The following is a 72,089-nucleotide window of genomic DNA, read 5'->3' on the forward strand; positions in this document are numbered from 1 at the left end:
TAGGCTAATGCAAATACTAAAAAGAAAACAATTGCTACAGGAAATCATGCAAAGAGGAAAGTTAAAAATGACTGTAGGCAAATAAGTCTATATGCACGCAGACATGAAGGTGCATGCGTTGTGAATCAGTATGGGACTTTATCACACTTGATTAGTGCCTCACCTTTGTACAGTGCCCCGTAAATATATCACATGTATAGTATATGGCTTTGGGGTGGTTAAAGACTACTTTAGTTTAGAAACGATTGCTGATGATGAAGTTAAATGACAGAGGAAAGAGTAATAAATACACACTGATATCTATAATATAAACCTTTAGTGGCCCCTTCTGAATATTTTTGAATTACAGCATGACTACATTCAAACAGGGCCTACAGAAGAGCATGTATATAATACAGTTTTATTGGCGTAGTTATGGTAGGCAAATACATTAACTGAGCCTAATGTGTCTTTAAACAGTATACCATAATCACACTGACTTAAGTTTGATTAGAATTATGATCTGATATATTCTAATCAGTTAAATCGATAGGCTACATATTTCACATACAGATTCAAAACTAATCAGGGTGTGGAAGTGACAAGGAGGTTAGTGATAGCAAAGTTGCAGTTTAAAGAGCTCATTCCCTGCATACCGTACAGGTCAAACTGTCTACTGGCTGTACAGTTGATTGGGTAACGCTTTATAACGTTCATAAAAAAACAATTAAGACATTTGTTTTTGTTAGATGGTCTGAATTGACACGAAGGTCACTTTTGCTAATGTGTTTCTTTATAGGATGTTGGTTGTTGACATATAATATGAAACATATGTCCATGAACTTTTTTTAAATTCAGTGTCAACATTTTTGGTTTATATTTACAGAATCGAAACTGTATATTTTATGTTGTGTAACTAAAAAAATCCAAACTTTTTGCCTACACTAGCTCATTTAAAATGGTCCTGGGGACTGACAAATGAATTATTAAATGGACAAAAATTACGTTTACTTTCTCTATTATAAAAGGATATAATAGCTGCATGTAGGCTATAATAATTAAAGAACAATTGCAAATGTAAAACGTTTTAGATTTATTATAGCATGTGATGCCGCAGATTACTGTGTCCACTACCCATATATTTATATTTAAAGCAAAATTCCAGGTTCAATACAAGTTAAGCTCAATCGACAGCATTTGTGGTATAAAGTTGATTACCACAAAAATGTATTTTTCTTTCAAAAAAGCACAAATCTGGGTTACAGTGAGGCACAATGAAAGTGAATGGGGCCAATCCATAAGCATTAAAATACTCACCGTTTCTTTTTTTTCTTCTTGTCCCCAATTCCTAATGCACTCTATGTCCTTGTGGTGGCGTTGTGACTCAAAGTAGCCTCATGATGTAAATTCCCCCCACTTTTCCTGTGGGTGGGGGTTGTGCCTTGCGCCCCCAAGGGGAGGGAAACAAAAGAAAATGTGGTACCTACACGTATAGACCTCAAACCGGGTGGTGGAGGGTGAATCTCAGTTGCCTCCGCGCTTGAAACCGTCAATCCGCGCATCTTATCACGTGGCTTGTTGAGCGTGTTACCGCGGAGACATAGTGCATGTGGAGGCTTCACTCTATTCTCCGCAGCATCCACGCACATTATTGCGACCACGAGGAGGTTACCCCATGTGACTCTACCCTCCCTAGCAACCGGGCCAATTTGGTTGCTTAGGAGACCTGGCAGGAGTCAAAAATACTCAGTTTCAAAAGTACAGATGCAAATCTCAAACAATGTGTGTTACCATCCTTTCAGTTTGATAAAATTGCCTACTTACCTTTTCATTGTAAAGTTGTATCCAATTTTACAAATTCTTTGCCATGACGACGTAACACCCTTAAAAGACTGTAAAAATGACGATTTAAACAACTCCACAGTTCAAAGAATACACATGTTTTAACAGGAAAAATGTAAGTGTTTTTATAAAGTTACAAGATTCACATTTCTGCCTTTAAACCCTCTGAATATTGGCCCCATTCACTTCCATTGTAAGTGCCTCACAGTAATGTAGATTTTTGCTTGTTATAAAGAAAAGGAGGGACGAGTCTAAATACATTTTGTGGTAATAAACATGATGCCACAAATGTTGTAGATTGAGCTTAACTTGCGTTAAACCATTAATATTCCTTTAAGCCTACAGAAACTACTGCTCTGCTAAACTTAACATACAGTAGTAACTGTTTACGTTTCTATGTCTATCTTAACACAGTAAATCTTGAATCTTTGGGAATTACCACTAGAATTGATGTCCATGCATAAATCATGTCTATCAGGTTAGGCGTGCCCCAAGGCTCTGTGCTTGGCCCTTTTATTTTTCGTTCTAATCACTATTTGATGCTTTCCTGTTAATCATTACCGTAAATAAGGAGAAATCACCACACCCCTTTGTTGAACTGTATATAAACATCCCTGGCTCTCTAAAACCATTAAGGAGCTGTCAACTGTGTTTCCAGTTTAAAGCGCCAGAGCCACAGGCACAGAAAATCATGACTCAGACAATGACGCGTAAGAACTTCTCTAGCTCCAGCTCTCGTCCCTTCTCCTCTCACTCGCTCACCGGTGGATACTCCAAGCGCATCTCCGTCGGCACTGCGCCAAGTGTCTATGGAGGCGCAGGGGGGTCCAGCGTGCGCGTCTCTTACGCACAGGGCACCAGGAGCGGTTTCGATCTGGCCAGTGCGCTCGGCGGCGGCGACACTGTGTTCGGACATAACTTCAACGAAAAGTCCACCATGCAGAACCTCAACGACCGTCTCGCCAATTACCTGGAGAAGGTGCGCTCCTTGGAGAAAGCCAATGCGCAACTGGAGCGCCAGATCCGCGAGTGGTACGACAAGTCAGCCCCTGTCAGCAAAGACTACAGCCACTATTATGCCATCATTGACGATCTCCGCAAAAAGGTGACTCTTACAGTAATCTTATAGATCTACATAATATCTAAGCTAAATAAAGTTGTGCTCCAATCAAATGAAACTAAGTTTTGGTTTAGTATAAGCACAGTATGGCAGATAATCACTCTCCAAAGTCCATAACTGTCAATTGCATAACTGTTATATTAAATCATTATTATTATAACAATCAAGAAATGTGTGTTCAACATATTACTAAAGATAGAAAAAATTCAAGTGTTCTTATAAAGTGGAAAATTAAGGATTTTGGTGTTTTTATGATCCTATACACAGTAAAGGAATCTAATAATAATGAAACGGAGATTATAGTTATACATTCATATTTACTATATATAAACATATATATATATATATATATATATGAAATAGAAACTAATTTTAGTTTTTTGTACAATCATACAGACTGCATTGGGTCCTAATTAAACTAAAACTAAGATTAAAGGAGGTAACCAATTTATGTGTTCTTATCAAATGGAAATTGGACTTTAGTTTTATTTTCGGTATGAATGAAAAAAATGTCAGTGGTATAATTAGACTTTAAACTTTTTTATCAAGTGTTTGGTTAACCATCTGATACTATAAATAATATAATAATAATGAACTTATGCATACGTAATTCAGTTACAAAGCCGATTTATAGGTCTATAAGACGTACGTCAGAGGTTTACACTGTTCAAATCTGTTTGGTTTACCTTTGTAAGTCAGATATTAATCTTCATTGTCTGCTTGTCTTCTTTAGATCTACATCGCCAGCCAGGACAATGCCAGAATTATCCTTCAGATCGACAACGCCAAACTGGCAGCCGAGGACTTCAGAGTCAAGTTAGTACAACAAACAAAAACCTTTCCTTTCCAATTCGCCTGCTTAATAGAGGTGGAACTATTTTAAGTTTGTACTTTGCTTAATAGTCTTATTTTGAGTGATTACATCAGTCTAAGTATGTCTGGGGTGGGGTTTCGGAGGTGTATTATTTGGGTTGTGCTTTAAGAGCTTGTTAATGTCACTCCCAACCTTTTAAAGGACTGTAGACGCTTGTGTTTGTCTGGGTTCCTCACCGAAGTTTTTCTTGGCCGTCTCAGGTATGAGAACGAGTTGGTCATGCGTCAATCCGTGGAAGCGGACATCGCCGGCCTGAGGAAAGTTCTGGATGAGTTGACCATGAACCGCTCTGACCTTGAGATGCAGATTGAGGGTTTGAAGGAGGAGCTGGTCTACCTCAAGAAGAACCATGCAGAGGTGAGGCCAAAAAACGTGAAAGCTTTGGATTTTTGGCCCTCTATGGCAGGGCCAAACTTGGCGGAATGGGGTCAGATCTTTAACTAGCGATCCACAACACCAACAATCTTTCCAAAACCTTTTCTAAAACATTTGGTGTTGTTTTGAGGGCACCTATATGCTAACGTAACAATAACGTCCCAGTTATTGATCATTTGTTTTACCATTAGTATATATACAATTTTAAATGTAGTCTTTCTCCTCTGGGGAAAAACGGACCAAAAATATCGATGACGTCATCTTGCACTCAGGGACATATCCAAAGTTTTATCTAATCAAATACTCTCTAGAACGAGAATGCCCCTCCCCATTACCACTGCAGCTGATCAGCAGTAACAAGCAGGAAACTATGTTTCATAGCTCTGACATAAATGAAAGGCTATTGGCTGTTTAAAAAAGCCCCTCAAAACTTCCCACCCCAACTTTTTGTTTCAACAGTTTTACAGTTTATACTTATGCAATACAGCTCTATAATGAAATGGCTATATTGCTGCTTTGTAGGAGATGGCAGCGTTTCGTGCACAAATGGCCTCCAGCACCGTAAACGTTGAGGTGGACGCTGCACCTCAGCAAGACCTGGCCCGTATCATGGAGGAGATCCGACAGCAGTACGAGGGCATCACAGAGAAGAACCGCAGAGAAATGGAGGCCTGGTACAAGGGCAAAGTAAATGCATAAAAAAATTCATAAGGCACACTCACATGTTCTTAATTAACTAGTCAGGGATAACCAGAAATGGATGTTGACTTCCGATCTTTTCCCTTGCAGTTTGACGAACTAAACAAGCAGGTTTCCGTCAGACAAGAAGACCTCACAATGTCCCGAAGTGAAATCAGCGAGCTCAGGAGAACGCTGCAATCCCTGGAGATCGAACTTCAGTCTCAACATAGCATGGTATGTTTCGCTTTCTCTTTAAAAATATTAGCTTTAATTAAATTGATAAAACATTTCCAGTACTATCAGCAACCACTAGATGGAGCAATACTTGCGCTTTTAAATGTAGCCCCACCCCGTTTTCTTTTCTGCTTAAATTTGTACCAGCTATGATCAATACTGTGTAAAAATGTCCCACTAGAGGGAGCACTATTTGCATTAATAATATTTCAATAAAGTTTCTTTCACTTTAAAATTTGTACTAGTTTTAATTAAACTATGAAACAATTTAGATAGTCTAAGCTACCACTAGAGGGAGCTTTAATTGATCGAATATGCATCGCCGGCCCTTAACTGTTGTTTTACACCCTTATTTGTTCTAGCGCTGATATTGACTCTAAAAACACTTCCCACTAGAGGGAGCAATATTTGCGCTAATATGTGTAACCATAACTTCTAACTCTCGTTCTCTGCTCTGATTGGACAGAAAGCGGCTCTGGAGGGCACACTGTCAGAGACTGAGTCACGGTACAGCCTTCAGCTCAACCAAATGCAGCAAGCCATTCACAGTCTGGAGGCGGAGCTTTCTCGAATGCACATGGACATCGATAGACAGGGCAACGAATACAGACTGCTCCTGGACATCAAGACCAGACTAGAGCTGGAGATCGCAGAGTACAGAAGACTTCTGGACGGAGAGGACATTCAGTAAGACATATACTTTATTGTACAATAAGTGCATACTAACTAAGCCTTGGCGATAACAATAGTTTGTTAGCTTAGAGTAGATGCAAAGAGCGCCCTCTACCAGGCAATAAGGTATATAACCACTTTTGTTTCAGGTAGTATGTAAATACAAAACATATTGTCTTTCTAAATATTGCATATTTGTGATGTCAGAAATGTCATTAAAAAAAAAAATGTTTCCAGGAGACAGACCATCAAGGTTGTAGAGATTGTAACTCCCCCCAAACGTAAGTGTTATTCTACTGTTTATATGTGTACGTTTGCATGTGTGATCTATATATATATATATATTTATACAATTTATTAATATATTAAATATAAAATATGATATGTTGAGGACAAAATATTTTACACTTAATATTTAAATAAAAAAAATATATACAAATACAATATATAACATTTATAAAAAATATTTTTCATAGTTTAGAATTGTATTGTATTATTGACATTAATCATTTGTCATTAATTATGTGTTATATATATATATATATATATATATATATATATATATATATATATATATATATATATTTATACAAAACTATTTAATAGTTTTTTCCCTTAAATCAACTGCTTTATTATGAAATTAACATTATTCTCTTTGGAAAGTGATTATGGGATGGTAATGCATCTGTGCTGTTTTTAACTTATTTTCTTCATCTTTCCTCTACAGATGAACCAGTGGTGACCAAGCGCGTGCGCACAGTAATCGAAGAGGTGGTTGACGGAAAGGTTGTTTCTCGCACTGAGGATGTCGACGTCGAGGTTGTGAAGAAGTGAAAACAGCAACAAAGACAACCCTAAATGGCGGCATATATTTTCGGTCTAAATCTGATCTAAATTATTCCTGTTTAACACCTCGTATATAGCGTACAATCTAAAATAAAAGTGCAAGCTGCGGAATTGAATGTGTGTTCATTCTTCATTTCATTGAGGAGATCCAAATATTGTTCACAAACAACACTGTATTATATTTGATTCGATGTATCTCACAAGAGCCAAAAAATGAGTGTAAAACAAAACAGTCTGTACAAAAGTCATACAATCGCACTCACAGACATACTGTACCAACACACAAACACAACTATAATATATACAAAGGTATACCTAAACAATTCAAAAACGTACTAACAAAAACAACCACCGTTATCTTTTCAGAACACTTTTAATATATAACATCATATTTACAAATATTTCACATATGACACTATGTAGTTAAGAGTCCCCCCCCCCCGCAGGTGTCTGTATTCGACAAAATGTCCAACATAAATATAATTAAACAGCATATTTTTCCCCATCTCACAATTACAGTATAAATTCTACAGTAGCACAGCGGATAACCGCGTTGAGTTGCAAAGTGCTGTCCTTTTTTCGTTGATTTTTTTCTTTAAATACAAAAATACCACCACTTCCAATGAGACATTGGTAGTAAATATCTATCTGCTGCGCTATAACGACGTACACTGAAGCAAAATCTGCTCACATTCAAAACGGTGGGCGAGATTGGTCCTTGATGCCAAATAGTTTACACAACGGCACCGCGAAACATTGTACAACGTACTTTAGCTCTTTATCGACCAGAAGTGCCATAGAAGTCATGTTCGTAAAATGTTTATAAACAATTGAGATGATCTGGAGCGTCGCGTTAAAAAGGTAAATGCTCTGTCAGCGGCGTAATTCAAAAACATTTGTTCCCTCAAAAATATGGAAAATTATAACTTTACGTTTCACGATTACGCACCGTAAAAAGTTATTTAAGGTGAAATTAATTGGGCCTCATTCATGAAACACGAGAACAAATTTGTGCAAATTGTTCGTAGAACCGTTCTTGCGTAAATTGCAGCATTGACAAATTCCATAAGAACGTTTTACGAACAATTTACAATGAGATTTGTTTTGCACTTTTCATGAATAAGGCCCAATGATCATTACTGGCTAAAAGTGCAGATCCACAAGGGTTAGTAATATTTTGGCAAATTGCACCTGCACTTGCGGTGAATAAAACTTTATGAGATCCAGGCCATCATCTGTGTTCTACAGCTGCAGAAATGACCACGTACACATGATAGAGTATATTGTTGGCAGTAGCTAATATGTAACCAGTAAGATAAGAGATAGTCCATGATACGCATAATCAATGATAAGCAGTATTTCAATTTGTACTCTTTAGGGAGTGGAGCAGAGATATTTCTACTCGGTGAAGAACGTGAAATATAACCTTAAGATGATCCATTGCTTGCAATAAAAGTCAGGAAAATTTTAATCACAAACATGGAGGAAATAGATGAGACAGTATGATGATTTTCACTGCCAAAAAAAAATTACAAAATAAAGAAATAATAATAAGATTTTAATCAGAATTTTCCACGTTTTCCAGTAATAACAAACAAACATCTAAACATAATCAAAACATGATAAATTAACTTTAGAAGAAAAATTACATCAAATATTAAAGGCTTGTTTCAGAAAATAGCTCTATGGCTGGCAAATAGCTTTTTTTTTCTTCTTTTCTTGTTTTAAGCATAAACTCAACAAAGTTGAGCGAAAAAAACAAGTGACTATTTTGCCATTAGGTTAGGAAAACAAGTCTTATTATCTCGTGCAATGTTAATCCTCAAATTACTTTCTCTTGTTTTAAGGTGTTTAAGATATTTGAACAGGAAAGCAAGATAAAAATGCTAATTTGCGTGTTCAAACTGACCAGAGGGAACGATGGACGACTTATTGAAAATTGTCATTCTACACGTTAACGTCCAAAATACCTCTCGATTAAAAGCGTTTCCAATCTCAGTCAATGAAGCAAATGTGAAATTCACAGCTTTACATTTCAAATAAAAACCTTCTAAGACCCTGCTGACATGGATCGTAGAGCTAAAAAGCTGCCTGTGGCATATTTAACAATAAAGACGACAGTTATTTTGCATACTACTCATGCCCTCGCAATAAATAGTCAATTATTCAAAGCAGCCCACCAATCGGTTTGAGGCAAACAGCAGTGAAATTTGGCAGCATGACTCATTTTCGACATAGCTGACTCAAAGCTGGTGCCTGTTAACTTCAGTAAATTTAGAGAGAACTGTAATATTCCAAAGCGCAGAGGCTAAAACTAATTGTAAAAGCTGAAGAGTTCGTTCAGCGGCTGACTGCTTTCGTTGAAATACCTCAGAGAAAAACTAAAGTTATTCAAACTTAAAGCTGAAGTGTGTAATGTTAAAATACTTTCGCTTACCCCAACTCAATATGCAGAGACAACAAGCAACAAGGTGCTTTCAAAACATTCCTCTGTTCGTTTGAGCATTGGTTGACTCGACCAATAGCGTGAGTTTGGGGCGAGACTATCTGTTTGTTTGACCAATGCGAGTGTTTGAAAATGTCATTACTTCTTCAATGCCGTTTGGTGCCACTAGTTGCGCAGAAGTTACACACTTCAACTTCAAGTTTTAAACGTAACAGTTAACACGATAACAGACACAGTCAGGACAAAAGAAAGGGGTAAGCACCCGTTGTTTTTACGTACATCGTTTAAAAAAAAGAAATAGCTAGGAAAACGTAAAAAGTTGTCGTTAGTTGCGAAAGTTCATTCTGACACGGACTGTGGCTCATTTCAGCTTTTGGCACGAAAGCAAAAGCAAGTTTCTTTTTATTAACAGTACCTATTAATCAGTTACCTGAAACTTTAAAAAAAAAAAAACGAAAAATCCCCTTAAGTCATTGTTTGTCGTTGTAAAGTGCAATAGTGCTTTTTCGACTGGATTCTAGCTTGCAGGCGGCCTCGTCCAGCAGGGGGAGATAGCGAGCCGAGCGCAGTTCTCACTGGCAGTAGTTGTAAATCACAGAAGAACCTCAGCAATACTGAAGGGAACCATTCAATCTTCCTTTTCACTGGGAGTTTCAGTCTCAAATGGTTTTACGATCTCCTCCTCGTAAACTTTCAGAATCGCTTCGCAGACGAATCGGTACTGGCTCTGGAAACACACACAAAAATGTTGGACATCAAGTGATTCAGTTGCACTATAATTAATAAAATATTGTTTAAGCTTAACAGATTGTTAATGGACCATCTTATACATATTGCTAATAAAAATAGTATCAACAGGCTAAAATCTAGAGCTGTCAATTTAACGCATTAATTTAGTGTAATTACATTTAAAAAAAAATGCTTTAAAGAAATTGATGAAATGAATCATGCCTCCTGACCCTTACATAATTTCCGTAATAAAAGTACATATTTTCCTACAATCAGAGCTATTCAAAATAGAAGTGTAATGTGTTTTTATGAACAGCGTCAGCAGTGGGCAGTCAGCGCACTTTAAAAGCCTCAGAATGAGAGCCGCTCATACAGGACGCGTTCTTGATAGCTGGGGCGAAGCCCAACGTAATGCAGAGATCTCGAAATGTGATTTTCCTGTTTCAACTACATTTACCTTGTGGCATTTTATGACATTGCAAACCGGTGAGATGCTCTAGAGGCATTGCGTTTATGTACATAGAGCCCGACAACTAAATATAGCGCAGACGGAACGCAAAAATGGACAGAATGAAAAACTCAATTGCAAAACAAACAAACATAGTATATTGACTTCTAATATGCATTTATATACTGTATATATAATTAGCTTTTATTTTAAATTATATTTATTTCTTTTTTCAGCCAATAATGGTACATGCAAGTAATTGTGATTAATTAGATTAATTCATCTGCATTTCATGTAATTACAGTCATTCGATTTAAATTTTGAATTCATTGACAGCCCCACTAAAATCACGAGTTGCACTTGACTCGCTAGTTTTGCGAAATTTCCAAAAATCAAGGTTTTTATTCGGCCCAGTTGGAAAGATAGTTGCGTTTAAAAATTCCCAAGCTGCTACAATGATTTTGAGGAAGATATGGCAGCTGGATTTGCAAAAGTTCACCAGGTTATTTGCATCAAAACTGTTAGTATTTTTTTAGTACACACAAAAAAAAAAAAAAAAGGTTGTTTTCCAGGAATGTTTTTCTCTCACACAAACACAGAGGCTGAATTTTTCCGCTACATGATGTGTAAACGATCAACAACAACAAAAATTTTTGTTTTCAACCACTGTTTTACATTTACTTTGCATTAACTAAATTTTTGTATTTTAGTTTACGAAAATGCTTTTAAATAGTTTCCATCTTTGTTTTAGAATACGATATTAACTGTGCTTGGGTCAGGCAGTCCCTTCTGCACAGTGCACGTGACTCGCGGACAGTCTGCTTCTTTACCCATGCGCTACCCGCAGACTGCGCCAAAAAAAGTATCGCGAAGTGGTCGTTATGCGCATGATTCAAACTCGTTCATACGGGCAAAACAGTATACTTTGAAAGGCTGAGCGCTTGACCGTGCGCGATACGGAACTGCACGCGGAAAAATTACGTTTACTCCTAGCCTTGATTTGGAAAGAGGACCAGACTGATAGTCGACAAACACACACACACACACACACACACACATATACTCACAGGAGTCTGGATCATCATAGCACGCTGGTCTCTCATGGTTCTTACGATGTCCAAGGGATACACCGACTGCCCGTTCTCTATCAGACACATCGCTGTCTCCATGGTGATAAGAACGCCGGTGCGACCTATCCCAGCGCTGCAGGAGAACGGGGAGGGGCCAATGTTACTCTGTCATGTTATTCTGTAATAGTCGATATTAAGATTTCCTTGATGTGCATTTCAGATTGCAATATGTTTATTAAATGTTGTGGTGATGTTGTTGAGACATTACTGACCTGCAATGAACCACCACCGGCTCATCTGTGTCGGTTCGTTTGCTGCGTACATGACTGACAAAGTTCAGGAAGTCTGATGAATCATCCGGTACGCCGTGATCCGGCCACGCCAAGTACTGCATCTGACAAATGTGTCTCTCTTCGTTACTCTGTACGCAAAATACAGATAGTTTAATAGCACAATCAAATGAATATGTGCTGATCTACAAAATTATGGAATAAAAGCAGGACAGGTATGCCACCTCCAGGTGTGTAAGGGTCAAATCTCTGAGCAGGTACGCGGAGTTCCCTTCCTCCGATACACATGTCACCTGGAAGCCCCCGTAAGTGCCACTTGCAGAAAAGTTTGGCCAATATTGATGACATTTCACCTAAAAGAAATATATTTGCTGACATGTAATATTTATATTTTAATATCTTATCTACTGTGATTTTATTGGTTAATATACTTTTTCCCCGCCCACACAGACTTGATGATGTCAGCAGAGAGGAAAAGCCATTTCAGTGACTTAAGATGATCTAAATAAAATTATTTGTTTTCCTTCAAATCAGGCACAATAAGCTCAGGATCACTGATTAAAAAGTATATATGGTCTATTTTGCGTTCATGTTGTCGTAAATGCATCTAAAAATATATCTATGCTACATTTTCCCTGCAATGTGTGTGTGGACATAGCGTCTTTTTAGTTTTGCAGTAGTCATACCCTGCCGCGTTCAACTTGCGTTGTGAGCATGACCACTAGGGCGGCGCTCTGTTCCCACACCATCTCCCAGAAGTCAGAGCAGGTACCAGGAAGAGGCCCTTGACAAGCGATATATCGCTTTATCTCACTTTTACAAGGAATCTCCATCTACATATACACAATTACACATATATATATTTTATATACATACTTGTTCATTGGTTACGAGGAGATCTTTAAGAAAAAACGAACAGAAGAACGCTCACGTTTATATAATTTGCATTGATATAATCATCCGCCCCCTTCAATACAACTCGAGTGGCATCATCTGTGTTATAAAAGTCAAACAGTTCAGAATTTCCAGAGAATCTTGTTAAGCATTATTTTGTCAAATATAAAGCAGGTACCGGTACTCACATGGAGAAATGTCCCGGTAACGATTTTTGGAGACATTTTGCGGTAATCTAGCACATGACATGGACATCCCAGGCCGTTTCCTGTATAGTTGCTAGGGAAAGAAAAACAAGCGTTTACATTGAAGCTTAAGTTATGGGATCCATAAACAATTTCTAACTATATTTAGACTCTTATGAGCTTGTATGAAGCACATTTCTAAGCAAGTCTCATTTGTGCATGTATGCAAAAACAACATGAACTTAACTTGAACTTGATGCTGTTTGTTTATATTTGCAGGAAGTTTGTCTCATTAAATCCCAATTTTATTGTCATTAATAAACATAAAGAAATGTAGCTCAAGCTTAGTACACAAGCTCATGACATAAAAACAGCAGACTCTGCAAACAGGAAATAATCAAGGAAGCTTTAAAAGAAAACAAATTATATAACTGGTGTCTACAAAACAAACTCGATATAAATACTTGAAAAGAAGCTCAAAATGGATCTTTGGAAAAAAGGTAGACTCTTTTGTAAATATAGTCTATCAGTTTTATTCCCAATGTTAGATAATGGATGGATAAATGTTAGGTAACTTACATCGAACTGTGCAAGAACCGTACCGCTGCACAGACCGTCTTTCAGCACCTGCATGGAGGATTTCAGACTGTCGGCCTCGGAGTGAGTCTGGCCGAGACCTGAAGTCTCAGGAATGTACTGGAAATCCGGTTCCAGATCCAACTTCTCCTGCTCTTCATCTACATCATAGATGGCTGAAGAAGACAGAAAAAGAGACGGCCTAATAGATTATATTTCATTTCACTGAGTCAGCACTTGCTGACAGACAGACAGGTAGAGAGATAGATTGAAAGACTATCTGTTTAGCTAGACGTCTAGACAGCTAGACATACATACAGACAGACAAACAAACAATCTGTGTATCCATATAGACAGATAAATTATCTGTTTAGATATATAGACAGACATACAGACAGAGAGATAATCTTTTTAGATAGATGCCTATGTAGACAGACAAGTAGATGGATTATCTGTTTAGATAGATAGATGTCTAGATAGATAGACAGACAGACTGACAGATAATCTGCCGATCCGTCTAGATAGACAGACAAAGACAGAGAAATAGACTATCCATTTAAATATAGAGATAATCCGTCTAGACAGACATACAGACAGACAGACAGATACACAATCTATCTATCCATCTAGACAGACAGATAGATAGATAGACAATCTGTTTATTCATCTAGACAGACAGACATTATCTTTCTATCCATCTAGACAGACAGACAGACAATCTGTTTATTCATCTAGACAGACAGACATTATCTGTCTATCCATCTAGACAGACAGACAGACAATCTGTTTATTCATCTAGACAGACAGGCATTATCTGTCTATCCATCTAGACAGACAGACAGACAGACAATCTGTTTATTCATCTAGACAGACAGGCATTATCTGTCTATCCATCTAGACAGACAGACAGACAGACACACAATATGTTTATTCATCTAGACAGACAGACATTATCTGTCTATCCATCTAGACAGACAGACAGACAATCTGTTTATTCATCTAGACAGACAGGCATTATCTGTCTATCCATCTAGACAGACAGACAGACAGACAGACAATCTGTTTATTCATCTAGACAGACAGACATTATCTGTCTATCCATCTAGACAGACAGACAGACAATCTGTTTATTCATCTAGACAGACAGGCATTATCTGTCTATCCATCTAGACAGACAGACAGACAGACAATCTGTTTATTCATCTAGACAGACAGGCATTATCTGTCTATCCATCTAGACAGACAGACAGACAGACACACAATATGTTTATTCATCTAGACAGACAGGCATTATCTGTCTATCCATCTAGACAGACAAAGACAGACACACAATATGTTTATTCATCTAGTCAGACAGACAGACATGATCGGTCTATCCATCTAGACAGACAGACAAATAGAAAGATAGATATTCTAGATAGATTGACAGACAGACAGATTAACTGTCTAACTGTCTAGACAGACAGACAGACAGAGACATACAATCAGTTTATTCATCCAAACAGACAGACAGATTATCTGTTTTAATCGGTGTATCCATCTAGACAGATATATACAGTGGATAGATTCTGTCTAACTGTCTAGATAGACAAACTGTCCACTTGTCTAGAAAAATAGACAGACAGCAAGAGTGAAAGACAGAAAGAAGAGATTTACTTGATGCAATTTCAAGTAAATTAAATGTAACAATCTAAATTTCAGTACCATTGGGTCTGACGAGCAGAATGAGCTCTCCTGATTGGTCCTCACAGCTGGCTTTGATTAGCATAACCACGTCATCATGAGTGTGCTCAGAGATATCACGACCGTTAATCAGCATGACCTGGTCACCCTCGTTCAGCCGCGGCACACACATATCAGCCTGTGAGAGGTCAAAGGTCACGGATACAGATGGTCCCAGAAAAACAATGGTCAAAAATCATCTCAATTTCAGACGCTCAACAAACACAACAAGCGCAACTTTGACTGTCTGCTGAGGCATATCGTACATACCGGAGTTCCTGGAGCCACACGGGACACTATGATGGGCATCCTCTGATCAGCGCCACCCTATGGAGGAAGAAGCAACTGATTTATAAGCACAATTTAAGACACTTCCGCCACATTTAAAAATGTATAAATGTCATTGCATTAGATCACAAACTCAAACCAAGTGGCATTTATTTTAAGATAGCACAAACTTTTATTGATAACATAACATTAGAAATGTCGAAGCAAGCTTGTTTTTAAAGAATCAAAAATCGGTACCTTCACATTAAATCCAAATCGCCCGTTTTCGTCAGGCCTCATTTTGATCAGAACGAGATTGTCATGAGGTACCGCTCCATTCTGCAAGAAAATAAATCGAATTGAATGGACCTGAAAAGAGACACACACATATAAACAGAAAGTGTTTTTCGCACCATGCTCTTTCCTGACGCCGCGGGTACGTTGTACAATTCGCTGATGTGGCCGTCCAGCTCGTGTTGCGACTGTGATCTGCCATTGTGGGTGAGACGGTCTTTTCTAGACTGTTTTGGGGGCAGTGCGGGTGGCTGTTCATCAGTCGTTACGTCTGGAGACCTGAAAAAAATGTTCATCAAATTGAAAAATGACAATCCTTTCATCATTTACTTACCCTCATGCCATCCCAGATGTGTATGACTTTCTTTCTTCTGCAGAACACAAATGAAGATTTTTAGAAGAATATTTCAGCTCAGTAGGTCCACACAATGCAAGTGAATGGTGACCAGAACTTTGAAGTCCAAAAATCCACATAAGGGCAAAATAAAAGTACTCCAGACAATTCTGGAGGTAAAATCTATTTCTTCAGAAGCAATATGATGGGTGCTGGTGAGAAACAGATCAATATTTAAGTCCCTTTTCCTTCATTTTAACTTTCTCCTTCTTCTGTTTTTGGTGATTCACATTCATCATGCATATTGCCCCCTTCTGGGCAGGGAGGAGAATTTATGACAAAAAATGACTTGACTATTGATCTGTTTCTCACCGAAACCTATTATATTGCTTCTGAATATATGGATGTAACCACTGGAGTCTTATGGATTACTTTTATGCTGCCTTTATATGAATTTTGGAGCTTAAAAATGTTGGCACCCATTCACTTACATTATATGGACCTGCAGAGCTGAAATATTCTTCTAAAATCTTCATTTGTGTTCTGCAGAAGAAAGAAAGTCATACTCATCTGGGACAGCATGAGGGTGAGTAAATCATGAGAGAATTTTTAATTTTGGGTGAACTATCCCTTTAACCAATGTTGGTGGTGTAGCCGTGTGGATCTGGGCTGGTGACCGAAGGTTGTGGGTTCAAACCCCACATACTCAAATAATAACCCTCAAAATGTATTAATTGACTCAAAAATGTTAAAATGCTTAAAAGTTTAAATATGCATAATAATAAAACAGTACAATACTTTTTCGTCGCTTTTTATTGTTAATTTCAACCTATATTAAATATTTTCGAAGCCACGGTTACGAACTAGTAATCCAAGCTTGCACAAAAACGCAATAAAATCTTAAACGTAATCTTCGGCCTGAAAAAATAAATAAATGATACCTTTTATAAGGTTTAAACCAACTACAGAAAGGATCCTGGGTACATGATTAGCCATTATCATTTTCGGACTTAACTACGTAGCCTAGGCAACGACAAAGTATTATGTTCTGTCAGAAACATGAGGCATGGGCAGCACTGGATATCTACTGGGTGTTCAGCGAAGATTTTCAACAATTCATCAAAGCACGCCATATTTGCATACCAGGCGGAGAGTATTAAGACTCGGGACTGTTGCTCAGAGAAGCCACGTCTAGTCTCACTCACACAAACACACACACACACCTCAGATTTGAAGCATGAAAGCCCCTGTGCTTTGCAGTCTACAGACAGTGCTTTGAGCCGCGGCCTCCAGGACATTTACATAATAAAAACAAACGGGAGCCAAAACACCAGCGTTAGCACGAAGACCAGAATAGTTTCGACTGTCGTGTTGAAACTGGAAAGATATCCAATCCATCTTTTAGTTTTTTTAAAAGTTCAATGTGACGAAAACAACCTTGAGGATGGCAATATTGCTAAATTGTTGGTATTAATCAAATTGACTGAATCAAAGTTGATACGCATGACTCATAGATTTAGTCTAGACTAATTGGATGTCAGTAGTTGCCTGACACACTTAACGTACAAACTGTACTTTAAAAATAATTTCAGCCCAAGGTGTGCTATCTATTTTGTTAGCATGCTAACTTTTAGGACTGCAACAACTAAATCTCTAAAAACTGAAAACCAAAATACTAGACAACGAATTATCAGTTAGTTGGGTCTGACCTCTTTTATTGTAACGTTTATTTAAAACATTTATGCGCACATGTATTAAATACATCAATGTTGATACCCATCATCATACAGTTCATGAATTTATGTTACAAATGTCAGTAATTGTTGAATCCATTTAATGTTCACTGTTCAAAATTTGCTTTGTCGATCATTTTCGATAAAAATTTCTTAAGGACCATTCGGACGAGTTTTTGTGTGATATCTGTAATCTCTTTCCTAATTTGTATATAAAAATGCGCTAGACATGCTCAAACGGTCTTTGACCGTTTCGCCACGTCAAGAAGTTTTTCAGACGCCACGTCAGGTAAAAACAGAACGTCAACGTTTAGAAGCATGGCTTGAGACACCTTAGTTGCATCTTGCTTTTTTAGCGCAATAACGCCTACGGTCTGAATGGCCCTTTAGAAGTGTCATTTATTTGTGATATTCTAATAAACGTTATACTTTAAATATAGACAGACAGAAATTTCAGACTAAATTCGAGCGCTGCATCAACTAATCAATAAAATTGACTAAATCAATAAATTCAACAGCAAAAATAGTTGACAACGAATGCCAAAATGAATTAGTCATGTTTGTGATCTTATATTGCACTCTTCACAACAGTTTTTGCACTTCGTTTTATAAATCAATATTGATATCCGTCATTGTACAGTTCGTAGATTTAGGTAACAAATGTCTGTAATTACTGGACCTACTTAATGTACTCCAATCAAATTTTCTATGTAGTTAATTTCAGATAAATTGACTTCAGGGTCGTTCACTCCAAACACATTTCAGTTTATTTTCTGCACTCTTTTCTAATTTTTCTATATAAACACAAGCTCAATGGATGCCTTTGACCTTTTGACCTTAGACACCACAACAAAAAAAAAGTCAACTATATATATTGACATTTATTATTTGTTTAAATAAATGTATTCTTACTTGACACTATATTTTTTGGGATGCATCAACTACATGATTATTAATAATTGATTAAACGATAAAACCAATCATGAAAATAGTTGACAACAAATGTAAATATTATTAAGTAAGTTCTGTCCTCTTAGAGTGTAAATGTTAATTTAAACTTTTTTTGCACACAAAGCATTAAATAAATCAATAATCAATCAAGTCAAGAATAGATTTCGGTTAAGAATGTCAGGAAATTTCGTAACTCCACGTGTTTTTTGTTTTATAATAAATTGTCTCAGTTGGGCCAATTTTTTTTTTTTTTTACATTAAAAAAATGCATATAAACACTTTAACACAATTGTATGGCTGCATCAACAAATTGATTAACGGATAAAATCAATAAAGAATCAATTAATTAAAATAGCTGACAACGAATGTCAATATAGATTAGTTGAGTCCGTGCTATCACTCTCACACACACACACACACACACACACACACACACACACACACACACACACAAGATCAGTGGCACGATCTGAGAAATGGAAAATAGTGTCTTGATCACCAGCTCGATCACTCATGCCAGCGTAACATGCAGATCTGTGCCAACCACAAAGCTGAAAGCAATTTCCCCAGGTTCAAACACTCACAGCTTCTCTGAAAGTCTGCGAAAAATAGCGTTTAACAGCCAGTGTGTCATTTTGACAGAGGTGTGTGGTCACACGATATTAAACCTCATCGAGAGCACGCGTCCCCGTTTAGTGATAAAATAAGAACTAATTCACGGCGGAAACTTTGATGACTCAAAATGTGTCAGTCCGTCCCTTGTAGACTTTTAAAATGTGTAATTGGGCAAATCAGCACGTTTAACATTAAGGCGAATATATTTTTCATGTTACAAGCATAAACGTTACAAACGTTTGCTCGATTTCACAGATTTATATTTTGATTTTCTAGTAAACGTATCTAATTAAAAGAATGTATAGATATTTTTACAAAAAAAACAAAAAGACAAAAATACTTGATAAGAAAAATTATTTTGCAGTGCACAGTGAACATTGATTCAACCAATGGCATGAGTTTGGGGTGGGACTCTTTGTTTTGAGAGGACGTTGGATGGTCTGGAAACATTTGAAAACAATTGTTATATCGTAATTCTGTTTGGTGGCACTACTGGTGCCGAAAGTTCAAGTTTTCCCCTCCACTGACCAACGTTATAATGTAAAATGAATCAGACATTTTTATGATTTTTTAAGACAGTAATTAGCAAATTGTCAGCAATGAACATGAACTCGGTTTAACAAATCATTTTACGTATATTTCACATAAACTTTCTAAACTCACGGTGTCGAGTCCAGACTGATGCTGTTGGCCTGTGTGGACGATGCAGACTGGTGATTGGTGAATGTCTGGCATGGCGAGTGGTCGATCACATGGTCAACTAGGTGACCAATGGAGGACGGCCTGACCCGCGCGCCTTCTGCGGTAAACACGGAGTTACTGCTGAGAAAAGAAATTAAACGAATTACACTTTAAAAAAAAAAACATGTGTTTGTGAACTTGTTGAGTGACCTTGCTTGTATGTTAACCCGCTGACTGGCTGAACTTGTGTAATTGTGTGTGTGTGTGTGTGTGTGTGTGTGTGTGTGTGTTTCCCAATTGATGGGGTTAATGGGTGGTTGTACATGTTAACCCACCACTCGGGCCAACTTTATGTGTTCTCTGAGTTTCTATGTGTGAACTCACTGGTTCAGTAAGCTCAAGGGTCAATATATGGCTGGTTAGCTTTGACAGCTAGCCACAGCTGTTAATAACTAACCTACTACACTATTTTGTGGGCAAAAAGCAACTTTCTCCATTGACGGCCATTCAAAAGTAGCCGAAGTAACTTTTTTGATAGCAAGTAGAAGTTTCATCTGTGACCAATTTTGTATGTAAAGCCTAATTGAGCAATTTTATATAATAAATAAAATGAAAGCTTTTTTCTCCTGTTTGGACTTAAGCACCCAAGATGAACGAAGTCTGCGTTTATACCATGACGTTTTTTTTTTAATTCAATAGTTGAGGGTGACGTCACGAAACGATAACTATTGGGCGGACAAAACATCAGTAGGTAAGCTGTCCTTGTTGTTACATTGTTTTTAAAATAGCGTTAGACAATTTTAGCGCTAAAACCTTGCTAACCTAGCAAGCTCCAATGATCTCTGCTGGCATGCGCGATAGTAAATGAACGTCACGTCCAAACCACACCCATCACATCATCAACGCTCTTCAACTAGCTGAGTCCTCCTAGGTCAAACAATTCAAAGATGTGCGTGAACAAGAGAAATTACCCCAAACAAACAAAAATATCAGTGTGTTTATTCATAATTTCTGGCGAACTGAAAGAAGCCCGTTCACCCAGTTAGTATAAATTACAACCTAGTCTCAGTTACTATAACAAAATTTTTGCAAACTGACTTTTACGTGTCGCTTTCTATGTTTCGTTGCAGTTTCCTGGTGAAATGAACACTAGAGGCTCTACAACAACTGCGTTTTATTCACTTTCACAAAAATCACACCTACAATGGCTGATTATGACTTCATAAACTGTTATTTTTCATACTATTACTCACACAATGCTGTTATGATTTCAAAACACTTTTACTATGATGCACCATTTGAAAAATTATGAATTTTAATGCTTGTGTTACAGACACACCTACATTTACACACTTATTCCGATGCGATTAGCTACCGTGGTAGCTCACCTCATAGAGTCTTAAGTATGCGGTTTGAGACTAGTGAGTCACACAAGCTGACACGTGAGACGAAAGTGTCATAGATGCACCACGAGATGACGTGGTAGCTTCAGAAAATGTGCTTTTCATTTCAAATTTTGTTTTTGGACACTATCAGTTAAGTTTAGGGTCTCGTTTACCTCTCGTTTCACTATTGGTTAGGTTTAGGTTGAAGTTTTAGGTACATTTTACTCATTAAAACCTCTAACATTTACAGTAAAAACCTTGTCTGATTAAGACATCATTTCACTTGCTTTTAGCGACCTCTGCTGGACATTTCACTGGGAAACTGCAGGCAAACCTTTATTAATGCAAGTTTTGCTAAACGTATGCAGCGGTCACGCAATGTTCATGAGATCGTACTGATAAATTAGCCTTAAGTGTGTGTTAACTCACTGATTGGGCGAGTCTGGTGGGGAACGGTTGGGCAGACTCTGGGTTTCCAGTCGATCGTCCGAGAGAGAATTCCTGCTGACGGTCTCCCAGTCCAAACCGCTAATGAGCTTCCTAACTAGAGGTTTACTCGGTGACCTAAAACACATTTAAATAGCATCAACCAGAACCACAGGATACATCGTAAAATGTAATCTTGAGCGAAAGCTATAAAAAAAAAAAAACAGCGAATCAACAATGCAAATTTACCATATTCCGATTGTTTAAAGCATTGCATAATAATAAGATTGTTGGAAAATACGAGAACTACACAAACACTTGTTAACAAAGAAACGCAAAAAAAACAAACAAAAAAAAAATGTTTTCAAAAACAAAGCTTTCCAGACATTCATCGAAAGCATCGAAAGAATCCTTAATGAATTAGTGCAAGCGTTAGTTTAATGGAAAAATGCTCCTTAACATTCGACAACTCATTCTGCAACTTATTTACTATTTACGTAAACTAACGATGCACATTTGCGAAAAAGTGACAAGCGCTATACAAAAACTAGTTTACTAAAAAACACAGTTTTCTGTTACAATGTTTGTACACAGGGTAGCTTACTCTTAAATAAGCTGAAAACGTCGCTGAAACATTCAGCAAAAAGCACAGAAAGAAATATACCTTAGTTACAGTACGTTAGGAATAGTATGCTAACATTTCTCCTATTTTAACTAATTTTGCAACTTAAGTATTTACGTAAACTAGCTGACGCAAATTTGAGAGAGCGAGAGAGAGAGAGAGAGAGAGAGAGAGAGAGAGGAGAGATTACATAGTATTATTGTGGCAGTTGAGAAAACATTGATTAGAAACTACAAAAATTGGCTTTAGAAGTCAATATATTTTAGACGTTTCTCTTAATTAATTGAAAATAAGCCTTCAGTCGTCAGCAATCAATTTTGCAATTGAATAAGCCAATCTGTTGTGTCCTCGCAGAATGTGTTTTTATGTTCAGTCTGTGCTATTTTTAATTGTCTATTTATGTAAAAAAGCATCAGAATGCTTTTTTAGCGTCATAAATGTTGTGTTTTATGGACACCGTGTCAGGTAAGAAGGTTGAAATGTGAAAATATGCTCTCAAGCTGTCCTGAGTGAACGGCTCAGATTCTGAGTAGGGCAGCAACTAACGATTATTTTGATAATCGATTAATCTAACGATTATTAGAACGATTATTCAGCGATTATTGCAACGATTAATCATTAGCTCTTAACCGATTATTCAGCTTGTGCCCGACTTAAAAGGTTGTATTAAATGTGCTTCCTAACAATAAAAAGGACAAAATCATCTTTTAAAAAATACCTCTAAATGACCTTCACTAAATTAAAGGGAAAAAATAAATTTTATTAAGTTTAATTCAATAAAGAAATTCACTGCAAAAGGCCGTTAAATGACTACACAAGCCAATAATACAAAGAACAACTGCTATTTCAACTTATTCTGTGTGCATTGTTAGTTTACGTAAATACGAAAGTAATTTGTGGAAAAAAGCTTTTCCCGTTACGATGTTTGTACAACATAATGTACTCCTAAAAACCACAAAAGTAATTTTTTAAAACGTCCCTAAAAAGCATGAAAATAAATAAATGACTGTACATGTTAGTAACGCTAACTCATTTAGCAATTTATTTAGTATTTACGTAAACTAACAATGCACATTTTTAATTATTGCTGAATTATTATGAAACACAAAGACGAGCTTACAAACAAACGTTCTTTCCAGTTACAATGTTCGTACACATGGCACTCTTAAAAACCACAAAGGTCTTCTAAAAAAGCTTTGATGAAGCGTTCCTCAAGAGCATTGAGAGTAATAGCCAGATTTTATAATATAGCAACAAAAATTTGCTTTAGTCAAAATCAACTATCTGCTAGAAGTGTGAACCATAAACTGTAGTTTGAGTTTCAGTCTCAGCATCTTTAAATAAACACCAGTCTCTAAGCAAACTCGCGTATTAACAAACATGCATGCAACATGCCCTTCACAGCCGTGTTCTACACAGCCCTGCATACACTTCCTGTGTTTGGGTGTCGTTCTGAGAATATCTGACCACACACACACACACACACACACACACACACACACACACAATAGAGATGACACCACACAGATCTAGATGGGTGTGAACCCTCCCTTAGAAACACACCCAAACACATACACACACAAAGTTTAATACAGCAGTTATAAATGCTTTATATTTCCATGTCATAGTCTATAGTGTATACTATAGCAATGAATACACACACACACACACACACACACACACACACACACACACACACACACACACATTCCTGTTCAATGCATTTATACATGTGATCAGATAGGGTGTTATGTAGCAGGGTGAGCTATATACCAATCAGCCACAACTTTAAAACCACCTGCCTAATATTGTGTAGCCCCCCATCGTGCCACCAAAACAGCACCAACCAGAACAGCATTCAGAGATTATATACTTCTCAACACAATTTTACAGAGTGGTTCTCTGAGTTACTGTAGACTTCGTCAGTTCGAACCACTCTGGCCTTTCACCGTTGACCTCTCTCTTCAACAAGGTGCTTCCGTCCACAGAACTGCCACTCACTGGATGTTTTTTGTTTTTGGCACCATTCTGAGTAAATTCTAGAGACTCAAACCAGCCCGTCCAAATCACTGAGATCACATTTTTTCCCCATTCTGATGGTTGATGTGAACATCAACTGAAGCTCCTGACCCGTATCTGAATGATTTTTTTGCACTGCACTCCTGCCACACGATTGGCTGATTAGATAATGACAAGGATGATTTTTGGTGCCAGGCCAAAAATAGGGGGACCTACACAATATTAGGCAGTTGTTTTTCTCCCATTTTCTCCCCAATTTGGAACGCCCAATTTCCAATGTGCTCCAAGTCCTCATGGTGGCGTAGTGACTCGCCTCAATCCGGGTGGCGGAGGACGAATCTCAGTTGCGTCAGAGACCGTCAATCTGCGCATCTCATCAAGTGGCTTGTTGATCGCGTTACCGTGGAGATGTAGCGAGTGTGGAGGCTTCACGCTATTCTCTGCGGCATCCACGCACAACTCACCACACGCCCCACCGAGAGAGAGAGAACCACATTATAGCGACCACGAGGAGGTTACCCCATGTGACTCTACCCTCCCTAGCAACCGGGCCAATTTGGTTGCTTAGGAGACCTGACTGGAGTCACTCAGCACGCCCTGGATCACAATTTTTCACCATTCTGATGGTTGATGTGAACATCAACTGAAGCTCCTGACCCGTATCTGAATGATTTTTTGCACTGCACTGCTGCAACACGATTGGCTGATTAGATAATCACATGGATGATTTTTGGTGCCAGGCCAAAAATAGGGGGACCTACACAATATTAGGCAGTTGTTTTTAATGTTGTGGCTAATCTGTGTATAACCTTTGTTTGTGGCCTTTTTAATGGCAAATGGTTAATACAAGTGTTTTACCTGGCAAAAACTCTGTTCTTGTTGCCCCTTTCCTTTCCGTACTGTACAGACTGTGCCTCTGTCCTCCCACTGCAAAAACACAACAGAGTCATTGTCATATCTGAGAACTTTGTGTTAGACTCAAGACAGATAGTCAAACTGGTCATGGCCCAAAAATTCAAAGAAATGTGTGAAATGGCTAACAATAACTTTTTTAGGGTTTTTGATGATATTCGTTACCGTATATCAATATTCAGATTTACACATTAATTTCATACATTGTTCTCAGTAGCGGTGCAGCAGATTCAGAGGAAAGCGGTGCAGAAACACTCATAAAATCGCATGGAGCAAAACAAGACGGGAGCGTAACATGAAGCGTGATCTTTTGGAAACTTAACTGATCAAAGAAAAAGTTATTTAACATATTGCATACTTATATTCATAACGTCAACAAAGTCATTGCAAATATATAATAATTCTCTATATATTCAATATATGACCCAGTCCTGAACTCTACTGGCATTAAACATCTCGTTCATTCATTTAGGCTTCAAAATGTATTTCAACTACTCTGTTATCTACACCATCCAAACAAACTCACGGTCCACATGTTTAAACATTCTCACCAATAGCGAAACTTGGATCCAATGGTGAAGTACTGCAGGAAGAGGTTCCTCTCGGGAGGAACGGGCCGCTCAAGTCTGAAGAAGGTGTGGTGCTCCACGCAGGCCTTCCATAAGTTCTTACATGCTCTGTAGTTCATCATGTTGAAGCCCAGTAAAGACTCTCTATTCTCATTCTGCGATTTAGAGAAATAAAGACGGGATCGGGAAATGTTGCGAGCCGGATTTAAACTACCATCATCCTTATGAGCACCACGACTCATGGAGGATGTGCACTAACCGATAGGCCACAGTTCCAACAGCCTCTTAATGCTTTTACCAAAAACTGGAGGTCCTGAATTTCAAGCTATTGCAAAATAAAATCCGGGCTCTATAGTGGACGAGTTTGAACTTTTGTATGTCGAAACAACAAATCACGCAAATCAAAACAATATGTTATAATCAAAATTGCTCGTTTTTTCCCCCATTTTCTCCCCAATTTGGAACGGCCAATTTCCAATGTGCTCCAAGTCCTCGTGGTGGCGTAGTGACTCGCCTCAATCCGGGTGGCGGAGGACGAATCTCAGTTGCGTCCGAGACCGTCAATCCGCGCATCTCGTCAAGTGGCTTGTTGAACGTGTTACCGTGGAGATGTAGCGAGTGTGGAGGCTTCACGCTATTCTCCGCGGCATCCACGCACAACTCACCACACGCCCCACCGAGAGAGAGAGAGAGAGAACCACATTATAGCGACCACGAGGAGGTTACCCCATGTGACTCTACCCTCCCTAGCAACCGGACCAATTTGGTTGCTTAGGAGACCTGACTGGAGTCACTCAGCACGCCCTGGATTCAAACTCGCGACTCCAGGGGTGCTAGTCAGCGTCAATACTCTCTGAGCTACCCAGGCCCCCCGTTTTGGGGGTTTAAATATGTAGGCCACATACACGCTTATCCGTTTCCATTTTCAAAAGTATGCGGTACAGAATTTTTTCGAAATACTCCGTTTTCAATGGGGGAAAACGACTTCTAGTGCAGATGAGAGGCGTAAATGTAGCAAAATTAATGCATTTTCAAACTAAAACGTATTTGTGTGGCCTTAGTGTTCGGAAAGAAAAACAAAACAATTAAAAATAAACAATCTTGCTTATTGATAAACAACATGTTTTACAGGCAAAAAAAATCAATCAATCAATCAAATGCGTAAATTCGTACTTACCATTTCTTTTCTTAGTTGGATAAAAAACTGTTTCGATTTAAAAGATATTTTTACAATTTTCAACCTGAAAGATAATAGAAAGCGAGAGAGGGATTACAAAAGATAAACCAATGACTTAACATGTTTATCGTCCAGCCAAAAAGGAAACCGCTAATTGTGAAACCAGATCAAATAATAATAATAATAATAATAATAATAATTCAACCCTCTCGAATACGTTTGTTCAGGAAATCTGTTTACAGTATTAAAAGATGTAATTATCTACATGTTTATACCATTTTATTAGCAATGACGTTTTTGCTAGTGTGCCTTTAAAATCTCTCTATATACTGTAAACGACCTTTGTTATGACTGGTTAGCATGATTGCGAAATGGGTAACATTGCCTCTACGCTACAAACCTGTTACGATGTACATTGTATTAGTATTGACATAGCATTATTTAAATAGTACGTGCACTTTAAATGTTTTTTATTGAGTATTTTAATGCAAAAAAACTAAAAAACATCTCTCACCATGGAAAGTGGCTGATTCGTACCCTGTCCTTATAGATGGAGATGCCGGCAGACAAAACTCCAATGTAAATCTCGGTGTTACAGTGGTCCTGAAAACAACAATAAACAGATGGAAACTGTAAGGAAGCTGTTTCTATGGCAACATCAATATCATGTTGTTACTTTGGCGTTCAGCTTACTGAATCGGTTTTAAGGAAGGATGCACAATAAATCAGTGGCCATTACACTATCGAACAATACTCACTTTTTTTTTTTATTTTATTTATATGCTTAGATAATTTAACGAGAAAAGAACATCAGGGCTTGTTTTTTTCCCCAATTTAAACTAAATACTAATTTTCCATTCAAAAGTACTAAACAGTAACCGTTCTCTTCTGTATAGTTCTATTGTTTCAATATCTAACTTTCACTTGAAGCATGTTAAAATAACAGTTGGAGCTTTAGTGATAACGCTAATCTTTTAATCACATAATAAGCGATGAACCAAACCAACCACATCCGAGGTGACTCACAACATTACAAACAACATGCCGGACAGGTTCCAATGTGAAGATTACTTCAGTAAATATGCATCTCTATGCTTGGTACATTTTAGTCTGTGAGTAAAACAGCATGTCTGCTGAATTCTATTCATTAATTCATTAACATTAGCAACTGTCTTATCTGTGGACATTTATGACATTACCCTCTTTGCTATGCATTAATTATCCAGTTCCCTGACTGAATGCTTTCACTACGAGTGTGATGAAACGTCCCTTGTGAGGAGTTGCGTTTGACAGCATCTAGAGTTTGTTAAAACTGTAATATTATGATGGGGCAGAATATTTAAACTGGTTACATAGTTTGTAAAAGCTAAATATTCTGAATTGACCACTTTAAAACGCTTCTTCCATCTCTTTGATAGATGTTTTCATCCATTTGAGTGAAAGCATATATGTTTTGGTGTACGTGCCTTTGAACGGCCAACATTAACCCTTGTGCGTCAATAAACAAAAAGCTACACTGGAGGTCCTGAGAGGACAAAAATGTCCATGTCAAAAAAACTGCCATAATAATATTATAATTTTTTATAATATTTTCCACTTTCACAGATTTTTTTACTAACATCAGTCCTGAACATAACTACCAAATATTCATTCATTTTCAGGATTTTAACCCTTTAAATGCCAGTTTGATTATATAATGCCAATGTTGTTTTTACACACACACACACACACACACACACACACACACACACACACACACACACACACACACACACACACACACACACACACACACACACACACACACACACACACACACACACACGTTGTGTTTCCATGTTTTATGGGGACTTTCCATACACATAATGGTTTTTATACTGTACAAACTTTATATTCTATCCCCTAAACCTAACCCTACCCCTAAACCTAACCCTCACAGAAAACTTTCTGCATTTTTACATTTTCAAAAAACATCATTTAGTATGATTTATAAGCTGTTTTCCTCATGGGGACCGACAAAATGTCCCCACAAGGTCAAACATTTCGGGTTTTACTATCCTTATGGGGACATTTGGTCCCCACAAAGTGATAAATACACGCTCACACACACACACACACACACTTTTATGGGGACTTTCCATAGACATAATGTTTTTTATACTGTACAAACTATATATTCTATCCCCTAAACCTAACCCTACCCCTAAACCTAACCCTACCCCTAAACCTAACCCTCACAGAAAACTTTCTGCATGTTTACATTTTCAAAAAACATAATTTAGTATGATATATAAGCTGTTTTCCTCATGGGGACTTACAAAAAACCCACAAGGTGAAATATTTCAGGTTTTACTATCTATATTGGGACATTTGGTCCCCCCACAAAGTGATAAATACACGCTCACACACACACACGCAAGCACGCACGCACGCACGCGCACACACACGCACGCACGCACGCACGCGCACACACACACGCACGCACGCGCACACACACACGCACGCACGCGCACACACACACGCACGCACGCACGCGCACACACACGCACGCACGCGCACACACACGCACGCACGCACGCGCACACACACACACACACACACACCCTCACAATTGTAGCTGCATCATTTGTTAAATTGTCCTGCAGTGCTCTATAATACAGTAAATAGGGAAAAAGCTTGTATTTGCTCCATAGGCTAAACATGAGAAAAATGCCGCCATCTGGTGGAAAATATAAATTGTTTAATTTTTGAAGCCTGGGCTCCGTAATATAAGCATAATATCATAGAATTCATGATTTTAATACTTTAACGGCACTGGGATTGGCCAGATTGATAATGGACATTTTTGTCCTGAAGGTCCCGAGTGTAACTATTTTGTGTGCACAGTGTATTAAAGCTGTATTACAGGAACTGAGGTTGAAATATCAAAATCCCCCCAAAAATAAACACCTTTGGCTGAAGTTATGCCATTGGCATTAGCAGCCAAAATGATCGAAAAAAGACCTAAGGTCACACAAGGGATGCTTATGTGTATAAGTCGTAGGACCTTTCATGTGATGAAAAAAACCACATGACTTATTTTCCGGAAGATATGGAAAGAGGCTGTTTAGTAGCTGGTTACATTATGACATCTTACCTATTTTATTTACTTTTGTAGTATGACAACATGCCCCGTTATTGTCTAGTCTACATCCTCTAGTGTGTGTTTGAGGTATATACCGAACAGGTGGGGCAGATAATGGAGAACGGTCTGTTACTCACCCGAGCATAGTGCAATTCCACACCATACAACTCAAGTGTCTGTGCAGCGTTCAAGTAGTTAAACTCTGACTGAGCTGGTGTGAGTCCACTGAAAGAGAGAGAGAGAGAGAGAGAGAGACTCAATCTCAGAGATCCACAAACAATGACCTGCCTTGTTCCAGTACAAATCTGCCAGTGTGTGTATGTGTGTGTGTGTGTGTTCAGCTGTGACTCTTTGTTCTCCACTGACACTCATTTAAATATGCAGATCTGTAACACAGTGGAGTATTTCATGACTCTGCTCTTACTTGTGCTCTTGATGAAGTTTGGCAACCTCTTTCTCAAAGTCCTGTGGTGGGTTGGGAATGAAGCTGTACTCGGAGAGGTACCCGGGCAAATGTTCGGAGTGACTGTAGTCTCCCAACTCAGCTGAGACAGAGAAACCATGCAAAAGTGAGACACAATATAGACGGAAATGAGGCTTCATGACCGAACATTGTAGCACCAATACGACAGAGTAGCAGAAACTGAGCCTTGGATATCCTGGAAACCGTTTAAAGTCAAACACGAAAAATCAATATGTAACCCATTTTCTTCCTTAATACATTTATTTTTGCCTCATTTTCGAACAAAAATATCAAAACATCCTTATAAAAAGATACATTTACCGAAGAAGTGTTTATTTATTTTTTATTTTACAAAAATTACCAATGCGCTCCAAGTCCTCGTGGTGGCGTAGTGACTCGCCTCTATCAGGGTGGCGGAGGACGAATCTCAGTTGCCTCCGCGTCTGAGACCGTCAATCCACGCATCTTATCATGTGGCTTGTTGAGCGTGTTACCGTGGAGACATATAGGGTGTGGAGGCTCACGCTATTCTCCGCGGCATCCACGGACATCTCACTACGTGCCCCTCCGAGAGCGAACCACATTATAGTGACCACGAGGAGGTTACCCCATGTGACTCTACCCTCCCTAGCCACTGGTCCAATTTAGTTGCTTAGGAGACCTGGCTGGAGTCACTCAGCATGCCCTGGGATTCAAGCTCATGACTCCAGGGGTGGTACTCAACATCTATACTCATTGAGCTACCCAGACCCCCCCCTAAATGCACTTCTTAAATGAGCTCTTTTCATTCAATAAAATACAAATTTGAAGCAGGATTGAATCAGTCAAATATGGCAGCTGTACCCAATGTAACTTGAATGAGTATACTGTTACTAAAACGGATTGTTTATTACGTAAAAATGTCACATTAGCCAGATTATTGGCTGTTTTTCCAGTCTTATTACTGGAAATGGGTCAAACAGAGACAGGCAGAGACAAAAGACAGATTATGGACTATTTGGCAAACTATACAGCCTTTGTGCATCCTGTACAGACGGTTATATCACCAGCCAAACCGGAGTTCACAATCATTTCTTTGTGTTTGTGAGTGTTTCAGTGAAATTGAAGTTTCAGGCATCATGAATGGAAACTAATATACTTATGAGAATGTAGGAAAGTTTTTTCTTTTCTCTTTGTTTAATGAAAATGGGCAATACTGTCAGTAGTGATTGACCGATATATCGGCCATGCCGATTAATCGGCCGATATCTGAAATTTTTAGATTTTCGCCATTGGCCGAATTATCCGAACTGTACCATTTCAGTGCACATTTCATGTTTTGTGAATTGAGTACGGAGTTAAATACATATGATTTTTTTTTACATTTATTCATTATAAAATGTCATCAATTTTGTACACATTTTGTATAATATTCCATGGCGAAATCCATGTTACAATGTATCAAAGGTATAGTGATTAAAAACCTATATAAGAGGGCCTGGGTATCTCAATGATTAAAGACACTGACTACCACACCTATCCACGCAGAACTCACCACATGCCCCATTGAGAGCGAGAACCACTAATCACGACAACGAGGAGGTTACCCCATGTGACTCTACCCTCCCAAGCAACCGGGCCACTCAGACTCACTCAGCATGCCCTGGATACAAACTCGTGACTCCAGTCAGGTCTCCTAAGCAACCAAATTGGCCCGGTTGCTAGGGAGGGTGGAGTCACATGGGGTAACCTCCTCATGGTCGTGATTAATGGTTCTCGCTCTCAATGGGGCGTGTGTCGAGTTGTGCGTGGATCGCAGAGAGTAGCATGAGCCTCCACATGCTGTGAGTCTCCGCGGTGTCATGCACAACGAGTCATGTGATGAGATGCGCGGATTGACGGTCTCAGAAGCAGAGGCAACTGAGACTCGTCCTCCGCTACCCGGATTAAGGTGAGCAATCGCACCACCACGAGGACCTACTAAGTAGTGGGATTCGGGCATTCCAAATTGTGAAAAAAGGGGATAAAATCTGTATTTATTTTTTTTACACCTTTATAAGTTTACTGAAATCGATTTTTGATAAAAAAAAAATTCGAATAAAACAAGTGACTAAAACCACCTCAATCCAGTGCATCAGAGACAGTGGACTCACACATATTCAGTCATATTTACCTTGAACAGCATAAGAAGCCAGAAGAACTGCTGTATTCTGAGGGCATGGAAGCCTGGCAGAGTGACAGAATAGATATTAATGACGTTACATTGGATAATTATTATTCCAAAAAAGTAATATATCATGGGAGAGTTTTTGCCACGGTTTCTCTAGATATACTTGTTTGTATTTTTGGAATTTGTGCTTATTTTTATTTCATTGTTACAGGAGGACAGAGAGAGAGAATGGAATCGAGACATAATGAAGGCCGGGTTCAAACCTACATTCCCTGCACGAGCACCAAAGCTAAATGTGTTAAATATATGCTAACTGCTATGCCATGGCTTTGACAGCTGCTTTGTCATTTTTAAATCTAAAAGTACTCCATATATACGTTTAAAACACTCACCTTCCAGTCAGAATATCCTGTTTCAACTGCAGAAAGTACAAATACCTGAAAACAAAATGGAAAAAATAAAGTAAAATCTAGGGGGGTTCCATAAGACTAGTGTATCAAGTTTATATAATTTAATAATATAAATGATGAACCATAAAATATACAGGCATCAAAATGACATCTCGTAAAGTCTGAAACATGTGCGCCGTATTTTTACTGGGAATTTCTGGCAACCACCGCTTAGGGGTATTTGACAGAAATGCAACGTAAAGTTAATTTATAAAATACAATTGTTCATTATTAATTCATAATGCATTAACTAATATCAGCATAACTTACATTTCCATGTTAATTCAACTAATGTAGAAAACTAATTTTCACTTTATTGTAAAGTGATCCTTGTAATCAAAGTATACCTTGTGTACTCCTCTTGTAGTTTACTGGGGTCGCACACGAAAAACTTCACCCTGAACATCAAATTATGTGGAGACGGCGCTGAAAATACAATTACATTCAGAGAGCCTCAAAGACGTTTCGGTCATATAAAACACCATCAAATATACAAATAAAAACAAAGACCTACTTTTCAGTTGTTTTCTAACAGGCTTGTTTGGATCCAGCCACCTCTGTAACACAGATATGGAACAGGCTGTACGAAATTCAGGCCACCTTTTATACGTAGTAAAATACTGAAGTTCTCCCATTTTACTGTTACAACAAGAACTGCTGGGTAGAAGCCGAGTTATGTGGAAGACACCAAAAACTGCTCGTCTATTCCAAACCGAGGAACATCAAGTGCAAAGAATTCAACATTTACGTTGTTTTACTATGAGCAGAAGCCAACCGTGGCATTTTGGCTCGTGACGTGACCTTAGAATGAACTTCCTGTTCGCAGTCGGTTGCGCAGACAATATACGAGTAAGTGTAGAAGCTTGAATAAGTAATGAACAGCCTCATATTTGCTACAAATAATAAACTAAAAATGAAGTAAAGGATGGAATCAAATGTTGGTATTTTGCGTAAAATAAAGTTTTCAAGTTTAATGCGCACATGGTTTTTTTTGGCTCATGATCTGCTTAAATGAACAGATATTTATGTGTGACCTGATGTCGACGGGGACAGATAAGTGACAGGTGAGAGTTTACCTGGCTGTCAGAGGAATCGTCTGCTAGTTGAAGGCTGAAGTAGTCTCGCTCGGTTAGCTCCAAGTGTTTATAAACTAGGTCCAACAAGACTCGGCCCTGATCTTGCTTCTAAAGAGAGTGGGAGGAAGTTATTAGGACTGGAAAGTTCTAATCGTGAAATAAAATGTTAAATATCATCATCTACGTTTATTCATTTGGCAAATGCTTTTATCTCAAGCAAATCATCTTAAGGAGACAGAGGTACAAAAGTGCCATATTACAAAGTTTCACTAGCATCAGAGTAGTATTCAAAACAGATTCAAGTGCAAATTTTTTTAATAGATTTTTTTGTTAGTGACTTGTTCTTGGAAAAGATGCATTTTATGTCGTTTTTTTGAAGACAGAGCGTGAGTTCACGGATGGAGTTGGGAAGGTCATTCCACCAATGTGGTATGATGAAGCTGAAAGTCCGGGAAAGTGTTCTGGTGCCTCTTTGTGTTGGTACAACAAGGCGACGTTCATTAGCCGACTGCAGGCTTCTAGTGGGCGCATAGCTCTGCAGAAATTATTTTCGGTATGCTGGAGCAGACCCGACTTCGGATAAGCGGTTGAAGATGGATGGATGGATGGAGCAGACCCAGTAACTGTTCTGTATGCAGCATCAGAGCCTTGAATTTAATACGTGCATCAACCAGCAGCCAGTGGAGAGAGGAGGGGTGTAACATGCGCTCTCTTTGGTTCATTAAAAACCAGATGTGCTGGTGCATTCTGGATCATTTGCAAGGGTCTAATTGCGCATGCAGGGAGGCCTGCAATGACAGCATTACAGTAGTTCAGTCTAGTTATGACATGTGACTGAACAAGCAGTTGTGTGGCATGTTCAGAGAGTAAAGGTCTTATCTCCCTGATGTTATAGAGCGTAAATCTACATGATCTTGTGGTCTTTGAGATGTGGTCCGTGAAATTTAGTTTGTTATCAATAGTTACCCTTGATTTCGAACCATTTTTGAAGGCGTTACTGTAGTCGAACCCAGCTGTACGGTCATCTAAATTTTAAATTGACCATTTCATGGAAGGATTTCTCATGTTAGAAATAAAGAGTACTACACGGTCAAACATTGAAAATTCACAACACAAAGCTCCCTCCTCAGCCCCCCTCGAAAATATATTGAAAACACTGGCAAAAACAAAACAAAAAAAAATTTACATATTAACATGAATTAATGTTTTAAATGTATTTTACACACCTAAGTAACCCAAGTTATGTACTTAAAAGTAAATAACTTACTGTAACTGAAACTGTCAAGTTACAAGAATTTAAAGTGTAAAGCGTTACAATACTTATTAAATAAACAGTAATTCGATTACAATAACAAATGACTATGTAATCAGATTACTTGCTCTCATATCAGCGTTTCTCAGATTAAGCATTGGGCTTTAAAATGTTTTTTTTAGGCAAGGAGTTCAATTTGAAAATGTGTCTCAGGATCCTTGTGTTCTGTTCCATTCTGTTGTACTACGTCTGATTGAACAGCCCCTGGATTGAACAGCCCCTATGAGTCCATATGTTTTGAGCTGTCTGATGAGTCTTATATATATATATATATATATATTTTAATTACGACCTCTTGTGGATTAAGGAAAAAACGTCAATTTAAAATCTGGTGACTTTCAAATTTGAAATTTAATTCGATATTTAAGGGAAAAATAACAATTTTGTTTCTCAGCTCTGTCGATAATTCATGCTGGGCATCACCTTTGTCTTTCGAAGTACGCGCATAACAGCAACACCAATTTTGGTCCGAGAACGCATATACATGATGTACGAAGCAAAGATAAAATTGCATTATTTAGGTCTGTTAGTATGACTCCACAAAAATCTAATTGGTTTGATTACAGTTGGACTAAAACATGACACAATGTGCAATCGAATATTTGAAGGAACGACGTCAGACGCAGCGTGTCAATTCGGTCTTTCGAAGTACATGCCAAACGGCAATGCCAATTGTGGTCCGATAAGTGTACATGCTGGATGAAGCCAAGCTACAATCGCATTATCTAGGTCTGTTAGTACGACAATGCAAAAATCGGACCGATGCGATTTCAGTCCGACTAAAGCATGACACAATGTGCAATAGAACATTTGAAAGAAAGACGTCAGATGTGGAGGCAGCGATAATGCATGTTATGGGGCGGCTATGGCTCAGGTGGTAGAGCGGGTCGGCCACTAATCGCAGGGTTGGCGGTTCGATTCCTGACCCACATGACTCAACATGCCGAAGTGTCCTTGGGCAAGACACTGAACCCCAAGTTGGGTATCCCAATGGCAGGCTAGCACCTTGCATGGCAGCTCTGCCGTTATTGGTGTATGTTGAGTGTGATTGTGTGTGTGTGTGTGTGATTTGGTGAATGGGACACAGTGTAAAGCGCTTTGGTAAACGCTAAGGTTAAAAAAGGCGCTATATAAGAGCAGACCATTTACACATGGCACGTCAACTCGGTCTTTCGAAGAATGCGCTCAATGTCAAGGCCAATTGCGGTCAGATTATTGTGTATACATGCTGGATGCAGCCGAGCTATAATCACATTAACTAGTTGCGTTAGTCAGACTTCGCAAAATGGAGCTTTCCTGACATTTTGACACAAAAACATTATTGTTTTAATCTCTAATCAAATTTTATAAAGTGCATGTAAACGTGCTGAAAGATAACTTGGATTAATTTATTTTGAAATGAAAAAAGCTTTGAAAATGTCTGAATCTCGAGGAATCCTTGGAATACAAATCTAAACTGAGTTTAAACTCATTTCGCATACAACATAAGAAGGACATATTCGGTTATATTATCCGACCAATAATGCGAGTTGATTAGCTTAATTACAGAGGTCAAATGTGCATGGACGTGTCTGAGTGTACTCACATTGACTCTGAAGCTCTGCACTGTGTTGTCCAATAGTAAAACGTTACACACCACCTGCGCGTGCTGTCTTTCTCTGACGTCCTCCAACGCTCCCACATCGTAACTTCTGCCAGCAGGCAACCGGAAGCGGGCGGTCATTACGGTCCGGACTCCGTCTGCAAAACACACACGATGTCTAAAGTCCACTAACATACAAGACCGATGTTCACCATGGTACACTTTATTAAAGGGATAGAGCTGCTCGGTGTTCCACAAAAGACGCCATTTGGAATGACATGAGGATGAGGGTATTGGTGGGCATATTAACACACGTGATCCTAAGGCAGACAGCAAACACTATTCACAAACATTCATCTGTACTCCACCTAAAAGATTACTGAAAAGTTCTCTCAGTTTCTCTCAGGAAACGTGTTTTATAGATTTCAGCTCAGATGACTTTACAAGTCCCAATAGTAGAAAAAAGCTTCTCAAAACAGAAAAATCAAAACACGGCACTAACATAACATTGTCAATTGAAGAAACTTGTGAAGTCAGTAAGAGTCAGGTTTGTGTTAAGATCATCTGGATTTGTCTGACTATTAAGAAAATAAAACTGCCTAATAGATTTCTTTTTATTTTAAAGTGAGCCAACCAAATTCAGTTTGAGACTGCCGAAACATCATCTTCTGTTCAAGTCATTCAATTCTATTTTAGTGATCCTAACCAGTCTTCTCAAAGTGATCGAGGTGATTTTCTGTCATCTCTCAGCTTCACAAAGACAATCTGCCCACTGTAGATCTTCAAAAGGAAACGACTGAGCAATTCCAAATCGGGACACAACGACTGAAGAGTTTCTACTTTAATGCTGACGCCAAAATTGGTACAGTAAGAATTTTCCCTTGAACACCACCTAGAAAAACAGAGTAGCATTTTTAGTCACAATTTCCACAGCAAAGTTAAATTTATCATTGATATGCGAGTCATAACTGGAGCATGTCAAACATTTTATTATTTATTTTTTCCCCCAAAGCAGACTTCGAGCGTCTTTGGCTCTAGACAACTCTAGAACTCTAGAATCTTTGGCTCTAGGGGCCCATTCTAGTGTCTTTGAATTTGGATAACCTACACTATTGTCTTTGGAGGTCATTCTCATCATCAGGCATGGGCATTTCAACTACCTTGCATTTAGACCAAACACACCTCCAAGAGATTTAAACGTGCTTGGGGTTCTCAGATAATTTGAGATGCCAACCCCCAATCAAAGCTTTATACTTGCACTAATCAAAAATACTACATCTATGGTTAGATGTCATTTGTCCATTCTGGGAACCATCCACGTAAGTGTGCTTTCTCTCCACAACCCCCCCACACACCCACACCCACACACACACACACACACACGTTTGAAAAAGTTTGCCGATCTCCAGTGCGATTTTCTGCGCAAGGAAAAGTGTGATGCAGCCTCTCAAGTGTCCATTCATGAGGCTCCTTGTGCTGTTTGGTGCTACTTGACATGCTAACAAATGCAACAAAAGAGGATCATGTAGGCCTATTTTATTTGTGTAACTGAGAAATGTTAAAGACCTTCGCACCTGTATGCCAATCTAACTCTTGCATAAATCATTCATCATAGCCACGCAGCCCGTTTTAAATAGCTGTATGCTAAATGGGATGCCAAACCATTGGCGGACAAACACCTTGGCCAGGCCCACATCATGACCCACTTAGCACTTGAACGGGTAATGTTTTGAGAATAAAATAAGTAAACAGGTGCACTTTGCATTAAAATAAAGCTTTTGGAATCTTTCTTCTATTTTTTAATAATACAGACCCATTTGAATAAAGGAAGTACAATAGGAAGTAGTGATGGTAATATAAACAATAGACAATTATATTCTGATAGAAAGTATCTACCTTTATAGAGCAATACTTCAGGCAATTGCAGAATATTTCTGTCAGTCACAAATACACTTCAGAAAACTGTGCATCATGCGTTAGAATAAGTACATAACTATTTCTGGGCTTAAAAAAATACAAGAACCAATCAATGCAGAACATTCTATCTTATAAGGAATAAGAACTACTCTCGAATCTTTGGTTCAAGGGGCCCCATTTTAGCATCTTTGGCTTTTGACAGCTACTCTATAGTCTTTGGCTTTGGAAGGCCCTCCCTACAGTATTTGGCTGCAGATGGCCCACCCTTGGGTATTTGGCTCTGGACATCCCATTATAGTTTCTTTGGGTCTTCGATTTTCACTCTAGAATCTGAACAACCCAACGGTCATAAGCTCTAGATGGCTTATCCTAGAATCTTTTGTTCTAGACCAGTGGTTCCCAACCCTGCACCCAACACATTTTGGATATCCCCCTATTCAAACACACTGGATTCAACTCATCAGCTTGTAGGTGGAGACTCCAAGACCTGTCCTGAAATGGGTGTGTCAGAAAAGGGAGATATACAAAATGTGCAGTGTTGGGGGGCCTCTAGGAACAGGGTTGGGAACCACTACTCTAGACGGCCTATCCTATATTAGTTGGTTCTAGAAGACCCTACAGTATTTGTCTTCAGATCAGTTGCTCCCAACACTTGTTATCAAGTGTTTTTGTCTTGCTTTCCATTTAAAATCGTATAAAAATCCTTAAAACATGAATTATTTACTTGAGAAGCAACAACTTTAAGAGAATGTATACTTCTGCGAGTGCAGTAAAGACTAAATATACTTATTTTCAAGATCTATTCTCTAAAAGCAAGTCTAAATATCGTATATGCTGCTTCTCAGGTGAATGCATCTTTTTTTAAAGGATTTTTAGATATTTTTAAATATTTGTATTTTTAATATTATATTCAACATTCTCAGATAACACATTTTTTCTTCTGCAGTATAGCTGCTATAGCTGTCATTATTAGAGTTTAATATGATCTCACGTTACGTTAAATGAGATCAAACGACTATTCGGCAATAAAAAAAATCTGTCAACATTGTGGATGACGTCGACTGATCGTTTCAGCCCTACTCTAGATAGCTACTCAATGAGACCCGGTTGATTCACAATGCTTTCCTCTGTGTTGTAAACAGAACTTGGGAGGAAAGGACCAAATTTGGCCCCAGGGCAGCACACAGTGTGCAGGTTATGAGCTTATGTGATGCTGTATAAAAGCCCCTTTCCAAGAACACTGACTTAACACATTCTCAGCACATTAACTGGTGCTAAGGTCAGGAAAGGGTAGTCCTTACAACCTGGGGGTGACTACCATTTCTTAATTCTTGAACGGGTAAGTAAACCATTGTAAACGTTTTTACAAACAAATAAAGCAAAATAAGCTTTTCCATAGAATACTCAAAGCTGCTTTCTCTTCCCAGGAAGCCCTTTGAAACGGCATGTACATCCTTTGTCATTCACAGTTGTTGGGCATTGGCGATAGTTTATTTGTAAAACCATTTCAGTGGCTCCATTTTTAGATGCACCTAAAGTCTCTTTACACATGTCCGTGCTGTACAAAACAAGCTCCCATAATGTCTAAAGGCAGCTGTGCAAACAACCAAGGGTCAGAGTTCATGACCTTTAGGAGCAAACATGTGACCTTTTATTGGGGTCACAGTTGCCCATTAAAACTCCCACACCCAGCTGATTACAGTCTAAAACAGAATAACATGGAAAGGTATTGTCAGACAATATGCACAACTAAATCCATAAAATCTTCCATTTAACCATTCCTGAACTGTCTGACATACGTGTGATGAAATTTCCATCAAGCATAACAAAAGTAGTTTGCAAAGCAATGCTACTGAATTACTGTTAAGTCTTTTAAACAAGTGTCCCATTTAAAGAGGTAGTTTGCCCAAAAATGACAATTCTATCATTTTCACAAAACACAACAACAGGAAATGTTCAGCACAAGATTAGCCTCAGTCGACATTAGCTTTGTGCAAAAGGATGCAATGAAAGTGAATGGTAACTGAGGCTAACATTATGACTAACATCTCTTTTTGTGTTCCACTGAAGTAAGAAAGTGATATGGTACAGGTAAAAAAACAACACGCGGTAAAGTGAAATGACAGAATTTTAATTTCACTTTAAGAAATCTCACAGCCTCTGTTGAAGCTTTTCCTCTGTGAGATCACACATTAGTCCTAAAAATATCTGCTATAGCAACCTTATTTGTCCTGTGTTACAGCAGAAAGGATAATCTCTTTGTATAACCTTCTAAACAGCGACGCAATATGTGTGTGAAAAAGACAGTGTGGTGGAACATGTCTGTTCTGTAGAAGTTTCCCCGGAAGTCAGCGAATACCACAAGCACAAAGACACACAAGATTTTCCACTGAGTAGGGTTCGGACCACGAACACCTCAAGAGAACAAATCAGACAGTGGGGTTACAAAATGTGTTATCCCCCACCCCAAAACTCCTCTCTCGGTCAGCCCCCATAAACCACCATCCAAATATTTCCATCTTCGTCCACCTTTAAATGCTTCTCTCTTACGCACAGTCATCATAACCTCCAACCAAAGCAGCCAATGCTAGAACAGTGGTTCTCAACTGGTGGGTCACGGAAAACCATGATAAAACAAAGCCAAAATACTGCTAGGATAGCAAAATAACGAACCTTATCAACTTTTAAAAGGGAAGAGAAAATGCTTCCCATTCCTTTTGATGGTAAAGGCCGTGCGGTGCAACTCATTCATTGTTTGATAGAAGCTAGCCAAATCAGGCTGACGCCAACGTGGAAAGGTTGCGTGAAATGCACTCATCCCAAAACCCTTGAACAATCTACACACGATAAACGAAAATACAACCCAAGCTACATTAAAAACGGTTCACTAGCAAACAGGGCTTGTTACAACCCAAGGCGTTTTGTGTGGTGCATTGTTGGTTTACGAGAGAATAAAATCATTAAGAAACCAAATTTGTCAATTTTGCTATCCAGCCCATCTAGCCATGTCTTTGATCAACTACATGTACAGTCCTACATCAGTTATTCTAGGTAAGCCAACAACATATAAGGCGTTCCTTTTTCAGGGTAAGGTCATTAACGGTTTAAGCAAAAAACGATCGGCACATGTAGATTTTTGCTCAAATTCAAGTTGCCTGTAAACACCTTTATCAGCGTTCTTATCGGCTTATCCAACATGTGCAAGTGTTGTGAGCATGACCGTTTACATTTTGACTAAAAAGCAGAGGATAACCCAATGATTTTAAATCTCATGTAAACGTAAGTTTCTAGAGTTGTCTGATTTTTTGAATAAGCGTATTTAGCATGTAAACTAGGGCTGCACAATGAATCGCATACATAAACGAGATTACGTTACGGTTTCCACAATTAGTGGTCGACCAATATGGGTTTCTGAATGGCCGATGCTGAACTCTAGACAGCCGGTTGGCTGATACAAATGCCGATATACATAATACAAATTAATCACAGCAAATCAGATATACAAAAAACGTCTAAAGTGAAAGGAACACGTAATTTTCGATATTTACTCAAATTCGCTTAAACTTCAACTGACGTATCTTTTGGTAGATTATATAACTGACGCAAGGGACAGTTAATACTTCTGTTAATCTGCCATGCGAATAATCACAGATAATCGCAAAATCATCAAGTATAGGCTATATTGGTCTATCATTAGCCACAATTAGCCTAACGTGGAAAATACGTTCCTGACCTTCAAACAAATTCTATTTACAACTCGTTTTTTTCTTTGCATGCAGCAGTGGAGCATTACCCAATCAATGACACGTCAGTTGCTCGATTTCTGTTCTAAGCTAATTTTGTCAAAATTAGAATAACCGTTTAGTTTTGTTATGCTGCTAAGAGGGCTAGTGTGAACTTGACCATTTTGGTGCCATCTTGATTTACTGTTGTATAAAGTAGCAATAAAGAAAATCAGAAATCGTTCTCAGCTTGTATTTGAATGTGTAGCCTTACAAGAAGAATAGAATCTGGGTCCTGAAGCAATGCCAGATGAGAACCACTGATCTGTCCGATGCCACCTGTGCCATTCATTCATTCATTCTGCATTTAACATATCATTCATGCTCTTAGTTTCCTATTCCTATTGATTTGATCACCAAAGCCAGCCTTACAGAAACACCATTGACTTACCAGTCCTAATGCAATAAAAACCACTTAACCGATTGCAAAGTTGCATAACATGTCAATACTGGCATGAAAAAGAGAGATTTCATCCTATCAGATCTTGCATTACAGTCTGTTGAAGAATGTGCACTTACACACACACACACACACACACACACACACACACACACACACACACACACAAGGGGACAGAACAGGAGATGATGTCACCGACTCAACCGGGGGAGCTGCGTAGTGCCCAGAAAACAATTAAAACAAACTGCTGTTACATTGCACCAATATAAGGACATCTTGACATTACACTGTAGATGCAACCATATCATTTGCATGCAAAGGATGAGAACTTGGGTTAGGTGATGATATGGAAGAGAAAAGAAGGCACAACAGGGCACAGTTGAGATGCACAGATGTGACATGCACATCAATGATATATCTAATATGACATCTGATGCATACTGTTAAGAAGTTGTTTAAAGGGTTGCCAGTTATTGAGAACAAAAATAAACACATTATGCATGCAATTCATAGCACAAATCAGTCACTGCATGCATTTGTGATTTATAAACCTGGATTATCTTGGCATCCTGCACAAATGATACACTGAGTCATTAAATAAAGGCATTTACGTGGATGCAACCAGTCCCTAAATTCAGGTTGGCAGAGTAGGTGAATGCATGCTATATATGCCACTGCCTGTGCATCATTTAGAGCATTTGGAAGCTTGCATTGGCTGGTTTCGTTGCTATGCAATGGGATTAAAAAAGGAAGGGCAAGCATGCATGAATGAATGAATGGATGGATGTCTGGTGGCACCAATGCAAAAAGATAACTCATAATGCATGCTTACCTTCATATACAGGTCTAGGAGAGTCCAATGATTTAAAGATGATCTTGAATTATGATGAAAGGAGAATAGGAAGGGGGAGAAAGGCACAACAACAGTAGCTCATCCGCATGAAAATGACCACATTGCTGTAGATGCTCACATTACATTTAATTCAAAGGGGACTCTGGCACAGTTCTTAATGCCAATTCCAAAGGGAAATGCAATCCGGGTTTCTTCTTAGGTGCAGTGCATGAAATAAACCCACGAACGCGATTGCAATCCTTTCTGTGGCCGCTGTTTTGCTCTATAATCCTGCATATGTCTCTGTATTGCCTGCTGCCACTGGCGGCTGCGGCTGCAACGTGCAGCGTTAACATGGCTCAAACGCTCAGGCCCCGCCCACATTCTCATAGGTCTGCACACGGGGGTGGGTTTATGTGAGGGGGCGTGGCCCGGAATGTACATTCTCATAGGTTGTGTTCTCACTCTGTCAGTCTTCCATTTTTCTTTTTAACCTGTTTTTAACCATTACATCTTTTTAATGTTCAGAATTTGATGATAGATGGTATTTTAAAGTAAAATATACGCTTTAAACGCTATATAATTGCACATGAATGCTAAACCTTACCTTAAATAGCAATATGCTATTTTTCAGTAGCATTAAGAGTACACTGTAAATACTATGGTATATGAATTTGGTAAATCGATCATTAAAGGTGCTGTAAGCAATTTTATTTCATGGAAAAGTATGCAAAAAAGTTCCTACTCCCTTAAAGTTTTTATTTAAATATGTGTCTCTTTGACAGCTGTAGACTTTGTAAACAGCAAACAAAAATGTGTCCATGGACACTGACGCTTTTCACCTGTCAATCAATTTGCTCGTTCTCATAGTGTTGTATTTGAACTGGATCATTGAGGCTATGATTAAAAAAAATTCAGTTGATTGCGCTATTGTGCCACTGTTGAATCTGACAAACACAGGAAAAAAAACAATGGCACTCGTTTGTTCGGTTTTGGTCTCAAAATTATCTTTGGAAGGCAGGGATTTTGAATGAGGGGGCGTGGCTAATTCAACAGCTCAGTTAAGTGAAAGCTTCAAAAACGCTAAAGTCGCTTGAAGCACCTTTAAGGTATATATAAAAATACCATGGTAATCTTTGAAGTTCTTGGAGGACAATGTAAATACTATGGAAAAAAATTGCGTAATTATTCTGTACCATGGTATTACCATGATTTTTGGACATATACTATAGTATTTTTTTGAATACCTTAAAATACCATGTTGGGTTGCATGATTGCTAGGGTGTTTTTTGTGATTGCTAGGTCATTGCTTACTGTCCCGCAGCATGCCTCTAGAAATTGCCTCATTTTGGTCTCTAGGTATATGGCTCATATTTGATCATATGTATATACAGTATAGCGCCCCCCCATCAGTCTATGGAAAAATGTCACTTGTTTTTATCTCTGACCTTAAAGAAATAGTTCACTCAAAATACTTTACTAACCATCATGCCATCCCAGATATGTATGACTTTCTTTATTCTGCACAAAGAAAGATTAATAGACGAATATCTCAGCTCTTTAGGTCCATACAATGGACGTGAATGGTGACCAGACCTTTGAAGCTCTAAAAGCACATACATGCAGCATAAAAGTAATCCATACAACTCCAGTTATTTAATCCATGTTTTCAGAAGAGATAAGATATTATTTTCTTTTTGGGGTGATCTATCCCTTTGCATATGAGCAAAGATATTAGTGATGCGTATTGAAGCAAGTGCCACTAACAACTACAATGCAATATACTACTAAAAGGCAAACTTCTTCACTCCAGATTTTGAATATGCAGATACCTCTCTTTTAAACCATAAAATTGAGCTATAAACATGATAAATGCATAATTACTAGGGCCAGTATCATGAAAGATCAAAATGTGTCACCTTGGATGTTCCAAAAAAAAAAATTAAACTACATAATCAAGAGCACCATCTACCGGACAACACGTGTATGTCACATTGCAAAAGAGTGACCTGAATGTACACTTCAAAGAACACAGTTACATCATATTATCACTCTTGCTTGAACTCTGTAATTTTAACATTGAAAGGTTCCACAGTCCCTGGTGATCATTATAAGCAGGTCTACATGTGGAATAAACAACTGAATGGGGTTCAAGAAAAAAAAAGTGTCTGTTACTAGGCAACCATTATGAAGTCATAGAGTGATTCTAGAACACATCACTGCTACAGATCTGTTTCCAGCACATTCTCCTGTAGTAAAACCACTGATCTATATAGATCAGTGAGTAAAACACATCATTTGTTTGTGTACCGTTCAGGCAGGGCAAGGCCATAAAATATGCAAATTCATTGTGAAAATTCAAATCATAGAATGCCAGTCTGGCAGTTGGAAATGGACGATCATTTTGTTAGTTTTAAAGCCATGTAAGATTGGAAATTTGGTGTTAAATCATACAAGATAATCTCTCCTCAAGTTTGTGCAAAGGATGAGCTAAATGCAAGCTCTACCTCTTTTAGACTATAAGGTTTCAACTACTTTTAAGCTTATGTGTTAAGCACAGGGTTGGGAGTGTTACTTTCGAAATGTATTCCACTACAGATTACAGATTACATGCTGTAAAATGTAATTTGTAACTTATTTCGTTAGATTACTCAAGGTCATTAACGTATTCTAAATACTTTGGATTACTTCTTGAGCCCTGGAAGATTTTTTCACTTGTTTTGACTATACAAACTAGATATTTTTACAGAAAAACAATTTAAAAGAAAATATTATCAAAAATGATATATTTGCCCTGATATCAAAGGTCTTACTAGAAAAAAAGAAATTATGATCCAACGTGAATTTTCTTGATAAAAAAATATATAATCATGTCTGGTAACGTGCATGTAAAATGGCTAGAAATAGCACTTTAGCTTAGCGTAAAGCTGACAATTTACACAAGGTTTATTTCTATTTCTTCTGCTCCAAACTTACTTCAAACTCGTATGAATGTGACACATCATAGAAAGTGTTTCAGCGCTGTTCAAATGCACTTTGGATCACATCATTTATATGTATAAATGTTTTCCATTTATTCAATTTAAACATGAATAAATTACTAACACGCAGGGTTGGGGAGTAACGGAATACATGTAACGTACATGTAAAATATAAGTAACTGTATTCCACTGTAACATGACGACCATATTTACATCTTCTTAATGTTCGTAATTCACATTAAATGCATTCAAATGAAACGTCAACATTAGATAACATCGGAAAATGTTTTCATCAGTGGTAAAATAAACAAAATAAAGACGCTAGTTTTGCTAACTTTTGCATTTTGCTAACTTTAAAAACACACCCCCTATCCAAAGCCACGCCCCCAAGGACATGCCAGCCAACCCGATGGCACCAAACCACAACGCGCTAAACAATTGACAGGCGGAGAGCGTTTCTGATTGGCTTAGAAGTACGGGCCGCTCCACTGACTCTTTAAATGTTGTTTATACAGTTAGGTGCCACAAAAATATCAGTGCACTTATTTCAGTGCTATCTGTCAGATAATAGAGGCATTTTACGGTTTGGTATTAAAAATCGCAACTTTATAGCACTTTTAAGGCGTTAATGCGACACAAATACCTACTTCACAGAAATGTGTTTATTTATTTGCTATTTTTATTATTATTATTATTAGTAGTAGTAGTAGTAGTAGTAGTAGTAGTAGTAGAATTATAGATGTCACGTATTAATAAAATACTATCAATAAAAAATGTATAAGAAGTATAAATTATAATAAACATTTAATACAATTTAAAATATATAGACTAAATAAAGATAAAAACATGCAAATATAAAACGTTTCCCTTTGAAATTAGGAATTGACTCATGCCTCATAACTGAGCTCTGACAGTGGAAAGTATCAAAACCAAGAGGAAGAGGGGTGTACATCGAGTTATTTCCCAAAATGTACTCTTTATCATATTGATTAAAACTCGCATTATCAAATTTTATTGAATATAAGTCTTCCAAATAAACAGTATAACAAGTATATAAGCTCAGGTGTTGAAAATTTGATTTATATATGTCAAAAACTGATGCGTTCCCCCTTTCCCGGCGCTGTAAATCAGTGTAAGCTGCGAGTGCTCGTGAGGTGTGAGGAACTGAAAAAGGCTCCTCGCGCGGGTGATTGTTGTGCGCGATAAAACACGTAGTGTATCCAGTTGTGTAGCAAACATACAAACGTTTACGTGTGTGCAATTATTCGGTAATGTCGGCTGCAACATCTGCGCAAACGGATCGGGCTATTTGCATATGCTGTCGTCTTGTGATAAGGTAATGATCTTTAGTGCATGTCATTAAATAGCTTATGGCAGTTACATTGCAACTATGAGCAACAAAGGACGAGCATCATGTGTATTTGTGTATGTCGTGTGCGCTTTTTAAGAGATATATAAGCAGCATTAACCAGTTTGATCATGCATTAACATATTAAGTGATTTTATTAGTGAATTGCAACATTAGACTGTGCACATACACATATAATCAAAATGCATGATACTATTGGATTCAATGCAATTTAACTGTGCATACAATGCAAAACATAGATATGCACATACCTAAGATAAAGCTATGGGTAATGCATTAGGCAACCTAGACAGAATGATGAAGGTGGGTGTATTGAGATGTGCATTGCTCGGATATGTACAATATTCATGTCAGGAATATATGCAAGCATTGAGCACATACATATTTGTGGCACAAGTGAGGACACCAGTGATTAGATTATGTATCTGTGTTTTTCTCCATCACCTAAAGTGGTTTCCTTCCTTTTGCTCAATGTGTGTGGGTTTTATTTGAGCACCACCCCTGATATAACACGCTATGTAATCATGAAGAGACTAATGTAGGGTTGATCTACAGTGAAAAGTTGCTGCTTTTTACTTATGTGTAACACAAAAGAAGACTGTTGGGTGAACTAGCCCTTTAAAGCTGTTTGGGAAGCAGGTGGTTCCACTGACGTGTGATCCTTAAGAACTGGACTTGTATCCCTGATGATATCAGACAGGAAATTCTGAACTTCCCTGTATTGTGGTTGACAGGAAGAGAAACAGAAGGAGATGTGTAATACTGACAGCTGGCAACAGATGTGGGTTTTTGACTGCTGGTGCAAATATATAACACAGTTTTGGGTGGAAATATTAAAGTTGGCATAATAAACAATGTACCAACCAGTGTTATGGTATAACCATGTTTTTGGACTTGCATCATGGTATTATTCTATGAAGTACCATGATCTACCATGTACTGTAAATACTGGTATATGAATAAGGTAATCATTCCATAACATGGTATTAAAATACCATGGTATTACTATCTGATACCCATCACTGTACCATGGTACCACCACAGTACTTCTGAGTAAGAGCGCTACTGTTTTTACTAAGGCAATCATCACTATTACTATTGCTCATAGTAAGGGTTACAGGTTTTTCAGAGCAATCAGACTTAAGGCTGAAACATATTCTACGCAAATGCATGAACACATACTGTAGACTTTTAGCTACGCAAACTCGATTTCACGTGTTGTTTTGTTCCAAAATGTCCCCGAGCCCAATACATAACACAACGCAAGTACGTGTTGCATCATCAGCACTACCACAAGGGGGCGCTATAGCGAGATTATTGTGAACTGTCCTTCTACAGGGAATTTTTTTCGGGGTTCAATACAAGTTAAGATCAATCGACAGCATTTTTGGCCTAATGTTGATTAACACAATATATGATTTTGATTCGTCCCTCTTTCTTTAAAAAAAGTAAAATTCGAGGTTACAGCGAGGCACTTACAATGTAACGTTAAAATACTCGCTGTTTCGAACATATAGCCACAAGACGTAAACAATAAGCGTATTAATATGATTTCCGTGCGATAAAATTGCTTACTAACCTTTTCTGTATAATGTTATATCCAATTTTACAACTTCATTGCCATGATGACGTAACTGTAACAAAGGTAATTTAGTAGTCTGTCGCTGCAAAAACCAAAAACATTAAAACGACAATTTAAATAACTTAGCTCAAGTAATACAAAGGTTTTAACAGAAGAATTAAAGAGCTTTTCTAACATAATAAGCCTTTAAACCCTCCAAATATTGGCCCCCTTCACTTCTATTTTAAGTGCCTCACTGTAACCTCGATTTTTTTTTTTCTTTCCTTTGTTACAGAAAAGGAGGGACTAGTTTAAATAATTTTTGTGGTAATCAGCATTATGCCACGAATTATTGAGCTTAACTTGTATTGAACTCGTCAACCCCGAATATTCCTTTAAGGCCGAAACAGTATACGCATGTACGGGAACTCATGTACGTACACTTCTAGCTACGCAAGTTACATTTTGTGCGTTTTTGTGTTCCAAAATGTGTTAAGAGCGCAATAGATAACATACTGCAAGTGCGCGTTGCATTCTCAGTATTGCCACAAGGGACACTATTCTGCTTCTGTGGTGAGTTCTCAATTTCAAGCCAACTACTGCCATGTAGAGCAACAAATTGGATTGAATCTTGCTGAGCATGTAAGTAACAATAACAGTGACTAAATGAAGTAAAAATAACTACATTTAGTTCTGAGGTTTGTTATCGCTGCAAGAACGCACGTTAAGCGTGTTCAACCTGGTCACACATTGGCAATGCGTTGGCCAAGTGGTCACATTTATATGTTTACAATTTTTGCCTGGCTGATGCTAAAACAGTCATAAAATTGTATTTGTTTCTTTATATCGCCTCACACATACTGTATCTAGGGACCAGAATATCATAGAAACTTTGGGGTGAGCTTTTTTGACTTGAGCTAGAAAGTACACATAAAACAACCATCCAGAGCACCTTAGCAACCTTATACCAAAGTGCTTAAAATCACTCATAATGCCTTAGCAACCGCATAGCAATGCCTTAGCAACGACCCACAACACCCTAACGATGTGGTGGCGAGTTTTGCATGGGCAAGCCCGAATCAATGTCATTATTTGTTTGTAAAGTGCTGCGTTTAGGGTTATGTTAGGGTTAGGTTTGTGGATGATACGATAACCGATATTTAAAGAATTCGAAAATAAGAGGCTGTGTTGGTGTTTTAGTGGTTGCTTTCTGTATAAAAGTGTTTTTGGAAGTATTTTATTTGTATGGTTTTAGCTCACTGGTCAGTCTGTCTTTATCTCTGTTTCTAACTGAGATCACACTGTGAGTTTACAGCATACTGATCCAAGTGTCTCGTCTAGACCGTGTTTCCTGTGTGTGTGATGATCTAGTTGGATATCTGGGGAAAGCATTTCTCTGACACTGCCTCTTTATACCAATATCGATGCAATTTAGTGACATTTAAACCATTAAAAGTCCTAAATGCTGTTTTTTCCCCTTGCATGCACTGGTTGTATGTAGCAAAGATATGTGATAAATCAGATTAAAAATAAACATTTCCTTCTTATCACCCCTTTTTGTGTCCAATATACATTTGTGCATCTGTGAAGGAGTTCCATTAATAGACGGCAACATCTCTCGCCTGACAGCATTTCCTCTCTTTATTGCAGGTGTAGCTGTCTCCATGGCGACCAGCGTGGTTCCCGGGGACAACTTACCCACGTATAAACTGGTGGTGGTGGGAGACGGAGGGGTGGGAAAGAGCGCGCTCACCATCCAGTTCTTTCAGAAGATCTTCGTCCCTGATTACGACCCCACCATTGAAGACTCATACCTCAAACACACAGAGATCGACGGACAATGGGCCATTCTGGACGGTAACGCAGTTCAAATTGAAGCCACGAGAGGACAGTGTAGATCAACTGTAGTGAAATCAAATCAAAGTTTATTTATCAAATGCACAACAATAGAGCAAAAGCAGTGATTGATGTCAACAAATGTAAACCGAGTTAAACAAAATAGAAATCACAAAAGTAAGAGTTACATTTAGAGGTTACAGAGAAAGAGTCATTAAAGCGAAATAGTATATAAATGCAAGAAAAGGGGCGAGATTTAAAGAAAATTTCACCCAAAAATGAAATCATTTACTCCCCCTCATGCCATCCTAGACATGTATGTCTTTCTTGCTTCTGCTGAACACAAATTAAGATGTTTAGAAGAATAGTTCAGCTCTGTAGGTCCATCAATGGAAGTGAATGTTGACCAGAACTTGAAGATCAGCAGTTACAGAAATGCTCAAACCAACCCGTCTGGCACCAACAATCACCCATGCGATTATTTAATCAGCCAATCATGTGGCAGCAGTGCGGTGCATAAAATCAAGCAGATACGGGTCAGGAGCTTCAGGTCATGTTCACATCAACCATCAAAATGGGGACAAAATGGCCAGACTGGTTTGAACTTTTGACAAAGTCTACAGTAACTCAGATAACCACACTGTACAATTGTGTTGAGAAGTATATAATATCAGAATGCTATTCTGAGATGCAGGTTGGCGCTGTTTTGGTGGCACGAGGTGGACCTACACAATCTAAATAACGTTAACTCAATTAACAGCCCTAGAATAAATAGTGCTAAATGCCATGTGCAATACAATTCAAAACTCAGTTTTTGATTTAACAAGTGATAACACTAGCTGAAATGTTTTTTGTCTGTGTGATTATGAATTGGAGTTAGATCCCTTTTCTGTGTGTGTAGTTCTGGACACTGCTGGGCAGGAGGAGTTCAGTGCGATGAGAGAGCAGTACATGAGGACAGGAGATGGGTTTCTCATTGTCTTCTCCGTGACCGATAAAGCCAGTTTTGAACATGTGGACCGTTTTCACCAACTTATACTGAGAGTGAAAGACAGGTATGAACAAACATTAATTCGTTAATTTGACTTGCAGGTTTTCAGCAATATACAGTTTGTAAATTAATTGTATTTTTGATTTATTACAACAAGTGTGTGTGGGTTACTGTCTCTCAAAATCACTAAAGCACACATATGCAATACTGCCACTCCGTATACACATATCACGCTGTCGGTTGGGCTCCAACTCCCCAGTGGTGCATCATCTCACCCTAGGGGGGGCACCAGAAACTCCACCAGCTGTCTTTCCTCGCATGTTATACGTCATTCAAAGTCCCATCAATTTGGCCTGCACCAGCCATGCAGATATGTTTTAAGAAATGTATTTTGGTTGTTTTGCAGGGAGTGTTTTCCTATGGTTCTAGTGGCAAATAAAGTCGACCTGGTGCATTTACGTAAAATCACCAGTGAGCAAGGATGCGAAATGGCTTCCAAACACAATGTGAGTGAAACGGCATTCCTATGTCATTTATCTTCTGTAATATGACAGTATATGTAATTATTCTGTGTGAAACTAAATGTTTAGTTGGAAATAATGTAGGGTGGAACTTGATTTTAGATGTCAGGGTTTTTTTATTGGCTTTGATTGGATGTTTGGCTATGATAATATTTGTTAATATTTTGGCCCTACCACACAGCCTTGATTATGTCAGGAGTAAAGAGGAATAAGTGGAATTTCTAGGGCAATATGATAACCGATAATTCACAGCTCATAGTGGGCTGATACTCATTGTGACCGACTCAATAACCGTTATATTTAAATCATCGAAATGGAATTTCTGGGCCGATACCAAAAACTGATCGTTCACAGCTCGTTGTGTCTAACAATAACTGCTATTTAAAGAATCTATATGGAATTTCTTGGCCGATACTCATTGTGTCTGATACGATAACTGATATTTAAAGAATCCATATGGAATTTCTTGGCCGATACTCATTGTGGCTGATACGATAACTGATATTTAAAGAATCCATATGGAATTTCTTGGCCGATACTCATTGTGGCTGATACGATAACTGATATTTAAAGAATCCATATGGAATTTCTTGGCCGATACTCAATGTGGCTGATATGATAACCGATATTTAAAGAATCCATATGGCATTTCTGGGCTGATACTCATTGTGGCTGATATGATTACCGATATTTAAAGAATCCATATGGCATTTCTGGGCACTATTGTGTCTATACGATAACTGATATTTAAAGAATCCATATGGAATTTCTGGCGATACTCATTGTGGCTGATCATAACTGATATTTAAAGAATCCATATGGAATTTCTGGGCCGATACTCATTGTGTCTAATACGATAACTGATATTTAAAGAATCCATATGGAATTTCTTGGCCGATACTCATTGTGGCTGATACGATAACTGATATTTAAAGAATCCATATGGAATTTCTGGGCCGATACGATAACTGATATTTAAAGAATCCATATGGCATTTCTGGGCCGATATGATAACCGATATTTAAAGAATCCATATGGCATTTCTGGGCCGATATGATAACCGATATTTAAAGAATCCATATGGCATTTCTGGGCCGATATGATAACCGATATTTAAAGAATCCATATGGCATTTCTGGGCCGATATGATAACCGATATTTAAAGAATTCATATGGAATTTCTTGGCCGATACGCTAACCGATATTTAATGCATCGCTATGGAACCTCTGGGTTGATACAAAAAACGGATAGTTCACAGCTCATTGAAGATGATACAATACCTGAAATTTGCAATATCGATATGGCATTTCTGGGCCGATACTCATTGTGGCCGATATGATAACCGGTATTTAAAGAATCGATATGGAATGTCTGGGTCGATACAATAACCGATATTTAATGAATCAATATGGCATTTCTGAGCTGATACTCATTGTGGCCGATACAATGTCTGATATATTTAAAAGCATTGAAATTGAATTTCTGGGCCAAACTAAAAACAATAATTTACAGCTTACTGTGGCCGATACCGATAACTGATTATTCACTGCTTATTGTGGCCGATAATGGTAACCAATCTTTTTTTTTTTTTTGCATTTTAACCTTGGAACTGGAACTAAACTAAACTGAAATTAATATAAAACGGCTATGCATGAAACAAAATAGGTGTCATTTGAAAGTTTACAATCTGTACTTCAGAAAACACTTATCTGATGCAATTTGAGGTTTGCCGGCTGAAGTTTGACTAAATTACAGATGTATGCATTATACTTGCATAAACTGTATTGTATTCATTTCAGTGATTATTTATGGTAATCCATGTATCCATATGCCACATGGAAATAAACTGTAGCAAATTATCAGTGAAAACATCGGCCATAATTCCATTACTGGCGTAATAATTATATTTTGTTCCCCCAGTAATCTGCCAATTATTAACCGATATCTGTTTTTCACTGCACCATTGAATCAATCGCACAGAGATCTTTATTAGGAAAATAGACGTGGTAAATTTTTACTGATTTTGACTGACATGTTCTTATACTTAAACATGAAAAGAAAATGTTGAATATCACTTTAATATGTTTATTATTTATGTCGAAGATTACGTATATTGAGACGAGTGCAAAAGATCCGCCCATGAATGTAGACAAAGCATTTCACGAGCTCGTCAGAGTGATACGGTGAGTCGAATCTGACCGATTCTATTTACGCTTTACACCCTATGATGCAAACCAAAATATTGACATGAATTTTTATCTACAGTCAGCAGATCCCAGAACGGGGCCTAAAGAAGAAGAGAAAGACCAAATGGCGGGCGGACAGACCTTCGGGGTCCCAGAGACTGCACTGCATTGTACTGTGACAGCACATCTCTATCTCTGGGCGTCAAAGCCATGATGATGACTCCGTGACACGGACTGTTAAAACACACACACACACACGTTGGTGCGGATATCCTCATGAGGACTCTCCATAGATGTAATGATTTTTATACTGTACAAACTATTGAGTCTAACCCTAATTATGGGGACACTAGAAATGTCCTCATAAACCACATTTATAGCATAATACCCTTGTAATTACCAGTTTGTAACCTAAAAAAAATTTCCTCGTAAACCACACATACACACACACACACACACACTTACCTACGATAAGATCCAGGAACTTGAAAACACAGTTTGAAGATTCCATAACTTATGATAAAAATGCAGGAATTTCAGTTACTGGAATAAAAATGTGTGGAATCTTCTTAAAAAAGTGAAGTCCTGGAAAATATGGCAGGATTTTAGCGCTGTTCAGTCTCTTAATCTCTCAGAGAACAATTCAAAGACATCTCCTCTGAGGCCTTGTTTTGTATTGTGTTTCTTTATTTATTGTGCTGAATTATATATATTGTCGAGTGATTGTTAAACATTAAGACTTTTGGAAAGGTCTGTTCTGGGAATGTTCTGACCTGTAATGATCAGAATTCAAGTTGAACTGGCATTACATAAATAGATACAGACATTACAAAAGAATCCTCCCCCAATTTAGGGAAAAAACGAATGTCAGTTACCACACCTACGTATAGTTACTTATTCATTTCTAAAGGGAAATTTAAGATTCATTTTCACTGTAAAATGTTTTGTTTAATCTACGGGGAAACAATAGCAACTGTGCCATGTAAATTACAGTTAAATTTATATATTTGAAAAAATTTAAGCATTTGCATTATATGTAATTTAATGAACAGGGTAACACATATTAGTCTAAAATAATTAAATTAACACTAAATAACAAAATCTAAACACATGTTATGGGATTGCTAATTTATATTATTTTATAGCTCATTTTATTCAATTGAATGTCAGGAGGAATTTTTGGCATGTTTTTTTTTTATTCCAAATTTGTTCAAAATTTTATATGCCCTTAGAAATGAATGGGTAACTATGGTAACCAGGATTTGATTCCCACACTCTTAGCCACGTGCCCAAAATGTGACTTGCCAATTTTATCTATAAAAATTCAAAGACAAAATGCTGTTCTTTGATCAGGTCCCCTTTGAAAATTGAATGTTATAAATCAGGATATGAAGGACATTAGCTGATTGTAGGTCAGTAATCACACAATAAAAGTTTTGTACATTTAATGCCTGATCTCGCATACGTTGCCATAAAAATGGAGTAAATCAGTAATTGCACAAAAACATTACAGTGTTACATTGTCTTTGATGCTTTGTTACATAATTATAACAGTGTACATTGTTACATCATAGAACATTATGAAGTTAATTGATCAAAGTGTGAGTTCCATTTTGATCTCGGTTGTATTTTTATATATATGTTTTTTTAGTTATTTTATTTTTTGCTTGTTTTAAATGCATCGTCACTTTACTTTGAATGTGTTTTCACTCATTTTTAAAGTTCTCATTGATGTTTTGAATGTATTGTCTGTTGTTCTATACACCAATTTCTCAACTTTGCTTTTTGAGAAAAGTCCAGCTTTAGTGTTTATGTTAAAGGAACATCGTCCAGGTAGCCAGTTTAGGCTACATGGTTTGTTTTGTGATGGTATGTTGCATTTTATTATTATTTTTTTTGTGGTAACTTTAATCTTACGAAAGCAAATCTGTTTTGGTTCAAAAACTGGAGAATGAGATCTTAATATTTTTTAATTTGTTTTCGTTTGAAACCTGGTGCAAATTTTGTGGATCAATTATTAATGAAAAAAATGTGCAGCTTTTTCTTTAATAATTTATTATACAAGTTCTGTGTATTCTTTGACCATGTTTGTATGAAGATCATGAAACTGCTCTGATAAAGACGGGATTTTTTTGCATCAGGAATATTGTAAGAATTGTAAAGTGGAATATAAACCTATTATGATAATAATAATAATAAAATCGATCAATTGTACACTCAACTTTTTCTTTTTTAAGAAAACACTAGTTGACATTTTTCATATATTGTATGAGAAAAATGAGGCCTATTGCAGTTTCCAGTAGGCCTACCTAAAATAGGAATGAGTTTTGAGACAGTTTATTAGCCTAATACGTTTTTACACATGTTTCATAATTAAAAAAATACTGCTGTTTAACACTGATTAATAAAAGCACTAGATAATAATGGTATTTTTGGGGTAATCAACCTGACCTCCCAATTCTAGGTATCAACTATGATTTTTAATATCAAATTCTTGATATCGTCATTCTTAATAACTAATATATTGATTAATTAAATAATTGGACTTAGCATTTTTTTTGGACAATTTTTCATACAAATTTTGAATGCAAAAACTAACTTTTTATTATTATTATTATTTCCAAGATAACTTGATGCCATTGTACAAAATGTGAGGACCCGTTTACATTTTTTAGTAATGTTTATGTTTACATACTGTGCCAAATACTATTTTATTTTTATATCGGCTAGCATGTTGTATTAGCTGTTACAGTTAGCTGTTGTTGTTGTTGTTGCCCTTTTCACCTCACCCGCATGATGGCGCTATTGGCCTAGTGGACATTAACAGAGTACACACACAAAGTGCACATCATAACAAGAAACGTCTTCAAACATTATTCTTATTTTACCAGCTTTGCACAATAGACTATAAAACAATTTCTGTCTACTCTTAAAAATATTCATCGTAGCGTTAACCCTATCCACGTTCCTAATGACGCAAATAGGGACCCGACTGAACGCTTAGGTGTCTTAATTTTTAAAGGGGGCATTTTATGAGTGTGGTCCATCTTTGAAAAACATAATTTTTATCGTCACTGTAAACTAATAAAGTGTTGGCAGCACTAGTTGAATCAGAGGGTTTATTGATGTTCTTTTAGCATCGTTTTCATAATCACACAAGTTGTGTGTTGAAGTCCTGCAATCACGACCAGAAAAATACTGCAATTCAACACGATCATATTGTTAGCATACATGTATTTAAGCCTACGTCAAGCAGAGGTATTTGCCCACTACAACTGGCACTTCAAAATGAGTAAAATTATATACTGTAGGCCTGGTCTAAAGAAAGATTTTTTACATTCAAACAGTTTCATTAAAAGAGGACACGAGTTGAGCTTTGCTTTCAAATATATTATTAAACGAATACAGAGTATATATTTGTGGCATATTAATAAAGAACATAAACATATGTAGCATGCATGGACTTAAACCAAAAAGTCATACATTATAAACCAAACAAAATGGTTGTAACAAAGACATTCTGAGAATAATTTGAGTAGCTACAATGATAGCACACATGTATCATCCAGACGTCTATTTGATGTGTGTGCTTACATCTGGAAGACGTCTATTTTAAATTGTTTGCTCGTCAGCAATACGTCTATCAGACAAATGTCAAAAATGATGTCTCGGATGTCAATAACTCAATGGGCAGATGTCTCTGAGACGTTTATAATTTAGAGATGTTTAGATGCTAATGTTGTGATGTTGGACTTTTTTTGCACTCAAATGATGGCAGCTTGCCCTATGCAATGGAAGGTGCAGTTACCTTGCCACCTTGCTGTTCTGACAAAAGATGGTGTTCACAGCACCTATTAAAACGTCTATGGAAAAGACAGAACCTTACAAATGTTAGTCAAATGCTTTACCATCTCAACACAAATGTGATTTCTTGAAATATGCAAAAAGCCAACTTTGGGCACTCATATCAGATTTGCTAATGTGCTAAAGCTAGCAGCAACACCAAACAAGAGTATGCACGTTTAAAACGTCATTACCCTCAATTGGTTCTGTGCTGTAAGCCTGTTAAAATGTAAACAATAGATGGCCGAGTAGTCTATACAGTGTATAGTCTAGGAAATACAGTGTATTGTATATCATTTGTTTCTGTAATTTTTGTATCTTTTCATTCACTCGTTCGTTCTCAACTATGTTTCGTTCTCTCTATCCACCTGCACGTCTCATCAGATCTCTTTTCTTAACACAGAGTGGCTCTTATATCAATTATACCTCACACTCCAAAGACAAGAGTATGAGAAACTGAATTACCCACAATGCAGGACAAAAAAATGGAGGATCCTGGAAGAAAGCTCAATACATTGTGATTCAGCAGTACCTATCTGAATACGTAAAAGGCTATCGACCACACAACAATGTCTTATCATCGCTAAATGAGAGGGGTGCTTTGGGAAACCCAAGCCGAATCTTGTTCCCTAAAGTTGCATTGTGTGGAAAAAACAGATGTGAATGGCCACTAATGAGGAGTAAGAATAGAAGAGACAGGGCCATGTAGAGCGAGAAAACTGTAATAAGTACTTGCTGGCCATTGTAAATGTAGATGATAGACAGTGTGTTCTTGGCATCCTTTCCCTTACTATGAGGGACAGGGTTGTTACCCTCCAAATGGACAAAAAAATACCATGAAAAAAGTCAAAATGACTTGCGTGCTACAATATATTCCATAACTTCTGAAGTCATACATTAGCTTTGTGTGAGGAACAGACTCTCGCCAAAAATCTCTCCAAATTCATTAGTGTGACAAGACTTGACATCGACAGCATCATGGTTGGCGTTGATGACTTCTAATGCTATTGATTCTTACGAGTCTCTTAACTGGCGCTACCCATAAAGATGCGCCATATTTGAATAAATGCAGTTGCTTGAAAACCAAACAACATTGATTATTGAGTGTGTTTTAACTGATTTCAATGCAGACTGATCGCACTGTGAATTCAGTAAAAAGTAGGTTGAAAGTTCTGCTGCTGAAATCGGTCCGCGCATACTGAAATTTGCCCCCGGTGGCCAAAGATGGAAGTGTTGTTGGACATTTGGGCAAGCTTGAGCTCCAGTTTCCAGGTGTAATGTCCACACAATGGCACCAAATGCAAATTGTTTTTTCAGTTGTATATGATGAAATAAGGAATGCATCAACAGGAATGCATATTTTATCCCTCCAACCCAAACCCTAAACCTAACCATCAGTGGTGTAAACATTTCATTTTAGAGTGAAAATGCAACCTCTAAAGCTATTGTAAAGCTTCTTTTCGCCTTTCACTTGCATTGTAAAGAAAAGACCTGCGTAAACATTCTGTCTATCTTCTTCTTTTGTGTTACACGGAAGAAAGAAATGCATAAGGGTTTGAAAATGACAACATTTTAATTACATTGGATCTGCATTTGAAACTGTTGTTAAGAACAGGTTCCTTGAAGGTGAAAGTACACAATCAAAGAACAGAAAGCTCTCAAAACCTCAAGGAACAAACCCATCCCGTAAGACTTGCATTGATTTCCATGCCACTGGGCTCGTTCAGCTCATTAATGTCAATTATTACCACATTCATTCTCAAATCTCATATTCCCCTTACAAACCCCCACCTGCTACAGTTCAGCTCTATTGTCCAAGATCACACAACAAACACAATGGCAGCAAAGCTGCCGCCAAACCATTCAGTGCATTTAAAGCTAACCCCATTGTTTGTGTCTGTATTTTTCCATTGTCAGACTCTCCATGGTTCTTTCTCTATAATTGGCAAATACTGTATCATCAGAGCACTCATAATCCAGTTTCCATATATGCTGACCTAGAAGTGCAATCTCATTATCTAAAGTGTATATTTGTACCTAGTGTTTGGTTTTTCATTATTTCTGAAGTAGAACGTCTGCATTTCCTATTTTGGTGCTGCTTCTCTCAGTGCATGGGAATGAAAAATCACAGATGAGATCGTCTTAAAATCTTAGTTGTTTCTTAGTTGATTACTAGACAGTAATCTTCAAGTCTCTTCTAGAGTTTTATAAGAGATCTTAAGAATGTCTCAGATTTGCAAACAATTATCATCAAAGTCTTCCAAGACCAAATTTTCTGAGCCACGCTATAATAATTGTATTGCTCTGGTGCTCTATACTCTGTATCTAAACAGTTGACTCTTTTGGTCCAAGAACTAAAGATGCAAAAAGTCTCCATTTTAAATTTGGAATCTGCCTGTCAAACTATATATCGCCAAAAACTGTCTAAACTTCACAAATGTATCTGCTTATAAATGCTAACCCTTAATGCGAATACTTTGCATACTTTACTGTGTAACCTCAATATTGTTTAAGGGTCAGTAGTCTTTATTAAATTATATACAACAGTTAAAGGGGCGGCTGTGGCTCAGTTGGTAGAGCGGGTCAGCTGCCAATCGCAGGGTTGGTGGTTTGATTCCCGGCCCACACAACTCCACATGCCGAAGTGTCCTTGGGCAAGACACTGAACCCCACTGTTGCTCCCAATGGCAGGCTAGTGCCTTGCATGGCAGCTCTTCCACCATGGGTGTATGAGTGTGTATGAGTGTGTGTGAATGTGTGAATGGTGGTGATGATGGGAAACAGTGTAAAGCGCTTTGGTAACCTCTAAGGTTAAAAAAAAGCACTATATAAGTGCAGACCATTTACCATTGATGTGCAAGTAATTTCAAAATAAAAGTCATTTCAGTTTATCACAATATATTTTGTAAAGGTTTATATGATGGGATATGTTGGAATCATCTATATTTGTCTACACAACAAAATTCACACCTTACAGAGTTGCTTGAATATTCACTCTGTAATGGGGTCCATGCGGGCATGTTTGAGCCAAGGGTGGCTGCCAATATCATAATTGTGCAGCACAGAGCCAGCCCAAATTTCCCAGTGACCCACTGGGATAATGCCCAGTATTCCCGATGGCCAGTCTTCCCCTGCTTGCAATATCCAGATTTGCCACCTCTCCACCATTTAGCATTTCATGATTTCGATTTTAGGGGAAACATCTCGAACAAGGTTGATACTTCCACGTATCATATCTGAAGCCTCCAATAAATGTAATGAGCTTTTAAAGAGTAACTTCTGAGCAATAATAGTTTTCTTTGGAAATCCACTAAGACGACACACCTAAAGGCTGGTATTGAAGCCATCTTTGACACGTTACGCCAGACTGGAAACCATGATTAGATATAAAACTGTCACTTTATACTTGTTCCTACATCCATACGATTATACCACAAGGTGTTAATTACACAGTAGGCAATACAGCAAATGACTGAAAACCACATTTTTTGCTCTAGTGATGGAGAAAACAGGATTTATGTATTCTCCACAGAGAGCTTTTCTTTCATGATAGAAAACATTTTATCTTTCAGCTGAATTTTTCACAGATTGTGTGTGTGTAGAACTTTTGCCACTTCCAAATAAAAATCAGTGCAATTACAGAGGAAGTAAAATTGAGAAGGTTTTTAAAATGATTTTGACATTCTGATTTGAGCACAAACTGGACGAGGTAACCCAGGGGTCTTCGCTGAAGCAAAAGAGTATTGTAGCTGTACATGTTAAGCCCATTAACGCAGGTTTCACCTGCAAGGCTCGTTGCGATGACTAATACAGAGGAAATGGGAAGACTGGAAAGATTAAAAGCAGGATTAAAAGCAGTGCTCAGCATTGATGCATCTGCTAATGGCCTCATATATTCATAACATAAGTGAATGTGTGTGTTTGGGGGTGTAAAAAGTACAAACGTAATTTGAAAGAAAGCGGCATAAAACGGTGATTTTTGTCACCTGCACGTCGACAATGGCTACCATTATACGTGATGCATGTCATGAAACCGACAGTGTACAAAAGGGTAAAACATCGCTTGCTTTTAACATTAGACTAATCTATATTTGTAAGAGTCTGAGCCCATGTACTCAGCATCATAATTGAGATAATTGGATTGATGTGACTATACTTTCACATCCAAATTGTCTACGACAAAGTCAACAAACCAAAATGATCTTGAACAACTGCCTCTGTATGAAATCTCCAAGAGGAAAATGCCCGCTTTTCCTTCACTATCAATGCCAAGTCATCCATTTAAGTAAATAGATGTTTATTTTGTAAAGGTTTATATGATGGGATATGTTGGAATCATTTATATTTGTCTACACAACAAAATTCAAGCAAGTTTTAGGATCAGAAAGTGTGTGCAAAGTTTTCCGCGGTAGGGTATCGACTTTCTTTAAGAGAAATAAAAATAGGCACCAATGAGACAGTTGTTGAAATGATACCTAATGCATTAACATGTAGAACCTTATTGGAAATCGTTTCCATATATGTTCTGTATATTTGTGGTTCGGACTAATCCAAACCTTTTCCTTGCAATATTTCTGTGATAAACATTTCTCTGTGATTTCAATCGGAGCCCTGCGGATGAAGGTTGTGTAACCGTAATCACAGTGCAAACACATAACTCGACCCCCATGGTGCCAAGAAGAGCTCTGAAGTCAATTTAAGCTTGGGGGGGAGAGGCACATTAAGGGCGCCCTGGGGGTAATGAATGGTAAACACTTGAGTTTATTAAGGTTTTTGGCTGAATTCAGCTATTCAGGATTTAGCTTTAACATCACTACTTCAGTTGTAAATCACATCTGGATCAACTCCAAATGATTCGAAGCGTGTCTGAAGGCTGTTGCTATCTTCAGATATAGCTACTGCAATTAAATGCTAAAGTGAGAGAAATGTACATGAGTCATGCTACAAAGTTACATGTAATTACATTACATATACATGTATCTATGTGATCTCATTTTATAACAGGTTCTCATTTGTCTACGTAGGTATTCATGGATTTGTGTGTTCTCATTTCCTTGTGCATTCGTGTCTGTCTTGTCTTTAGTGATAACCCCGCCCTCTCCTTTGTCTTGTCACCTGTTTCATTATTAGTTTATGGTCCCCACCTGTGTTCCCTGATATCTCTCCCTATTTATTCTCCCTGTGGGCTCAGTCTTGTGCCAGTTCGTTGTCTCTACTTTGCCATATCGGTCGAGTCTAGCATCTCCCATCGTGTTATTTCGGTCACGTTGGTTATTTGTCTATTCGTCTATTCGTTTTGTATTTACTTCTCCCTTGTGAGAGTTTTTAGTTTCTAGTTTAAGTATTGGTTTTGTGTCTGTTATTTACTGTTTTCTCTCCACTGTGAGAACTTTGTTTTTCTGTATGGGTTTATTTCTCAAAAAAGCGAATTATTGTCCCTTTGCTTTTGGGTCCTCTCCTTGTCTTCTGATGACAGAATTCTCAGCTTTTTTATATCCATGGAATTCATACATTGATTTCTTGCATTTATCATAAATACAATTAATTAAACATACTGTTTATAATAGATATAACAGTATATGTAGTTATCAAATTTATTGAATTTGAGAGGATTGAGAGGAAGTTGGTAAGCGAAGTGTTATTGTTATTGTAAAGTGTACAAAAATGACACTTTACGTACAACTACCTTACATACAAATATAGTTTTCTTGTAGACATGCGGATTGGATACAAGATTTACAGTTAATTTTCTTAAATTCGATGTTTAAGTGCTGTGACAAGGAGGAGGGCATGGCCAGGCCGTGAGGGTGCACGAATCGCTGAATCGCTGAATCCGATTATCAGCGCAAGAGTGAGATAAAGGGGAGCTGGAGACGCCAGTTCAAGAGAGAGAGAGAGACGCACGCAGTCGTGCATTCTCACGGGCTGGCCACGCCCTCCTCCTCGTCATGTGCATTTATTACAATTTTGCAAGAAACAGCGTTGCACATTAAATTAAAATATATTTTAAGAAAAACATTCACATATAATCACAATAAAAAAGTAGTTTGACGTAAAAATATTTTTTTATGCCAAGTAACATCCAATTTTCCCCTTTTCTCACCAATTTGGAATGCCCAATTCCCAATGCACTCTAAGTCCTTGTGGTGGCGTAGTGACTCTCAGTTACCTCCGCGTCTGAGACTGTCAATCTGCGCATCTTATCACGTGGCTTGTTGAGCACGTTACCGCGGAGACCTAGTGCGTGTGGAGGCTTCATGCTATTCTCTGCGGCATCTACGCACAACTCACCACGTGCCCCATCAACAGCGAGAACCACATTATAGCGACCACGAGGAGGTTACCCCAATGTGACTCTACCCTACCTAGCAACCGGGCCAATTGGTTGCTCAGGAAGCCTGACTGGATTCTCTCAGCACGCCCTGGATTCGAAATGGCGTCTCCAGGTGTGGTAGTCAGCGTCTTTACTTGCTGAGCTACCCAGGCCCCCCTAACCTCCAACTTTTTAATGAAATAACTAAATTGCAAAGCAGAACTTGGAACAATGAATTTCTGTGTTAATTATATACAAAAGCATTCTTACGAAAAATTCAACAATATTTTGTATGTTTAAGAATAGATTTACAAATTATTAAGTTTGCTAAATATTCAGTATGGGTTCCATTGTTTGACTTGACAAAACAACAGCGTAACACTTTGCGAAGAATATATTTACACCTACATAGTTTATCGAAATTAAGTACTAAATTTGTCCACAGTGTGATTAAACAAATGAGAAAAGTCTAGCAAAGAACTGACAACAAAAATCACCACAAATTGTTCTCTGCAAACAAGACTCTGAACGCAAGGCCTTGAAATGGCTGAAAACCAATTCCCACACAAACATTACAGTAGATTTTCATGCATTTTAAGAACGTGTGGTGTCTCGTTTTCATTGGCTTTTCATCAGTGCACGTGCAAAATCTTGATGAACTTGAACAAAGTCTTCACAAATTTTAGAGCACTTCCTCATCCTCCTGGTCCAAACTGTTGTGCCTCACCGATAATGAGTCCTTTAAAGTGATTTTATCGGTGCATTTGGCGTTCTCTTGAGAAATTACATCATCGTCACTCTTTATTATGTCATCATCGTTTGGACATTGTCCACTTTCTTCTAAACAGATACTGAGGACTTCCTGTCTCACGGTGAAGTCATTGTCTTTAGCGTTCTCTTTCAGGGTGATGTCGTCTATGTGTTTGGCATCTTCTTCGATTTCCTCGGGAATGTCAGAGTTACTGAAGACGTACCCGGGCAGGGTGGTGTGTATGTGCGTGCTGTGTACGAACGAGGTGACGCTGGGAGGCCCAGCGCAATGGTACACTCTGCTGGTAAGTAGAGCGGAGCTACGGGTCACAGAGGTCAGCTGGGATTGGACACTGGCACCGCTGTTGTTCAGAACCGACCCATAGCGATAGTTCGCCAAAACCACAGGACCCTCCCAGTCAAACGCAAGCGTCCAACGGAGCCAGGCCTTACGAATTTCAGTTTGGACCTGGGATAAAATGAAAAGTTTGAATACGTTTATGTGATTTTCTATTTCTGGGAATCTTTCTACGGTCTTTAACTGAAAGGTTTATAGCAAATAAATAATCTCTTTGATGACAAACTTTGCTATTAAAGCATCAGAATATGACATAAATATTATTCCCAAAATGGACATTTAATTCTGGTTTTTACTCACCTCTCCATTGCAGAAACAGTAGATAATGGACACAAAAAATCCCTGAAAGAGAACAAATAAACACCAGTGAGAAGGACAAGTGGAGAGAAGACCGATCACGACACATAAACAAACAATTGTGAGGTAAAAAACAAAAAATAGCATAATACACATATGAGCAGTGTTGTTTGGTTGTTTGGATGTTACCATGGTTGTGCACTGATTTTGGACTTGTATTCAAATGACATTCCTGATTATGAGTAATCATTCAGTATCATATACCAAAGTACCATCTCATGCCATCACTGTACTGTGGTAACCCCACAGTGTTTTTATTTAGAGGACTGAAGCACATATCTTTATTTATTTATTTATTTTTTCAGTTATAAAATTAATGTATTAATTCATTTTCTGTGCGTCATTATTTTGAAGTTTTCACAGTCTGCAGATAAGCAGAAAAACGCTTTTGCAATACAAATATGCAGTTATTTATCATGCCGAAAAAGCTAATTAAACCTGAGAGACAGATAAAGAGTGGGGTTATTTATCATGAGACTTAATATTACCACAAAAATGCCCCATTTCTCTTCACATTAGTTGAAGTATTTTAGGATTTTTGCTCAGTGAATAATTGATTGGTTAGGCAGAGTGATGTGACTCACCTGGAATGAATTAAAGAAGAGCTCAAAGTACATGCGGAGCTCCCAACCCAGACCAGTGAATGTGTGCGGCATTCCCACAAACATGATGTAGTGCACTCCAAAGACCAGAACCAGAACCAGTGTGGATTTTGCTAGCTTCCTGCACACAAACAGAGATGATAGATAGATAGATAGATAGATAGACAGACAGACAGACAGACAGACAGACAGAGAGACAGACAGATAGACAGACAGACAGATAGATGGATAGACATACAGACATACAGACAGACAGATGGACAGATAGATAGATAGAGTACCATACAGACACATAGTAAGACAACAGTAAGACAGATAGAGCAACAGACATACAGATAGAGCAACAGACAGACAGACAGACAGACAGATAGACATATAGACAGACAGACAGACAGACAGACAGATAGAGCAACAGACAGACAGACAGATAGACATATAGACAGACAGACAGACAGACAGACAGACAGACAGACAGACAGATAGATAGATAGATAGATAGATAGATAGATAGATAGATAGATAGATAGAGTACCATACAGACACATAGTAAGACAACAGTAAGACAGATAGAGCAACAGACATACAGATGGTGTGACAGACAGACAGATAGAGCAACAGACAGATAGACAGATAGACATATAGACAGACAGACAGACAGACAGACAGACAGACAGACAGATAGATAGATAGATAGATAGATAGATAGATAGATAGATAGATAGATAGATAGATAGATAGATAGATAGATAGATAGATAGATAGACAGATAGATAGAGTACCATACAGACACATAGTAAGACAACAGTAAGACAGATAGAGCAACAGACATACAGATGGTGTGACAGACAGACAGATAGAGCAACAGACAGATAGACAGACAGATAGATAGGCAGACAGACAGATAGATAGAGCACCATACAGACACATAGTAAGACAACAGTAAGACAGATAGAGCAACAGACATACAGATGGTGTGACAGACAGATAGACAGATAGAGCAACATAAAGATATAGCAAAAAGAAAGACAGAGTGTCAGACAGATAAATTAATAGATGGATAGTGGCAGACAGACATAGAACAACATCAAGACAGATAGAGCGACATAAAAATAGACAGATAGAGAGACAGACAGACAGATAATATGGCAGACAGACAGGCAGACAAACAGACAATCACTGTTTGGAAAAATGGAAAATTGTGTTCCTCTCAGCACAAAGTCTCTTTAAAGGCTTATTATTTTAAAGTCCAGAAAAACAGGTCAGCTGAAGTTAGTTTTGAGGCAACCACATTTCTGCTGTTTTCAAAAGCTCCAAAGGTTTATGAAAGGTACAGATAGCGGAGGACAGAGGAGGAAAGAGCAGACTGGCGCTGAGCTGTAATGAAATGTAAATTGCTTAATTACTTAAAGTTCAGAGCACAAGTCCCACTCTCATTAATAGCGAAAAGCATCTGCACTCGTTCATCCGTGAAGTCATTAATGGTTCAGATAGATTTTCATTCGCTGTGTTAAAATTTCGTTTGAGGTTATTAAATCCCAGATGGTTTAAAATACCCTCCAGTAAATTGTAAATGGCATCAGTCATTATACAATATCCCCGATTTGCCTTTCAACTTCATAAATTAAGAATAACACACTTTTGGAACAACGTACATTATGAAAAGGTATAGAAATCAAGATTGAATGTTAAGTTACTACCTTGATACTAATAAAATTAATTTGAACTTAAGTCAAATTTCTTTGTGTGAATCGGGTCAAACTGTCATTTTCCATGAATTGATCCAAAACGCTGATGCAACGATTGATTTGGGTGATGCTTCAAAAATGACCACTGAACCACTGAACGTTTTTCTGCGTGACATTTTTCATATTTTAAAATGTTTTAGTAAAAATATGCATAGGTAAATAAAACAATCACTATACTGCTGCAACTAAATGTTGATAAATGATTCAATTTGATTCATGGAAAACAGTGTGGAGAATTAAATTTTTTTAGCTTTTGCATTCAACATTTTGAATGTACTTTGCAAAAATCACTGTTTCGTTGAAATTATGTTAATTTCAACGCAATTTCAGAGCATGTATATTATAGACCTATACATCTCAAATACTGTCAAAAAGCTGAAAAGTGGTGAGATTCACTCTCTCACATGCTCTCTCTCACTCGTGAGCTTTTTGTCCACTCCCTGGAAAATTACAATTCTCTCTTGGATATCTCGCCAACAATATCCAAACAATCCACCTTGCCGACAACAACCACAAAACCACAGCAAATCAAAATAGAACCGACATGGGTTGCATGAACCACATCGTATGAACATGTATAGACCTTGAATGAGGTGAAGATAATACAGGTTATATATTATACAATAACACTTATACTTTTTGTCTCTAGGAATTGGATATTGGATATTGGAAAATGTCTGTTTGCTCTCACTATTTGCATCTAATTTGTCACTGGCGAAACACAATCCAAAGTCCAATACTATACAATATAGACCTTTATATGAGGTCATGAATTAGTTCAATAATGTCATGTACACACCTGTACTGTTTGCGTGTGTCGTACCGTCCTGCGTTTGTTTCTCGGATTTTGGTGGCCAGAACTCGTACGATATTTACAAACAGAATAAAATTCAGCTGCAAGAAAGAGAAAATGAAACAACTTTAATTTTCAACTTTCTCTTAAAGGGACAGTTCACCCCAAAATAAAAATTACCTCATCGTTTACTCATCATTCCTGATGTGTCTCATCATTCCCGATGTGTATGACTTTCTTTCTTCAGCAGAACACAAACAAAGATTTTAAAAAAATATCTCACCTCTGAAGGTCCATACAGTGCAAGTGAATGGTGATACGACCCCAGTGTGGGTCATATTGCGAGAGGTCCCGGTTTCAAATCCTGGACGAGCCCCCATTTGTCACGGCCGGCTCACAAGCCACGACAAAGAAGGAGATGACACGTTAAAGTGGTGTGCAAAAAAGGAATAACATTTATTAAAGTAAAAGTAATAAAGTAAGAGAATAGACCAAAACGGGAACAAGACAATAACTAGGACGACAACAACAAAATGGCACGAGGGGAGAGCGCCCCGTCAAGACCGAAGGGAGCTGCTTTAGTTTGCCGGCATCAGCTCTAGCACAGGTGTAAACCATCAGTCATCATGACGTCACTCACTCCAACTCCAACCTAAAAAACAAGTGACAAAGACAACCGAACCCACACAATATGACACACACTGGGGTCGTAACAATGGTGACCAAAGATTTGAAGCTCCAAAATCCACATAAGGGTAACATAAAAGTAATCCAGATGACTCTAGTGGTTAAATCTTTATCTTCTGAAGTGAAAGGACAGGTGTGGGTGAGAAACAGATCAATATTTAAGTCCTTTTTCCTTCACTTTCACTTTCACTTTCTCCTTCTTCTGTGTCTGGTGATTCACATTCTTTGTGCATACTGGGCAGAGAGGAGAATTTATGATCACAAATTGCTTAAATATTGATCTGTTTCTCACCCACACCTATCATATAACTTCTGAACACATTAATTTAACCACTTGAGTCAAATGGATTACTTCAGTTCTCCGTATATATGGATTTTGGAGCTTAAAAATGTTGGCACCCATTCACTTGCATTGTATGGACCTACAGAGCTGAAATATTCTTCTAAAATTCTTCATATGTGTTCTGCTGAAGAAAGAAAGTCATTCACATTTGGGATGAGAGAATTTGCATTTTTTTGGTAAACTATCCCTTTAAATTTGAATTAGTTTCACAAAAAACATGACAACAGTGTCAGTGAAAAGCATGGAAATGCAACAGGTATAAACCATTTTTCATTTTACATTTCACTGCGTTTGGACGTGAAATCAATATACATGAAATTGTACACTTGTGAACAAATGTATCCATGCGTGATAAGTCCTAATTGATATGTTTTGCTGACAGGCGGTGAGGACGAACTGCATTTGCATTCTGTCACATAATTACAGCTTTTCTGCTGTAAAACAGTCCAGTCGTTCTTTTAATCAGAGATCCATTACAGAGTGAAGCTTTTGTGCTCGGCAAACCCAATAATTAACAGAATAATGCCCGTCCACTAGAAAAATATACCCATGCAACAGTAACCGGTCAATTTAATTCAGTCATGGCACATCAACAAACGACAGAGCCCGACAATCAAAATCGACCCTTTGAATCGCTCGATCAAGGGAGTTTGACAGCCCCTTTTAAGCACATATCATGAGCAGAACATGTTGAATTCGTGGTAAATGGGGATCCAGATGTAATTAAGGGACTTGTTCTTAAGAATTCCTTTAATATAGGACTCATTTGATGGAGAGTGACACTGAAGAGTTTCTGTT

At 37.9% G+C, this 72,089-nt stretch overlaps 4 protein-coding genes across 8 annotated transcripts in view; 2 read left to right on the forward strand and 2 right to left on the reverse strand.

Moving 5' to 3' along the window:
- Window positions 1-2,457: 2,457 nt before the first annotated feature.
- On the forward strand, window positions 2,458-6,733 carry LOC127639866 (keratin, type I cytoskeletal 13-like). 2 transcript variants are annotated; one of them, XM_052122165.1, is made up of 8 exons: window positions 2,458-2,926; window positions 3,675-3,757; window positions 4,016-4,172; window positions 4,713-4,877; window positions 4,980-5,105; window positions 5,572-5,792; window positions 6,015-6,058; window positions 6,505-6,733. In XM_052122165.1, exons 1-8 carry the CDS (start codon window positions 2,513-2,515, stop codon window positions 6,609-6,611), a joined length of 1,317 nt encoding a protein of 438 aa, XP_051978125.1. In that variant the 5' UTR covers window positions 2,458-2,512; the 3' UTR covers window positions 6,612-6,733. The 2 variants fall into 2 exon arrangements, with proteins under 2 accessions (XP_051978125.1, XP_051978126.1); XM_052122166.1 differs by having other exon boundaries at window positions 6,018-6,058.
- A 325-nt stretch (window positions 6,734-7,058) lies between these two features.
- On the reverse strand, window positions 7,059-44,358 carry ptpn4b (protein tyrosine phosphatase non-receptor type 4b). Of its 3 annotated transcripts, none has more exons than XM_052122396.1 (27): window positions 44,055-44,358; window positions 37,127-37,281; window positions 34,230-34,337; window positions 33,668-33,710; window positions 33,501-33,579; window positions 33,097-33,141; window positions 32,708-32,760; window positions 30,517-30,637; window positions 30,230-30,317; window positions 27,483-27,571; window positions 26,969-27,032; window positions 25,774-25,946; window positions 25,169-25,237; window positions 21,673-21,807; window positions 19,841-19,999; window positions 15,664-15,823; window positions 15,509-15,589; window positions 15,254-15,310; window positions 14,966-15,122; window positions 13,265-13,437; window positions 12,689-12,779; window positions 12,538-12,599; window positions 12,293-12,439; window positions 11,831-11,959; window positions 11,589-11,737; window positions 11,314-11,449; window positions 7,059-9,796 (listed from the first exon to the last, which is right to left on the reverse strand). In XM_052122396.1, exons 2-27 carry the CDS (start codon window positions 37,262-37,264, stop codon window positions 9,698-9,700), a joined length of 2,805 nt encoding a protein of 934 aa, XP_051978356.1. In that variant the 5' UTR covers window positions 37,265-37,281; window positions 44,055-44,358; the 3' UTR covers window positions 7,059-9,697. The 3 variants fall into 3 exon arrangements, with proteins under 3 accessions (XP_051978356.1, XP_051978355.1, XP_051978354.1); XM_052122395.1 differs by lacking the exon at window positions 44,055-44,358 and adding an exon at window positions 43,214-43,333 and having other exon boundaries at window positions 19,841-19,996; XM_052122394.1 differs by lacking the exon at window positions 44,055-44,358 and adding an exon at window positions 43,214-43,333.
- A 3,716-nt stretch (window positions 44,359-48,074) lies between these two features.
- LOC127639721 (ras-related protein M-Ras-like) lies at window positions 48,075-57,695 on the forward strand. The gene is made up of 6 exons (XM_052121897.1): window positions 48,075-48,371; window positions 51,616-51,822; window positions 52,703-52,856; window positions 53,199-53,298; window positions 55,418-55,497; window positions 55,580-57,695. Exons 2-6 carry the CDS (start codon window positions 51,630-51,632, stop codon window positions 55,677-55,679), a joined length of 627 nt encoding a protein of 208 aa, XP_051977857.1. The 5' UTR covers window positions 48,075-48,371; window positions 51,616-51,629; the 3' UTR covers window positions 55,680-57,695.
- A 7,424-nt stretch (window positions 57,696-65,119) lies between these two features.
- Window positions 65,120-72,089, reverse strand: part of pth2rb (parathyroid hormone 2 receptor b) — a 47,050-nt gene continuing 40,080 nt past the window's right edge. For both annotated transcript variants that reach the window (XM_052122317.1, XM_052122316.1), the window contains exons 11-14: window positions 70,268-70,362; window positions 67,706-67,844; window positions 67,065-67,106; window positions 65,120-66,875 (exon numbers count right to left, since the gene is read on the reverse strand). In XM_052122317.1, the coding sequence (XP_051978277.1) occupies window positions 66,339-66,875; window positions 67,065-67,106; window positions 67,706-67,844; window positions 70,268-70,362 (813 nt within the window). In that variant the 3' untranslated portion in view covers window positions 65,120-66,338. The remainder of the gene's footprint in view (window positions 66,876-67,064; window positions 67,107-67,705; window positions 67,845-70,267; window positions 70,363-72,089) is intronic.

This window comes from Xyrauchen texanus, chromosome 48, assembly GCF_025860055.1.
Source record: "Xyrauchen texanus isolate HMW12.3.18 chromosome 48, RBS_HiC_50CHRs, whole genome shotgun sequence".
NCBI lineage: Eukaryota > Metazoa > Chordata > Actinopteri > Cypriniformes > Catostomidae > Xyrauchen > Xyrauchen texanus.

Excerpts from the sequence above, each read along its gene's own strand:
- ptpn4b (XM_052122394.1), bottom strand. The coding sequence starts at position 43,259 with ATGCAACTTTGCAATCGGTTAAGTGGTTTTTATTGCATTAGGACTG. Across the intron at positions 27,572-30,229 it reads TGGAATTGCACTATGCTCGG|GACCACTGTAACACCGAGAT; the intron begins GTGAGTAACAGA and ends TGTTGTTTTCAG. Across the intron at positions 11,450-11,588 it reads CCGGTGGTGGTTCATTGCAG|CGCTGGGATAGGTCGCACCG; the intron begins GTCAGTAATGTC and ends GTTCTCCTGCAG.
- LOC127639721 (XM_052121897.1), top strand. The coding sequence starts at position 51,630 with ATGGCGACCAGCGTGGTTCCCGGGGACAACTTACCCACGTATAAACTG. Across the intron at positions 52,857-53,198 it reads ATACTGAGAGTGAAAGACAG|GGAGTGTTTTCCTATGGTTC; the intron begins GTATGAACAAAC and ends GTTGTTTTGCAG. Across the intron at positions 55,498-55,579 it reads GAGCTCGTCAGAGTGATACG|TCAGCAGATCCCAGAACGGG; the intron begins GTGAGTCGAATC and ends TTTTATCTACAG.
- LOC127639866 (XM_052122165.1), top strand. The coding sequence starts at position 2,513 with ATGACTCAGACAATGACGCGTAAGAACTTCTCTAGCTCCAGCTCTCGT. Across the intron at positions 3,758-4,015 it reads GCCGAGGACTTCAGAGTCAA|GTATGAGAACGAGTTGGTCA; the intron begins GTTAGTACAACA and ends TGGCCGTCTCAG. Across the intron at positions 6,059-6,504 it reads GATTGTAACTCCCCCCAAAC|ATGAACCAGTGGTGACCAAG; the intron begins GTAAGTGTTATT and ends TTTCCTCTACAG.